Source organism: Ochotona curzoniae, unplaced genomic scaffold, assembly GCF_017591425.1.
Source record: "Ochotona curzoniae isolate NIBS_2020 unplaced genomic scaffold, NIBS_Ocur_1.0 contig_3527, whole genome shotgun sequence".
NCBI lineage: Eukaryota > Metazoa > Chordata > Mammalia > Lagomorpha > Ochotonidae > Ochotona > Ochotona curzoniae.
In genome coordinates this window covers 1,708,687-1,777,881 of record NW_024465897.1, presented here as the reverse complement: position 1 = coordinate 1,777,881, position 69,195 = coordinate 1,708,687, and the positions used below count along the sequence as shown (strand labels likewise).

The window sequence follows — 69,195 nt, the reverse complement described above, 5'->3', positions numbered from 1 at the left end:
GAAATAATCTGCTCTCCTTCTTTCTGTGTAACTCTGACTTTCAGGAAAAAAAAGACACGGGGGAGTCTGACCTACAGGTTAAGACACCCCCATCCCATGGAACAGGACCCGTCCCACTCTGTCTTCAGCTTTCTCATGGTGTGCTCACGTGACTGGATTCCTCCCACGAGGGAGGCTGGGCATGAGCTCCAGCCCCCTGGCTTGGGCCCCAGCCTGAGGGAGGAGGCTGCGCCACGGTGAACATTTGGGGAGTTAGCTCTGTCAATTTTTTTTTTTTTTTAATAAAAGATCTGACAAGAATGGGTCCCTCCTTTGTGCCCAGCGTGGGGTCACTCTCCCTCAGCAAGAGCCATGGCCACGTGCTTCCAGGCTGGTCCTTGTCCCCAGGGTCCCCTCCGTGCAGCCTCAGCCCTTACCTTCTGGGCCTTACATAGCTCTTCCTTTAGGAACTCCGAGCCTTTCTCGCGGATCTCCATGGAGGAGCTGCGCAGGCGTGACATGTCCAGCTTGGCAGCCGCAGGGCCCTCCTCAGTTGGGGCCTCCTCCCTGGTGCAGGTGTCCACCAGGTCTCCCGGGGCCTCCCTGCAGCCTTTGCAGGGGCCTGCACTCTTCCAGGGGATAGAGTTGGCTGCGAGGGGCGGTGGGAGGCCCTCATCTGGCTGGGGTGGGCTGCAAGGCAAACAAAGACATCAGCAGGTGCAGGAATCCTAGGGTCTGGAGGGCTGAGCCCAGGGACCGGGCATGACGCCTCAGTTGGCTGACCTTCCACCTGCATCCACCAGCATCCCTTATGGGTGCCAGTTCATGTCACAGCTGTTCCACATCCCATCCAGCTTCCTGCTCATGGCCTGGGAAAGCAGCAGAGCAGGGCCCAAACCCTTAGGCCCCTCTAGCCACATGGGAGACCCACAAAAGCTCCTGACTCCCAGCTCCAGATCGGTTCAACTCCAACCATGTGGCCACTGGGGGAGTGAGATTTGCCTTTCCAAGAGATATTATCTTTTTTTTTTTTTTTTTTTTTCCCCGCTGATTTACTCCCCAAGTGTCTGCAATGGCTAGAACTGAGCTGATCCAAAGTCAGGAGCCAGGAGCTTCTTCAGGGGTCTCCACACGGGTACAGGTTCCCAATGCTTTGGGCTGTTCCTGACTGCTTTCCCAGGCTACAAGCAGGGAGCTGGATGGAAAGTGGAACAGCTGGGGTAAGAACCAGCGATCATATGGGATTCTGGTGCATGCAAGGCAATGACTTTAGCCACTAGGCTATTGTACCAGGCCCAGAAATAAATAAATAGATCTTTAAAAAGATGGGGCCAGCTACAACTGGGGTTGTCACAGAGGCAGGACGCCCAAGTATGAAGTCTCTGACAGGGCTCCTGCACCTCTGGCCCCTGCAGCACAGTAGGGAGTCAATATACAGGTGCCACTCAATTCATGTTTGCTCAATAGGTGAGTACAAGGTTTGAGAAATTCAGGAGCTGGCATTGTGGCACATCTGAGTGTGCCAGTTCAAGTCCTGGCTGGTGTGCTTCCTCTCCAGCCCCCTGCTAATGTGCCCAGGAAAAGCAGCAGAAGATGGTTCAAGTCCTTGGGCCCCCTGCTCCTGAAATGGGAGATGCAGCTGGAGTCCCAGGCTCCTGCCTTCTGCCTGGACCAGCCATCTGGGAGTGAATCAGCAGCTGCAATATCTGTGTCTCTCCCTCTCTGCCACTCTGCCTTTTACATAATAAGCAAATTACTTAAAACAAAAGGCTTTACGGCTTTTAACCGTAATGTAAATGTAATATGTTATCTCAAACACCAAAGAAGGGATGAGAGAGAGAAAAGAAATACTGTATTCTCAGAATTGTATCCACAAACTATACTGAAGCTGCTAAGTCAAACATTTACATATAACAGAAGTCTGAGAACTGCAGTCCCTGCTTTCCCAAAGCGGGTCTATCCTGATGATTCCGGTCCCCAGGGGAAGGGGGGCAGGTGGGGAGGTCCTGGCCCCAGGACTCATTACAGTGGGGCTGCCTCAGCACACATCACACATGGCTCGTGGGAAGTGGTTCCTGCAGATGTTGGTGGGAAATGGTTCTGGTAAGTTCTGCCCCTTGCAGGGTAGGTTAGGACCCACAGGCCCGGGGCAGGAAGGGCCTGCAGAGCTGGAGCAGGGTAGCCCACTTCCTGTCCTTGCTGTCCCTTCAGGGAGGGGCCCTGGCTCCCCTACCGCCTGCCTGGTGAGCTCAGGCAGACACCCCCCTTTCATGGGCCTCATCCCCTGCAGCTGAAGGCTCTGTCCTCACCCTGCCCCCCAGCACACCCCTGCTTTCGCAGAGCCTGGAGGGGGAAGGGGAGGACGGGAGGGTTCGGCCGGCCGTGGGGCCGTGGTTTGTGCCAAGACAGCACCTCTGGACTTGCTCGCTCAGCAGAAAGCCACAGCTCCTGAGCCAGCAGCTGCTGACCGCAGGGGCTGGGCGAGGGGCGGGGGACTGGGCCAGGATGCTGGTAGCCAAGGGGAAGCTGGGGGAGAGGGCTCCCAGCAGGAGAGGTCTGGGGAAGGTGAGACCGAGGGGGGAGGGGCTGAGGGGATGGGTGAGAGGCAAGCCTGAGGGGCCAGTGTCTGCTCCCGTTCTTGCCATCATGCCTCAGTTCCCCTCCCGATAAGACACAGTGATTGCGAGAACAGCCAGTAGCTGCGGCAGCGAGCCTGCTCCCAGCCCCTCCTAGGGCCCCGTCCAGCTGTCTGGCTCAGCCCACTCTGGGCTCTGAAACCCACCCACTGTGTGGCTTCCGGTCTCCTGGGGCTTCTTCTGCCCAGCAGAGATGAGGGCCTTGATGGTGAATCTGGGGACACTTTCCTGAAGCAACAGGGTCTGTCGGGGAGACCCTTCCCTGGAGGAGGAGGGGGTCTGACTGGCCAGGGCTCCCTAAGCCTTGCAGGGCATGTAGCAACTCCTCTCTGCCCCCAAAGGTGCCATGGCACCCATGTTTGGGGGGGGGTCTGCATCCTGTTTTGTGCCCTAGGCATGCTGTCCGGACCACGCCGTTCTGTTGAACATTTTTGCACCAGCACTGTTCTGATTCTACAGGTGGGGCTCAGAGAGGTGCAGGGACTTGCCTAGGATCACACAGCACAGGCATGAGGCTAGGGCCACAGTCCAGGTCCGAGACTCCAGCCACGGCAGCATGGCGGCTAGGGTGAGGAACACGAGGGTTGGCATCTATCTTAGAAGCAAAAGCTGCTGGGTCCGGGTGGAGGGTTAGAGGTTGGTGTGAGCCTCCTGAGCGATGGAGGGAATTCTGGTCCCATTACGGCTCAGTCTGACTCCTCACGCCAGCTCTGTCCCTGCGAACCACCCTCCCAGGAGGAAGAGCCTGACTGGGGAGAGCAGCAGAACGTAACCCACGGGTCCCTGCGTGCTCTGGAAAGGTTACCCAGCTTGCTCTGCGGCCGGAGCCTGCAGGAGGTGCTTTGGGAAGCAAACGAAAAGTTGCTTGACTAGGTGCTGGGTAAACGGCGCTCCCAGCACCTGGACAGGCTCTGGGGCTGGCAGGTGCCACTGCAGGTCCCTGTCCTGGCAGGGGCGGGGAAAGGTTGGCCAGGCGGTGGCTTCTATCCAGGAAGCTACTGCCTGGAGTAGAAGAAGCAAGGACAGCAGGTTGAGGGGCGGGGCGACGCACAGGGACAGCCCAGGACACGGGGCAGGAGTCCAGCTCTTGCATACCAGCCCTGGGACCACCCCTGCTTTCACTCACACCTTCTTGTTACAAGAACAAGGCCTCCAGTTCCTCCCACGTGCTGAGCTTCAGTCACCCGCATCAGCTGGACCTCTGGCCCTCCGTGAAGGAGTCTATGTTAACCCATCATGTGCTGGTCTCCACAGGGCTCTGCTTTACTCTGAGAGGCCGCATGGGTACCTCCCCTTGCTGGGTTGGGGAGCCTGAGCTTCCAAAACAATAAGACACTCCTTGCCAGGAGAGAAACCCAAAGCCTAAATCCAAGGGGCAGGAATTGTGAGACCAGCAGGATCACCTGCAGCCACCCCGGCTTTCCCAAGGCCTAGGAGCGGGAGTGGGGCGAGGAAGGCCCAGTGCTCAGCAGGAAGCTGTAAGTGTAGCTCCTCCTCCCTCACCTCCAGTCTTCCAGGGCAGGCCCTGTCACTCAGAAAGCTCGGAAGGAGGAGGGGCCCTGGGCCCTGGCCCCACATACTGCAAGGAAGCCCTGGTACGGACACCTGGCAGGGAGCAGGGTGTAGGGGATGGGGAGAACTCAGCCCTAGAGCTCCATCCCTGTCCCTCCCACCCCAGTCCAACACCCAGTATCTGGGCTGGGTTGCAGAAACCGTGGAATAGGTGTCGCTCAGGGAGAGGCAGCAGGTCAGTAGTAGCTGCGGGGCAGCCAGTAGCCCCATCCGCTGGGCTCCTGCGGGAAAGGCCCCACCGGTCACTTCCCCAGGAAGCACACACCAGGGAGATGCCATGGCCGCATGCCTTGTCCCCCCCCACACCAGTGGGCTCCCTGCTGGCCTGAGCCACCACTGCCCGCACGGGCAATGGCGGCAGGATAACACAGCCACCTGCAGAGAGTCACCCTCGGTCACTCAGTAACCAGACTCAGTAACTAGGAGGGTATGGCCAGAAGCCAGAGAGGGTCCTTTGAGGGCTCCAGCCTAGCCAGCTGTCTGGCCAGCCTGCCGTCAGGTCCCCATGTTCTCGGCTGCAGCCTGGAATGACTGACTCCAGGGTCACCACCAGGAACCATACGCCCATGCTAAGAAGCACAGCAGCTTCAGCTGCGCCAGTTCAGACCCTGGCAGGGATAGGGCTGGGAGGGCATGCTGGGGCCACTCATTCCTTCTGTCCTGGGCCAATAGCCCCACGTGCCAACGAGGCTGTGGAAATACTGATTCCTGCCTGGCTCCAAGGGACAGTGTCACGGCCAGGGGCTCTGTATGCCATGGCCAGGGGTCCCATGCAGACACACATACACACTCCGATTGTCTACTCTGGGGCTGCAAAGGCTGAGGCTGAAAGCTGGGTGACGTGTCTCTGGGGACCAAAGCATCCCAGCAAAGGGACTCTGGCCAACCTGCAGTCCAGCAAGGTTTGGCTGCAGTCTTCAGCCCCATCCCGGCCTGTAAGCTCTTAGTCCACTCTGGGTAGGCACAGGTGCCACCACGTGGGTGTTGGAAATGCACTCCCAGCCTGGTGTTAACCGTGAGCCACTCAGAGTGTCAGAGAGGGAGGGCGACCTTGCCAGAACATTCAGCAAAAACTAGCAGCCTGGACGGTGAACCGGGAGTGTGGGCACACGTGACCTGTCACCCTGCCTCCAGGGAGAGGGGATGAATGGTGGTTTCGGGGAAGCGGGGCAGGATGCAGACAGCACTGGAGGAAGTCAGAGCCATTCCCCAAAGGGGAGGGGTGGGAGCGGTGACATGGCTGCTGAGGCAGTTTGTTGGCAGGGGTCACAGAGGAGAAACTGTGGGGGGACTGCTGGGGGGGGGGGAGTCCAAAAAATAAGATTAAAAAAAAAGAGAGAGAGAACCAGGGTGGGCCTAGAGGAAGCAGGGGTGGGGGAGTGGTGCAGGGGCAGCAAGGAGCAGGTGCCGACCAAGGGAGGGAGGAAGGGGGAGGGCCTGGAGCAGCCTAGGAGATTGCTCAGAGGCCAGGATCCCTGGAGCAAGTGGCTAGCCCAGCCCAGCCCTGCCCTGTCCTGCTCTGCCCTGCCCTGCCCTGCCCTGGCAGGGAAGAGGGTCTCCACGCAGTCAGTACCAGGCCTGGTGGCGTGTGGGGTTGATCTCCCTCCTCTGCCAGTACAGGGTGGGGCACACAGCGTACGCCTCACATCTGTTTAAGGTGTCCTATGCATTTCGTCCAAGCAGAATAGAAGCCCCAGAGCTCACACCTCCAGTGTAGACAGTGGGACCAAGCAGAATAGAAGCCCCAGAGCCCACACCTCCATTGTACACAGTGAGCATCTGTCCTGTGCCAAGCCTTGTCTCCCGCCAGGTGGCTTCCAACCTGCACAACACAGAATCCGGCAGCATCACCCAGCCCCCTCTCCCCATACTTTATTTCTTTGGCATTCCTGCTGCTCGCTTGCCAAGGTCTGCTTGGAACCGATGTCGGGAAAGCCTAGGAAAGAGGCCTCCACCTGTGGAGGGGGTTGGGGAGCTAGATGACGCAGGGCGTCCAGGAGGCAGCACCTGTGGAGGTTATGCAATGTCTTCCTCATGAGCATGTCCACCTGCCGGAGGGTGGGCCCCTCAGGCCACACATCTCAGGGCTGGCAGTTCCTTGTCCTTAGCCTCACAGGTGACAAATCACAGACCCTAAGACCAGACCAGCTGAGTGACTTGCTTAGGATCACACAGCTAGTATGGGACACCTGTAGTTATGGAGCTCTCCAGTGTCCAGCCAGGGCAAAGATAGCCTCCCTTACTTCCCAGGCAGACACTCCATCAGGGCACAGCCCTCCCTAGAGACAGGTGCAATGAGTCCCATCTGTCAGGTGGGAAACTGGGAAGGATGGGGCCCCAACTATGTTATAGGGCCACTTGGTAAGCTGAAATTCAGCCCAAGCTCTGACCTCTGCTGACCAAATCTCATGTACCCAGCACTGTGTTAGATGCAGAAGTACTCAAGGTGGGGCTGGCACAGTGGCATATATATTAAGCCTCCACCTATAGCACTAGCATGCCATATGGGCATCAGTTCATGTCCCTGCTGCTCCACTTCCCATCAGGCTCCCTGCTAATGTGGCCTGGGAAAGCAGCAGAGGATGGTCCAAGTGCTTGGGCCCTGCACCCATGTGAGAGCCCTGGAAGAAGTTCCACACTCCTGGTTTTGGAATGGTCCAGCTCCAGCTGTTGCAATCATTTGGGGAGTGAATCAGTGGACGAAAGATCTCTGTCTCTCCTTCTCTCTCTGAAACTACTTCTTCAACAAAAAGAACATTTTCTTATATGTTTAAATAAAAGGACTCAGGATGCTACTTCTCCTCCCCAGAGCAGGACTCCAAGGCAAGCTTTGGGGAAGGGGAGGGACTTGGACTGCACTGACTCTGGGCTCACTGTGCAGGCCCATGCATGGGAGTCCCAGGGGAGAAGAGCCCAGCAGGGGCGGGCCATTGAGGGGCTGGGACTCAGCCGCTGATGGAGCTCAATCACCCAGCAATGCCTCAACTGCTTTAGCCAAGGAGGAAACAAAACAGAGTCCCAGAAATAGCACGGCGAGGGTCACTGACTTGCCAGCCACCCCTACCTACTTCCCAGAGTCGGCGGGAGCCACTGGCGGTCCCAAGTACAAGCTGCTCTAACAGAATGAGGGTTCTGAGTCAGTGCCCCTAGGGAGTGGGGTGTGTCCCAAGCTGCACCCATCGTCCACTCACAGCCCTGGACCTCTCACTTTGGATGTGGAGGCAGCAATTTCAGCATCAAGGTCCTGGCTACTCCACTTTTGCCCTAGCTTCCCTACTCATTCACTTGTGAAAGCAGCGACCCTTGACTCGAGCAGGGTCCTGGCAATATGGCAGGGAGGTTGCACCCAGGGCCTTGTCAGGGACCCTGAGTTTCCTTCATCTGCTGAACTTTCTGGGAGGTTCCCGCCTGGAAGCCTTTGGGAAAGGGCATTCCCTGACCAGTGTCATTCCAGCCCCATAATCCACTGACTTCACCTAGGGGCCCAGAGAGGGAGGCCTCACCCTTGAGGTCACACAGCTGTTCTCCCCAACCCAACAGGTCACAAGCTCCATCCAGGCCAGCTGCACTCCCTCGGGGGTGCACAGAACACTGGCAGAAATACCCATCCAAGCACCTTCTCCCTAGGCCCACCCTCCTTCCCCCACCAGCTCTGCTTCTGTTCTTCCTCTGACGGTCCCAGCGCCCCCTACTCCCCCACCCCTAGTTCTAGGGGAACCCTTGTGCCAGCATCCCCCTGCTGGGGACCACGCCCCACTGCACCCCAGCCTTTCAGCTCAGCTTCCTAGGAGCCTTGGAGGAAAGCCACCCAGCCTGCCCCTGGCCACCCCCCCCCGCCCCCACTCCCGTTCCATTTCCTCCAAGACCTGCTCTTTCCAAGCCACTGGGAAGAGGAAGTGTTTGCCGCGTTCCATGAGAGATCACAACCTTCCTGTACGACCGGGCAGGGGTGCCCATCACACAAGAGCCAGGACCAGGGACCAGCAGGGAAAACCAACGTTCCCCCTAACAGATCCGTGGCCTGCTGCTCCCAGCCCAAGGCCGAGCGAGGGTCAATGCCGCCAGGCTCGGGGAGCCCAGAAGGAGGTTCTGCCATCAACTTGCCGGCGACCTTGACTAAGACCCAGCCTCCCTGCCACGGCCACGCCGCTTTTCCAGAGTTCATCCCTCATCCAGGAGCGGGACCAGATGGACTTTAGCGTACACACAGTGCCCCCTCCCCACCCCTCAGCGCTCGCGAGGAGCCAGGAGGAGTTGGCGCTGTCACGCCGGGACAGTCCGCCGCCCGGCCGCCTGGCTGACCACCGGGAGACCCCATCCCTCCCCCCAAAGCATCCTCGCTCCCATCTGCCGGCTCGCCGCTGTCTTCGCTAGGCACTGCTCCTTCCGCAGGCCCGACTGGGGGCGCAGACCCGGCGGGGGACACCGGTCCCCAGCCCCCATCCTCCCGCCCGGGGACGCAGTCGCGGCCCAAGCCCCGGCCCGCGTACACGGGGACCTACCCGCTCCACATCCCGGCACCTCGGGGCGCCCGGGAGTCGGTGCCCCGCGCCCGGCCGCCGCGTCCTGGCTGCGCCGCCGCCACGCGCCGCGTCCCCGGGCCGCCGCCGACTCCGCCCCGGGCCCCGCGGGCCGCCCGCCCGCCGCCTGTCAGTCCCTCCCGCCGCCGCTGGGGCAGTCGGCCCGCCAGGCCAGCGGTCCCCTCCCTGCCCTGCCGCTGCCCCTGCCCGGTCACGTGGCCGGTGGGGGCGGCCCGAGGACACGTGCCCGGCCCCGCCCCCGGCCGGCTGGCTGCGGGGGGCCGCGGGGGACAGCGAGCGGCGAGTTAGGGGGGCACGTCCTGGATGCCCGGGATCCTGCAGCCGGCGCGGGATGCTCCAGGAAGCAGCCCAGCACAGCCCAGCACGGCCCAGCACTGCCCAGCACTGCCCAGCACTGCCCAAGAAGCTCCCATGGCTCCCAGCCTCCTGACTACCAAGGCCAGCAGCCCCTCACGCCCTCAGCTGGCCTGCCAGCCACACCCCTGCATGCGGGAAGGGGTGAGGGTGGCCCCTGCTGCGTTCCTCCGGACTACAGCCCACCTTTGCCTCAGGTCCCCTGCCCCTGTGGGACACCTGTCTGCCTGCGCCCACTGCCCCTGGCATTCCTGACCTCCACTCCATGCCCGCTTTCAGTCTCCACAGAACCTGTCTCCAGCCTGGGTCTGGATCCCTACCCGCTTCGGGCTCCACCCTGCCTGTCTGGAGGAGGTAGGGGCTGTCAGGGCAGGGATTTCCCCGGTAGGGGGCACTACAACGCTGGCTACACCACTTCCAGGCTCAGAGACCCTGAGTTGAGCAGGTCTTCATTTGGGGCTGCCTTTCATTCACTTGTCTACTCCTGTAAGCCCAAACCTTGGGCCCATGCAAGGGCTGGGGCCTCTGCCCTCCTGGGACCCCAGGGAGCACGCTCCTAGGACCTGCACTTGCCCAGGGCACTCCTTGCCAAGCAAAGGGCGCCTCTGCTCGCAGTCGAAAACAGAATGCCTTTGCCAGCTGAAAGCAGCTCACACTTGAGTTCCAGGACTTGGTGAGTCGAGAGGCTGCCTTGTGCAGTGAACAACCCGAACACCCCTTCACGGCACGCCTTGCGAAAAACGCTCCAGACTCATTCACAACAGGCCTCTCGTCCGCGCTTCCGCTCCCGGCTAGGCCGGTGTGTCCGCGAATGTTACTTGCAGAAGGCAGGAGCCAGTGCATCTTGGAGCTGTGTCCTCCACCCCGCCCAGTCTGGCTCAGGGCTGGCCCCAGGCAGATGTCAGCGTCTGTTTGCTGACTTCTATCCTTCGCCAAGTCAGAATTGAGCAACTGCTTTCTTCCTGGCTCTGGGTAGGGGAAGGAGGAGATGACACAGAGGAGCTGGGCTCAGGGCCTGGAGCCCTTGCTTTCTAAGCTGGGGCAAGAGATAAAGAATGGCAGTGGAGAGCCTGGGCGATAAGGGTGGAGGAGGTGTCGGCCCAGGGCTGTGGCCAGGGGAGTTGTTTTCAGGCAGGCAGGGAGGACGAGGCTGAGCAGGCTGTGGAGCAAGGTCTGGAAGGGTGAGTGTGTGCCCGCCACTCCCGCCAGGGAGACAGTCACTAACCAGAACCATCTATGTGTTCAGCTCCCATGGGCGCCGTGCCTCCTCCCGACAGCACAGCAAACCCCTACTCCTGAGCTGCAAAGGAGAGGCTTAGAGAGGCCAAGACACCTGCCTGGTGTCACACAGCCAGGGAGAAGCAAGGAGCCAGTGCTGTTGGACTTTTTTTTTCTTCCCTAAAAAAGACAACCCAGACACCAAAAGGCTCCCTCGGATTGTAGGTGCCCAACCCAGCAGGCAGGGAGGGAGGCAGATGTCCAATGCCCTCCGCAGCCTCCTTTCCTCTGTCCCCCCTCTTTGGCCCGTCATCCCCTCCCTTTCTCAGCCAGCCCATGGCTGAAGTCAGATGAGAAGCAAGAGCCCGTCAGCCTGGCTGACCCAGGCCCCAGCTCTGCCCTTAGGTCTGCCCTCAGCTCACTGTAGACCTGGGACCAGTGGCGTGCCCTCTCTGAGCTTCAGCTCCCATCAGTTTGCAGAGGACAATTAGGACCATCCCTCCCTACTGTCCTCACCTCCCCTGGTCAGGAAAGACCACCCTCCCCGTCCTCACCCCCTGGTCAGGGAGGACCACCCCTCCCCCCCCATCCTCACCCCCTGGTCAGGGAGGACCACCCCTCCCCCGTCCTCACCCCCTGGTCAGGGAGGACCACCCCTCCCCCCGTCCTCACCCCCTGGTCAGGGAGGACCACCCCTCCCCCCGTCCTCACCCTCTGTCTGGCTGACCTCTTCTGGGTCCCAATCCTGGAACACGGTGCCTCTTGCCTGCCATGCCCCCATAGCGTGGTGCCATGCCCCTCCCCTGTCCCAGGCACTCACCTGTCTGTGCTCCAGGGCCTCTCTCCTAAGCTCCCCTCCAGGGCCGGGCCCAGGCCTGATGGGGCATATCGGACAACCCCTGAGCTCATGGCCAGGAACACTGGGCACGACCCTCTGGCAGGGCACCTTCTGGGCTCCTCAGTGGCATTGTCCATCATTGAGGCGCCAGCCTGGGGGTCTCTCTGGGCTGGCGGGAGGAGAGGTGGCTGGCCTTCTCTACTCTCCAGGCTGGCAAGCCTCACGCTAACCTTTGCTATCTCTGAGGAGCAGCAGTGCATGAGGGAGGCGTCTCCCAGGCAGGCCTGTGCCTCCTTCACCCCTAATTATTAACTCCCGCAGCTCAGCAGGCGGCACAGTCCCTGGGGCCTCCTGCCTGGGCTCCAGGCTGGGGACAGTGAGACGCTTGCAGGCAGCCTGAGGCCCCAGGTCTGCTGGCCCCCTGGCTGGGGTGCTTGTCCCCACTTTACCTAGCATGCTGCTTCCAGACGGTTGGTGCAGCCCTGGTCTTGTCCCTGGCTGGCTGTGCGGCCTGGCACAAGCCCTTGTCCCCCAACTCCTGCCCCCACTACCCATGGCTTCAGGATCCCCTTAGAACTTCTAACTAAAGGATAACTCAGTACAATAGTTGGAACCGCAGACCTGGAGTCCAGGCTAGATTCAGTTCCCCTTCCAATTTCTGAAACTTCAGGGAGGTTAGCCTCTCTGTGCCTCAGTTTCCCCCACAAGGAAGTAGGTGCTCATTCTCTGAGGTTGCCTGGGCTGGCTGCCATTGTCCTCCCATACCCTATTTGCAGGCTCCACCCCATGGATTTTTTTTTTACTCATGCCTCTTCCTCCAGGAAGGCTTCCCATGTAGAGTGCCTCTTCCTCTGCAGGCACTGGACTGGAGCCCAAGGTTAACTTGATCAGGAAACTGCCAGACACCCGCACCAGAACGGAGTGACCCTCAGCGAGAGGCTGGCCAGCCCTCACTCATCACCATCCGCTGCCCGGTGCCCCTTGGGGCTGATGCTGCTGGAGTTACTCTGAGATTGGGTGGTGCTGACACTGGCCAGCTGCAATGTGCCACCTTGTCTCCCTCGGTCTGATTTTGGATCCCAGTTTGTGCTGGTCCCTGCTGTGTAATCATAGGCAGCTCAATGTACTACTCTGGGACTTGCTTCTCCTCTGTGTCAGGGTGTCAGTTCTGCAAGGAGACTGTCCTTTCTCCCAGTCTCCAGATTGCCTTCTGCTTTCTCCATACTCTGTGTCTGTAGGGGAGCAGCCCCGGCTCCCCACCAGCGCCACACCCTGCCTGCCGGACAACAACATCCCCCTCAGGCTTTGGGCTTCAGCAACCTCACAGCCTAATGCAAACCAGATGGCGGCCTCCCTTCCCGGCAGTGAATTTTCCATGGCCGCCTCCCACCCCCTTCCTGTTTTTGCTCCATGCTGATCCCCCTGCTAAATTCCCTGATGCCCCCACCTTCCTCTGCCAGCCTCAGACTCACCTAAAACAACAAATGAAAAACAGGATGTGTGAGGGGGCAAGGAGACGGGGTCACCCCATCACCCCCAAGATGGCAGGAGGAGGCAGAGCTCAGGCTGGCTGGTGGCAAAGTGAGTGGGAATCAGTCCCTGTGTGCCAAGTCCCAGCCAGCACCTCGGGGTGTGTGTATGCATGAGTGAAGGGACCATGACAGTGTTGCTGGGAGCTCTGTAGAAAAACACACATTTCTGGTCATTTCCACGTAGCTGGGCCCAGCTGTGACCTTGGCTGTGACTTCTTAGAGACCTCGGGGTCACTGGTCAACTGGGAGCCTGAGGTTCCTTCCCCAGCTCGTATGATCTCAATGTTACTGGGGTAGCCCTCCCCTGCCTCCAGGCATTGGGCCAGTCAGGACAGTGTGGCATCTAAGGTCACTCATCACTTAGGCCTGAGGCCACCCTGTACACCTGGCGTGCAGGCAGAAGTGGCTACTGACTTTCCCCACCCAGGCCTGAGGCTGTGGGTGGTGATGGGTGCGGGGACTTTGCATTTGTAGCTTAGCTCTGGGATTCCGCCAGGGCAGGCAGGGCCCCAGGGCTCTGCCCCCACCCCTCAGCCAGCTGTGGACTGGCCAGAGACCTTCTCTGGAGTCCCAAGCTGGACTTCCAAGAGGAAAGGGATGGGGAGGAGACTGCAGAGGTCACAAGTGAGCTTGCCCGGCTCCAGTTTGTGGGAGCTGAGGTCCGTGCCATGCAGGTGCTTGGGAGCAGCACAGGCCTGGAGCTGGAAGAGGCTGAATAGAGTCAGAGAATTAGGGTGGTCTGGCTCAGGGAGGGAGCTGTGAGGAGTCACTGAGCACAGTGGGAGCCCAGCACTTGCTGACTCATGCTGGCCCCTTCTGTGCACTGAGCAGGTGTGGGAGGAGAGGGCGCAGGTGCTCAGGAACGGGGCCTTGCAGACCCCAGCTCTCCTGATGTTAAGTCTACTTTTCCGCTGAGAAGGTCCTGCCTCACCCTCAGCCCCAGAGACACACGCACTCAGGCCAGCAAATCCTCATCCTTGCCCCTTCCCGCATGACGGGAGAAATCATCTACTAAGAACAGTACTCCAGGTTCACAAACAAACGCATGGACACTGAGTACCCGGCCAGATTCCGTGAGAGGGACAGGAAGCCATCTGTGGACAGCAGGCAGAGACCCGGGGAGCCAGGGTGCCTGGAAGCCCACCTCAGCTGCTCAACCCTCCCACACCCACCAAGAATTGCTTTTCTCTGGCTGCAAAGAATCCATGTGTGGAAGCTAGTTTAAAGCTTAGTTTACCCAACTTAAAATGGAGAGGATGCTATTGACTCTGCAGGACTTCACCCAAGATAGATAAGTGCTGACAGCAACAGCATTGGGGGCTGGTGGGCTCTCCCTTTGGAGATAAACAGCTCTGAAGGACATCAGAGCTCGAATGAAGGGAGGAGGAGGGAAGGAAGGAAGGAAGACACTGGGTCCGGATGGGTGTGAGAGTCCCGCCAAGGGGCCAGGGCCTGGGTGGGCTCCCAGTAGTGAGACCAGCTTGGCCTGTCCCCTGCGCCTGCCCAGTGGGAAAGCTCAGTCACTTTATGGAATTCCAGGGAGGACACAGCTGCAGGAGGAAGCTCTGCTGTGACCGTGCACAGCTAGTGACTCCCGAAGAGGCAGGTGGAGAGTGGGGCAGGGAGTGGGCCAGATTGAAGCCAGGATGTAGAAACTCCACGTGAGCTCCCATGTAAGCATCAGAAACCCAAGGCTGCTTCCCGGCAGCCTCAGCAGGAAGCTGGACTGGAAGCACCGAATAGCTGGATTCACCCTGGTGCTCTCATATGGGATGTGGGTGTCCCAAACAATAGCTTAATCTGCTGTCGCATAATGCCTGCCCTGAGATGTGAAACATGGATTTGAACTCCACTATGTGTGTTTCCAGAGCTTGCTTTCTTATCCCCTTCATCGTTCACCCTGCAAGGCAAAAGGGAAAGGTGAGCTATTTGGAGACAAGAAGACTTGTGGGAAATACCTATACAGTAGCAGGTGTTACGGCCCAGTAAGTTAAGCCACTCCTTGGGACACCTGCATTCCATATCAGAGTTGACTGTTCAAGTCCTGGTTCCTTCTTTGTAGATCTTATTTCCTGCTAATGCATCCGGGGAGGCAGCAGATGATGCCCCAAACATTTGGGCCTCTGTCACCATGGTGGAGACCCAGATAGAGTTCCTGGTCCCTGGCTTGAGCCTGGTCCAGCCCTGGCTGTTCCAGGCATTTGGGTAGCAAACCAAAAGATGAAAGATCTCTCTCTCTCTTTCTCTCTTTCACTTACTTTTTTTTTTTTTAAAGACTTGTTTATGTTTACCGCAAAGTCAGACATATAGAAAGGAGGAGAGACAGAGAAGATCTTCTGTCCGATGATTCACTCCTCAAGTGACTGCAAAGACCGGTGCTGCCAATCCAAAGCCGGGATACAGGAACTTCCTCCAGGTCTCCCACACAGTTGCAGGGTTCCAAGGTTTTGGGCTGTCCTTGACTGCTTTCCCAGGCCACAAGCAGGGAGCTGGATGGGAAGTGGAGCTGTCGGGATTAGAACCGGCGCCCATATGGAAATCCCAGCACGTTCAAGGCGAGGACTTCAGCCATTACACCATCATGCCGGGGCCCTGTCTTTTACTTTCTGTTGTGCTGCCTTTTCACGTAAATGAAAATAAATAGCATGAACATTAACCTGAAAAGTGATATAAAATGGACCATGGGCATTCTATGGGAGCAACAGAAGCGATGGCTGCGAGGTGGGAAGGAGCAGAGAACACAGAACAGGAAGCACATACTCACATTGCTAGGAGCTCAGACTGAATGGGGGACAAGAAAAGAAAGGCCCTGGGGTGAGCATTCGGCCTGGAGGTTACGGTGCCCATGTTCCACACGGGAGCGCCTGAGTCGATTCCTGGGCCCCCAACTCCAGCTTCCTAGTAACATAGGCCCTGGGAAGCAGACAGTAGCCCCTGCCGCCAGCATGGCAAAGCCTGAATCCGACTAGACCCAGCCTGAGCTGCGGCAGGCACCTGGGGCAATGAGCCAGCATGTGGCAGATCTCTCTCCCTCCTTTGCGCTCTCAAATAAGGGAAGAAAGGAAGGAAAGGGATGAAGGAAAAAGAAAGGAAAAATCTACAAAGGCAGCCTCAGATGGGATCCCAGAGAGCCGTGAAGGCCAAGTTTAAGAACTTGGGTTTTTTTCAAGGCCACAGGAGACAAGCATTTCGGGGCAGAAAAGTGAAGTAATGAAAGCTCTGACTTGGCAAAATTAAACTGACATCAGTGTGCATAGAAATTTTTTTTTTTAATGAACACTTATCAAATATCCAGTGAGGGAAAGACTTTCTAAACTTGAAAGCATGCAAAGAGAGCCCAGTGGGAGTGGGGAGGAGAGACAAATCAATAGCTCTGTTTCCATGAAATCTGAAAACCTCTTTCCTCCCTCTCCTCAGCATGAAAAGAAAAAAAAATATTAGATAGAAGGCAACTAACCTTGGAAAAACGTGCCCAGCCAATGGCAAAGTGTTAACATGTTTGACATACGGAGGATTCACAAACAAACAAAAGCAAAACGCTGGGCACATAACAGCAGTATTCATTCATTCATGTAATAGCTAATGAACACTTGAACACTTGTTCCCAGTGTCGATAAATGCTTAGTGAGCAAGACAAACTTGTTGCTTTCATGAGCTACGTACTTGGAGAGGCTGTGGTGAGGAGAGGGGATTCAGATGTCTCACCCCTAAGACAGGTGCAAGGGTGAGGAAGCAACGGATGCTGGAGGTTTGGGGAGGTGGACTGCTGGAAGATGTGGGGCCAGCCAGAGAATCAGATCTAGTGGGGCTCTGTGTTTTGCAGGAAGACGCCAAGCTTTAGACTTAAGGACACAGGGAGCCATTGACAAGCTCAAGGACAAAAAGTGTGGTGTACCATGAAGATACCTCGTGTGGGTGCGGGTGGCAGGGATTGGAGAGTTCCTGCTTCTAGTGCTGGGGGTGGACTTGGAAAGAGAGGCTGATTCTTGGAGGCCTTGTCTATTGTAATCTCCAAAGCCACTTCCTCCCCCACAAAAGGAAGTGAGAACTGAGCTAGGAGTTGAATCTGGGGATACTACATCCAACCAGGACACAAGAGAGGGGCCAGAATGTTCCATGTTGACAGTGCCCCCTGGCTCTTGGCAGAAGCAGGTGTGACTCCTCTTGGGGGGAAAGTGTCGGAACGTCTCCTTGGAGAATTCCCCTCGGTTAGTGTCAGGACGTGAGCTCACAGTCCTGAGGCATCGGCTCGTGAAGATGCTAGCCACACGAGCACTAGCAGAAACAGCACATGACACATCAACGTGCCACGTTCCATTGCCACACTGAGATATCTGTCAACAGCTAACTATAACCAGAAAACGTTTATTTAGTTCATCATCCTGGAACCTCAAGTTCAAGACTGGAGAGTTCCTTTGGCCGAGTACATGCAGAGCCAGAAAGCTGTGAGCGGCTCGGCCTACCTTGACCTTTATAACCAGCCCTTTTGCGGGCATTGCCTCTGATGGCCTTGCATGAAGTCTCTTTCCCCCAGCACCATCATCTGATTAAGCTTCCTCTTTTGACCCTGGGATTTGAACATCTACATGTGTCTGGAAGACAAATGTTATCCAAACCATGGAAGATATTATAGGACTCCAGATATGTAATTCCTATGGGAAACACAGAAATATCGTGTTTGAATTCAAAATGAATAAGCAACTGGTGACCAACAAAGAGAACCAAGCAGATCTTAAAGTGGCCAACGAGGGGGTCAGTTTTGTGGTGTAAGGAGCAATGCCGATTCCCTCTCCGCGCCCGCAGCTCCCCCTGTCAGCTCTCCGTGGGTGGCTCAGTGCCTTGTGGGCTTGCTCAAGTGTCGCCATGGACTCCAGCACTCCTCTGCTCGAGACCCAAGCACCTGCTATGGAGCCGGCGTCGGACTTCAAGTCAGAATGCAACCCAGAGTCTTTCGGGAAACCTGAGCGAGACCACATTGACGAGCCAAAGTTGCTGTCATTGGATCTGGAGACTCTTCAACTTGACCCTCCGAAGCAAACTTATGCACTAAGGACCGGTCCGAGGAGTATGGCGTTAATAGCATATAGGTTCAAGACAAGTGCACCAATGGATGTCCTGAGAGAAAGCAGCACCATGGGGTACTCAGCTGGTCCGCTGGAAGGTAGCTGCCCATTCTGCTGTGGTCGTGAAGAGGAGCCTTTAGAACATCCAAAGGCGGAACCGTCATCTGATGAAGAGGCGATTGAGGGATAATCCCTTGATACTACCCTTGCCACTAATTCTATACAGTGTGCACATTGTCCAATCATTTTGATAATGAAAACATACAGGCATTTGTTTGCATGATTTGGGGAATAAGATAGTTTGGTCTTGAAATGTTTGATTGCAATAAAATCTGATGTGCAGTTTGAAAGAAAGAAAGAAAGAAAGAAAGAAAGAAAGAAAGAAAGAAAGAAAGAAAGAAAGAAAGAAAGAAAGAAAGAAAGGAAGGAAGAAAGGAAGGAAGGAAGAAAGAACGGAAGGAAGGAGCAATGCCACTGCTTGTGACACTGGAATCCCACATGGGCACTCATTCTTGCCCCAGCTGCTCCACTTCCAACCCAGTTCCTTGCTGATGGTCTGGGAAGGCAACAAATGATGGCTCCCTCCTTAGGCCCTGCCACTCAGGTGGGAGACCCAGAGAGCGCTCCAGGCTCCTGCTGCTGGCCTGGTCCAGCCCTAGCTCTTGAGGACATTTAGGGAGTGATGAACCTGTGGATGGAAGCACTCTATCTCTTTTTTCTCTCTCACTCACCCTTTCTCTTTCTCTGTAGTGCTGCTTTCTGAATGAATACAACAGAAACCTTAAAGAAAAGCTTCTGGAGATGGTTGGTGAGTATACTTAATGCCACTAAACTGTATACTTAAGCATGGCTAAAAGATTGAGAGGGAGAGAGGAGAGACAGAGAGAGAGAGAAGTAACACAGTTAAGTAAAAGGAGTTGGTAAGGCTGAGATTTAAAATTATACCAGTTGTGTGATGGCTCAACTGATTAATCCTCTGCCTGCAAGCACTGGCATCTCATATGGGTGTCAGTTCATGTCCCAGATGTTCCATTTCTGATCCTGCTTCCTGCTTATGACTTGGGAAAACAGAGGAGGATGACTCAAGTCCTTGATACCCTGCACCCACATGGGAGACCGGAAGAAGCTCCTGGCTCCTGACTTCAGCTCAGCTCCAACCATTGTAGCCATTTGGGGAGTGAACCAGCAGATGGAAAATCTTTCTTTCTCTCTCTCCTTCTCTCTGGAAATTTGCCTTTCTAATAAAAAAAATCATTTTTAATGTTATACCATGAAAATATGAAACAAAAACAGTGGCATAGGAGCAGGCACTGTGGTGCAGCAGGCTAGGCTACCACTTAAATCGTCACATCCGTATCGAATATCAGAGTGCTGGTTCAAGTCCTGGCTGCTCTGCTTCGCTGCTGCTCCGCTAATGAGTGTGGAAAGCAGAACACAAACGCTGAAGTAGCGGAGTTCCCGACACCCACGTGCAAAACCCAGCCCCAGCCATTGGGACTTTGTGGGGTGTGACCCAGCAAATGGGATATCCATCATTATCTCACTGTCTCCTCATGTCCGACATTGTGCTTTTCAAAAAACAAACAAATAAATATACATACACATGCAAGTCTTTTTGAAAGGTGTTATGCCTATATTACTAAGCACATTCAAGTAAGAGACACTGCAAGGGGAAGAGTTATTCATTAGATAATAACAATAAAACGATGACAGAGTTGTAAAATGTTAAATTCTCCAGAAAATTACGGCAAATTCTAAACTAACAAAACATCCTGAAAATACTTAGAGTGAAAGTTGCAAGTGCTACAAGGAGAAAATAGGTGAAGCTGTTGTTACAGTTGGAGACATGAACAAACAAACCTCCACTCTCTATTACAGAGGGAGCACGGAAGCAAAATGGCAGTTTCGAGCCTCCGTTGACAAGGTGGAGCGTGGGGCTCTCGATCAAAGCTAACTGAGAAGCAGCTCCCGCCCTAGCTTTGTGCCACTGGGAGCAGCTTCCTGCCTGCATCTGCCTTAAGACTAGACACTTGCTCTTGGGAGATGATAGACCAGAACTGTGGGTCCTCGGGCCAGCAGTGCTCTGCAAGGATTAAGTGGCTGCATACAAGCTGCAAACCAGGACGCCCAGTTCCTCACTGTGCCCGGCAGACGGGATGATGACAGCCAGACTTCCACTCTCCAGACAGTGCCTCTTTGGGATGCGGCCAGGCAAGACAGAGCTAAAATATGTTCCAGGCAGTATGCCTGATTGTGAGGCAATCTGCCAATTCTGCTCCTTCTTTTTTTTTTTTTAAGGGTTATTGATTATTTTATTTGAAGAGACAGAAATAGAGAGAGATAGAGATCTATCCACTATTTCACTCCGTAAATAGCTTTATCAGCCAGTGCTGGGAGCAGGCTGAAGCCAGGAGCCAGGAGCTTCCTCCAGCTCTATGTGAATGGCAGGGGCCCAAAGACTTGAACCATCTTCAGCTGCCTTCCCAGCACATTAGGAGGGGGTTGGATTGGAAGTGGAGCAGCCAGGACTTGAACTGGTGTTCATATGGGATATTGGTGCTGCAGTCGGCAGTTTAACACTATACCACAATGCTAACTTCTAAACTTCTATTTTTTTTTTTTGCTTTAGATTTATTTATTTTTATTCAAAAGGCAAATTTTACAGAGAGAAACAGAGATGGAAATATCTTTCATCCACTGGTTCACGCCCCATCTGTAGCCAGGAGCTTCTTCCAGGAATCCCATATGGATACAGGGTCCCAGAGCTTTGGTACCTGAACCAGTGCTCATATGGGATCCTGACCCTTAGAGATGGAGGATTAGCCAACTGAGCCATTGTATCAGGCCCTACAATTCCATTCTTAATATTAATCAGGGACTATTAGGCAACTAAGGAGAACCTCTGATGGGAAAAACCAAATCCATTGAGCAGAAGGAAATTAACCCATGTTGAAACTCAGTTGCCAATGCAATATTGTCAAGCTGGGAGTGGCAGGGTCAGTGGCCAGAGGGTTAAGCCAGCAGGTTAAGTCACCATCTATGATGCTAACATCTCCTTTGGGTGATGGTTCAAATCCTGGTTGTTCCACTTGTGATCCAGCCCCCTGCTGATGTGCCTGGGAAAGCCGTGAGGACATGATGCAAGTGCTTGGTCCCTGCTATCTACTTGGGAGAATTGGGTGGAATTTCAGGCCCTGGCTATTGCAGCCATTTGGGGAATGTTCCAGCAGATGGAAGATCTCTCTCTCTCTCTCTCTCTCTCTCTTCCTCTCCATCTCTGTATTCTGCCTTTCAAATAAGTAAATAAGTATGTAAATTTAAAAAGAGTTTTAAAAGAGGTGGGGCCCTTAGGGGTGACTAAGTCATAAGGTCAGAGTTCTCATGATGAGGATTTGTAAGAACTCCCTTCCCCCATCTACTGACAACACAAGGTGCCTTCCTTCCTCTGCACAAGTCCCATTCCAGAAGCTTCTGCCAAACTCTCTGCTGACATCTTGAGCTTGGATCTGCCAGACTCTAGAACTGCGAGACAGGACCCAGTCCATGGCACATTGTCACAACAGCAGGAACAGAGTAAGACCATGGCAAACCAGCTGAGAAGACAGAAAAGCCACCCCAGGACCTAGGGATGATAGGGAGGGCGGACCTGGAGATCCTGTGTGGGCTGAAGGTGCAGTCATTCCAAGCCAGAGGATGGCGATCAAAAGTGGTGAGGGGCGGGCATATGGCACAGCGGACAGGACCCCTGCAGCCCCTAGCAGAGCACCCAGGTTCAAGGCCTGGCCCTATTCCACATCCCGGCTTCCTGCTTTCATGCACCCTGGGACATATCAAGTGATGGCTCAGAGAGTTGGCTCAGGGACACCCAGGTGACAGACCTGCATGGAACTCCAGCTTAGCCCATCCCTGCCTATCATGGGCGTTTGGGACATGAAACAGCAGATGGAATATCTGTCTGTCTCAGTTTCTCAGTCTTCCTCTGTCCTCTCTTTTTCTCTCTTTCAAACAATGTATAAATAAATCAGTATCAAATAACGGATGGGTCTTGTGGGCTAAGCTATGTCTTGAGTTGCCTTCCTACATCCCATATCAGAGTGCTGGGGACTAAGTACCACCTCTGTTTTAATAGAGGAAGCAGATGCTGGCCCAAGCACCAGGGTCCCTGCTGCCCACGAGACCTCTAGCTAAGGTTTCTGACTCCTGGCTTCAGCTCAACCCAGACTCCAGTTGTTTCAGGCATTTGGGAGTGAACCAGTGAATGGACGGTCTCTCTCGCTTCCTTGTTGTACCTATCAAATAAATAAATTTTAAATTAAAAAGCAGGTGTGCTGCACCCACCAGCGAGAACTGGGACTAGTGGTGGGTCATTTCATTCTGGGTCATGCAAGACCTGGGGCTGGGAGTGGACCTAGTAGGGGAACTTTGTGGAAAATCCCTTGCTGGGCTGATGCTTCCACTAGTGAACTTGAGAGCTGGGTCCGGGGGTGGGCCAAGCTGGGCTAGGCTGCTATACCTGGTGATGCACATGAGAGCCAAAATAGATGTGGACCAGCTGGGCTAGGCTGTAGCACCAGCTTGCATGTGCCAGGACTGGGTGCGAGTCATGTCAGGCTGGATTACGGTATCCCCTGGCAGGCACAACCTCCCAGGGCTGGGTACATGCCTGGCAGGGAAACTGTGGGTTCTTCCCTGTTAGGCTGTATGTATTACTCATGAGCATTAGGGCTGGGGGCGGGCCAGACTGGACAAGGTAGTGGCATCTGTTGGCATACATGCAAACCAGGTCTACGGGCAAGTTGGGCTGAGCTAAGCAGCAGTAACTGTGGATGTGCATGAGAGCTGATGGGATGTGGGCTGGGCTGGGCTAGGCTACAGCAGAGGCTCACATGTGAAAACACTGGGGCTGAATGCAGATGTAGTGGGAATTTTGGGGGTTGCCCTAAGACATGACATCCACTGGTATGCAGGAGGACTGGGTCTGTGGCAGGCTGGCTGGACTGGGCAGCAGCACCCATTGGTTCATGTGAGAGATGGGTCTGCGGTAGCTGCATCCACCAGTATGTGCATGGGCTGGTGCAGGTTGCTGACCACACCTGACCTTGCACTGGTTGGTGCACCCCAGAGTCAAGACTGAGGTCACTCCAGATAAAATCTTGTGGAGGATTCCCTGATTGGAACACTGGACTCAGACCCTGGCCGCAGGGAAAATCACAGGATGTGTGGTTACCTCAGAATGTGTGTGTGGGGACTGAGCCTCCTCAGTTGCTGATGTCTGTGCAGTGGAGAGAATGGGGGATATGACAGCCAGCTCATCTAGGCCAGTGTCTCATCAGGAGATGGAAAGCAGAACAGGTTGGACAATTCTGGCCAAGTTTTGCAGCATATTCCTGGGTCTGGGATGCACTAAGGTGGACTTTGTAAACCAGTAGATCTTGGAGAGATTTTTCTCAATCCTGGATCAATGAAACCAATAACGTCTCAGGGCTATTGAAACCACTGAAGTGACACCCTTGATGTACTCTTCTTTAATCGGGGTCTCTAGGGTGTCGTCAAAGGACCGTCCTCTGTCCCCAAGTGCTGATGTAGTTTGACAGCAAGGAATGGCCCTCTTCCCACCTTCCCTGTGGACACAGGAAGAGGAAAAATAAGACTGGAATATGTGTCACACCCACCTTCTTCCATGCTTAACTCTCCCCACCCTAATGGTAGGCCCACTGGGCATGCATTCCTCTCAACTATGTAAACAATATTAAAAATAAAACTCAGCATGATGGCTCAATGGCTAAATCTTCACCTTGCAAGCACGAGGATCCCACGTGGGAACCAGTTCGTGCCCCAGCTCCTCCACTTCCCATCCAGCTCCCTGCTTGTCGCCTGGGAAAGCAGTAGAGGATGGCCTAAAGCCTTGGGACCCTGCAGCCACACAGGCCACCCGGAAGAAGCTCTTGGCTCCTCTCTGCAGATTGGCTCAGCACTGGTCATTGGGGCCATTTGGAGAGTGAACCAACAGATGGAAGATCTTTCTGTCTCTCCTTCTCTCCATAAATCTGATCTGCCTTTCCAGTAAAAATTTTTAAAATATTTTAAAAATACATTCAAAGTAAAAATTTTAAAAATGTAAAAAAAAAATATGAAGGTGTGTTGAGGGCAATTGTTACTGTGCCCAACATGAGTAGCATTATAAGCTATTACAGGATGTATTCCACTAACATAGAAGCGTACATTATAAGAAGGAATACATGAGCCCAATGTGATGGCTCAATTAGCTAATTCTCCCATTGCAAGTGCTGGTATCCCATGTGGGTGCCAGTTGGTGTCCTGACTCCTCCACTTCCCTTCCAGCTCCCTGCTTATGGTCTGGGAAAGCAGTAGAGAATGCCCGAAGTCCTCAGGATCCTGCACCTACGTGGGAGATCTGGAAGACGCTCCTGGCTTGGGATCAGCTCAGCTCTTGTAGATTGTAAGGAGCAGCTGGGTAGAAAGGAAAGAATGGTAGGTGCCAAGAATGAACGGCTCCAATGAAAACTACTGGGGCTTAGAGATTAATGGGTGCGACTGAAAACATTGGAAGATGGGGGAAGTATTAGTGAAAGGCACACACAAAAAAACTTGAGAAATATTTTTATAAAAAGCAATTTTCTAAGGAAATATAATCATAATTGAGAACTGCTCAGCTATGACTAATAGAAGTCAAAATTTTAAAATTCTAAATAGTCTCTTTTTTCCTTGTTTTAAACTCACTGCTTTTAAAAATTTTTATTTTTGATGATGTTTACAGAGTTGATTGGAGTGGGAAGGGTCAAAGGTTAGGGGAAAGTGGGTGAGATCATTGTTTGCAAATTTCCTTTTTATTCTTCCTGTATCCTGGGGAAGTGGGGGAGATAAGGGGAGAAGCTGCACCCAGGCTCCCAACTGCCTCAGTACCTGGGGATGGGGAACAGCCACCTGATGTCATCCCAGGACCCCAATGTGGAGTGTGTGCCAAGGGCTCTGCTCAAGTGGTTTTGATAGTTCTGAAATGCTGTTAATCTTGCCAATCAAGGATGAGAGATTCTTTCAAAGGTCCATTGGCTTAGAGTCTCCATTCACCCAGATATTTTCTGTCAATGCTTGGCTGGGATAATCCAAGTTTTTCTGCTTCGCTCTCTGCTGTGGTACCAGATGTCTTCTGCAGGCTCCGATGGCCTGCCATATCCTCCATGTGCATCTGGGTATGCTGTCCACTGCTCTTAAGCCCCTGAGGAGGCCCAGTTCTGACACATGCACTGCACGGTCAGAACATAGATTTAACGCTTCTCCCCATAAATGGAGTTCTGAGTCCAGCGGTTCAGTTTGGGGGATGCCTGGAGAAACCTCATCTGAACTGATCCCAGACCTGGCTCTTGTGTGTGCCTGCCAGTATGGGGTCCAGCTCAGTCTGTCACCCACATCAGCACACACTGGTAGTTACAATTGTTGGGTCAGTTCTGTCTCCAGTCCTGTCTCTTATATAAACCAATGGGTGCTGCAGTCCAGCCCAACCCTGCCCACCACACACTTGATTCTCATGTACATGAGCAGGACCTGCAGCCTAGTCAGAGTGACCCCCAATTACCCCCAGCAGGTCCACCCCAAGCCCTAGTTCATGTGCTTGCCAGTATGTGCGGTAGGCTGTCCCACATCCCCTTCATCTCTTGTCCATGTAAATGGACATTGGAATCTAGGTCATTCCAACCAACCCCACTATCCAGCCCTCACACAGGCTGGCAGTGCCACCACCTGTCTAGCCAAGTCCACCTGCAGCCCTGGTTTTCATGCTCACCAGTGGAGACCCATCAGAGAGATGCCCAGAGTTTCCCTACCAGGCCTGCCCACCCCCAGTCCCGGATCTTGCATTCTGCAGGTGGTTCTGCAATCTAGCTTGACGGGATTTTCCCCCAGTCCCAGCACTTGCCAGCTGATGCTGTGGCAAAGCCCAACCAGCCTGCACTTACTGTGGCTTATGCATGCGCCAGTGGGTATAGTTGGTTAGACCAACCTGGTTCTCCCCTTAACCCAGCTCACGTGCAGGCCTGATCTGCCTTGGTCCCAGTTTTCATGCTTGCTAGTGGGAGGGATTTCTATAAATATCTACAGGTATTACCTGGAATTTATGAACTTAGGAACTGGGGCCCGGCACATTAGCCTAGTGGCTAAAGTCCTTGCCTTTCATGAGCCTGGATCCCACAGGGGTGCCAGCCCCACTTCATCCAGCTCCCTGCTTGTGGTCTGGGAAAGCAGTCGAGTACAACCCAAAGTCTTGGGACCCTGCACCCGTATGGGAGACCCGAAAAAGCTCCTGGTTCCTGGCTTCAGATCGGGGCGGCACTGGCCATTACGGCCACTTGGGGAGTGAATCAGCAGACAGAAGATCTTCCTCTCTATCTCTCCTCCTCTCTGTATATCTGACTTTACAATAAAAATAAATAAATCTTTTTAAAAACATTTATTTTTATTTGAAAGGCAGAGGTACAGAGAGAGAAGGTGAGACAGAGATCTACCCACTGGTTCACTCCCCCAAATGGCTGCAGTGCCAGTAGCTGAGCCAATCTGAAGCCAAGAGCCAGGAGCCTCTTTTGGGGTCTCCCATGTGGGTTCAGGGACCCAAGGCCTTTGATCATTCTCTGTTACTTTCCCAGGTGCATTAAGAGGGAGCTGGGTCAGAAGTGAAAGCAGCCAGGATTTGAACTTGTGACACCGCAGGTAAGCAGATTAATCCATATGCCACAGTGCCCGCTCCACAGTATTCTTCATAGTAAGCATTTACAATGAATGCTTAGAGGACCTTTCACAGATGCAAATATCTTTAACAAAACACTACAATCAAATCCAGCAACATGTTGAAAAGATTATATATCGAGGCCAAGTGGGATTCATCTTAGAAGTGCAAGCAATGGTCCATGGATGAGAACCAGTGTGAAGCAGCATTCCAGGAAAATGAAGGAAGTCAACCACATGATTATCTCAACTGATGCAGAAAAATGATCTGACAAAGCCAGCATCCTTTTCATGATAAACACACTCACGAGAAAGCTATTTGATGCCGTGACTAGTGTGTCTGCATTGGTGTAAGCTCTGTTCCCAATTCCAGTTTCCTGGCAATGCACACCTGAGGAGGCAACAGGTGGTGGCCCCAGCGCTTGAGTCCCTTCTACCCATATAAAAGGCCTGGACTGAGTTCCAGGTTCCTGACTTCAGCCTGGCCTGTCCTGGCTGCAACCCTCTGTGAGTGAACCAGTGAGTGGAATCTCTCTCTTCCTGTCTCTCCTTCTCTCTCTGCCTTTTCAAATAAAAATTAAATCTTAAAAAAAAAATGTTTTGCTCCTGAGGTGAGACAGGAAGACAGCTGCCTTTTGTTACATTGTCTCAGCATTCTTTTGGAAGTTTTAACAAGGGCATGCATGGGAGAGAAAGAAATAAGGAGTCTTCAAATGGAAAGAAAGAAATGAAATTATGCTTACAGATGACATGATCTGATACATACAAAATTCTAATGAATCGCAGTCGAGGACGGCCCAAGGCCTTGGGACCCTGCACCCGCGTGGGAGACCCAGAAAGAAGTTCCTGGCTCCTGGCTTTGGATCGGCGCAGCACCGGCCATTACGGCCACTTGGGGAGTGAATCATCTGACGGAAGATCTTCCTCTCTGTCTATCCTCCTCTCTGTACATCTGCCTTTCCAATAAAATAAATAAATGTTAAAAAAAAAAAAAGAATGTTCTAATGAATCCAAACAAAACTTCTACAACTTAGTGTACGAATTCAGCCTATTCACAGAACACAAAATCAACACACTCGTTGAGCTGTAGGGGGCGGTGTTGTGGTGCATCAGATGCACCTGCCACTTGTCATGCCAGCATCCCGTATCAGAGTACAGGTTCAATCCTGGCTACTCTGCTCAGACTCAGCTTCCTGGAAAGGCGGCAGAAGATGGCCCTGCCACCGACCCAGCCCTGGTGGTTTTGATCACTTGGGGAGTGAACCAGCAGATCTCCCTGTGTCCCCCATCGTAATCACTCTACATTTAAAATACACAAATCCTGAAAAGTGTTAAATTCATTAAGATTGAGTGCATCAAGGAATTTTCTCCAGAAAGCAAAAAAGAATGGGAGAAGACATTTATAGGTCTTGTATCTGATAGGGGTCTGGTATGCAAAACACACATGAATTGTTTTGCAACTGAACAAGATCAAAGATTAGCTAACAATTGGACAGCAGACATGGCTAGAAACGAGCTGTTGTTGTGGTGAAGTGGATTAAGCTGCTGCTTGGGACACCTTCAGCCCATATCAGAGTGTTGGTTTGAGTCCCAGCTACTACAGTCACAATCTAGCTTTCTGATAATGCACCTTGGGGAGGCAGCCGCCGAGGGTCTAAGTACCTGGGCCCTTGCCACTCGAGAACCATAGGGAGTTCCAGGCTGCTGGCTTTGCCTTAGCCCACAGCTGGCCGTTGTGGTCCTTTGGGGAGTGAATCAGCAGAAGGAAGTTCTCTGCTCCTCTTTTATTCTCCTTTCCCTTTTTCTTTTCTAACTCTGCCTCTCCAATAAACAATAAATGAATCAGGGACTAACACTATTCCATGGTGGGTTAAGCTGCCAGCTACAGAGTCTCAGCTTCTCCACCTCTGATCCAGCACCCTGCTAACGCACGTGAAAAAGTACAGGAAGATGGTTCAAGTATCTGGGCTCCTGTGCTTGTGTGGGAGACCCAGGGGAAGCTATAAACTCCTGGCTTTAGCCTGCCCATCCCTAGCCATTGTGGCCATTTGAGGAGTGAACCAGTGGATAGAGAATACCTCTGTCTCCCCTTCTACATAAGCCTGCCTTCCGAAAATAAATTTTTGGAAAGTCAGATTTACAGAGACGAGGGACAAAGAGAAAGATCTTCTGTCTGCTGGTTCACTCCCCAAGTGGCTGCAATGGCTGCAGCTGAGCCGATCCGAAGCCAGGAACCAGGAGCTACTTCTGGGTTTCCCGGCAGGTTCAGGGTCCAAGGCTTTTCCTCCACTGCCCCTCCCCCCCAGGCCACCAGCAGGGAGCTAGAAGGGAAATGGAGCAGATGGGACATGAACCAGCACTCATGTGGGACCCCGGCACTTGCAACGCGAGAACTTTTAGTCACACGGTTACCGTGCTGGGCCACACACAAAAAAAAGTTTCATTTTTTAAAAAAGGGCTTAGATATTTATTGTGTGAGGAAATACAAATGGCCAGTAAGCACCTGAGAACTGGATCAACACGGTTTGTCGGTTGGGGAAGTACGAATCGTGACCACACTGGTACACCACTGCCCACACCTCCAAGGATGGCTTTTGACATGACATTTTTGACATAAATAGAACATGGAATATCTGAATGCTTATGGTATGGGAATGTCTCTTTAAAAAAAAAAAAAAAACCTTTTTAAAAAGAAAGATATCAATGTGACAGCACTCGGTGATTTTCTGTTTGACTCTCATCCCCAAGATACCTGATCAGGTACAGGCGAAAGTCCCGCATCCCAAACAGCACAGAACTCGCCGATCCCCAGCATTTGCATCAAACTTACTTAACCCGGGCCACATTTTAAAGTGAATATGATATTGCCCTCCCAAATCTTATCTGAAAGTTAGCCTCTCAAACTCACAGGGCGCTGGGATCTTGTTGCAGTGCTGCTCCCGGGGGCCGGGGGTTTTGCTGGGGCACTTCCGTGACTCCGAGGCCAATAGGAAAGAGACCGAGTCTTCTGGATCTTTTCCCCCAGGGTCCCACGGTGCCGGACATAGTCACCCTGGAAATCATCCGTCATTCAGCCGGTGTCCAGCCAAAGGCCTTTAGTTTCACTCCAGGTCTAGTAGCCTTCACTTTGGAGCTGCAGGTGCTTGGCCAACTGACATGTGAGGCTTCTAAAAAGCACTTAGCACATTGCCTAGCACCCAGGAAGTGCTCCAAAGCTGGGAGGAACTTCTGCCCTTGTCTAAGCCGTGTGGTGCTGAGCATGATTGTTTAGCACCACTGGGGACACCTGGTAGCAACCTGGAGGCGTTGCACGCTCGGTGGGTGACCTCCAAGGCCAGCCCCGACTCTTAATTTCTTATGACTTAAATCAGGTGTGGCCTTGTCCGCACCTCCACTGCTCTGTTTGCCAAAGGAGCCACTGGCTTGGGAAACCAGTCATGGCGTGTCCACTGCACACCCGGGGCAGTCTTCCTCCCTTCTGCCATCAGCCTCAGTTGTGACTGCTGGGTGGCTGGGATGGCTGTGGGTGTGGACAGAGTCAGGGCCTCACCTGGAAGAGTCCGTGGGGGGTCCCGGCACTCGCCTAATGGCACCTCGGGTCTGTAGGTGTGCCCGCTCTGGCCTAGCCCATGCTATTCTGTTGTCATGGGCAGGATGGGGCTTGATGAAGCTGGGCCCAGCTATGTCCCAGCCTTTTCCTGTCTCCCTGGCTCTTTGGTGTCCTTATGCTGTGGCCAGAACTTAAACATTCACCCCTTTGAATGGTGCCTGGGCGCCGGGCTGCCTGACCTCAGGGCAGAGGTGCTTTGGTCTCTTTTGTTTTCTGGCTCCCTCCTCGCTATCCAGCTGTCCCCTCCTTTCCTGGCCTGGTTTCTGCCCTGTTTGTTCTGTGATTGTGGGCTGGCAGGTGCCTTGCACAGAGCCTGGAGGCAGCCACCAGGCCTGGCTGGCCCCTCCCACCTCAGGGGCCCCTGCCCACTTCCCCCAGCCAAGCAGGGGTCCCCTTCTCCTTGCCCAGCTGAGGCAGGGCCTGGAAACATGCCCAGGGGGGAGGCCCTCTGTGATGCTCCTGTTGCCATGGCGATCCTCAGAGAGAAGACCAGGGCATTCTGTGCGGGGAACCCTGGGCACTTACCAGCTCTGTCTGCCCTCAGACTGGCTTCCCGCTGCCGGGTGGTTCTTGAGAACGCGGACGCTGCAGCAAACACTCTTCTGTTGACCTTCTCCTCCAACCCCGGCCACCCCAGTGACCCCAACACACACCCCTGCCAGAGCAGGTAAGATCCCATCCTCAGAGGCTGCTTCCATGCCCAAGCCACGGACAGTTGTGACCCTGGACCATGCTGGCCTGGGGCCTCCCGCCATCCTGGAATAGTCGCTAGAAGGAAGACCCATCTGGGCCTAAAATTGCTGTGGGCGGCTCTCTGACTCCAGGTCTTCCAGCCGTCCTGGCTTGGGGCTCCTGCCTTGCGTCCCACACCCCGCGCTCCGCTTTCCCTGATTGTTATGCGTCTGGCACAGATCTTAGGCCTTGGCTGTTCTGTGTACGAGTTGCTGAGCGGCTGCCCTGCTGACCTGGACTGTGCATTCCTGCAGGCAGTGTGTGTATGTGTGTGTGTGTACACGCACGCCTGTGTCAGATCAGGTGCAGTTTCACCACCAGAGGTGGGTTGTGGACGCACCATGGCATAGACGGCAGAAAAGGGCGTTCCCGGCTGACCTGGGATCTACCCCTGCAGTGGTCAATCCTGGAGCCCTTCATCCCTGCCTGGCTTTAGTAACCAGTGCCTGTTGTGGCTGCATTGTGTGCCCCGGCTGTGTCTGGCTGGCTGGGGACATTTTCCTGATTGAGACCTGGTAGGAGAGACCAGGACTCATGCCTGGGTGTCTGTTTGGGTGTCCCTTTGGTGGAGTGTGGTCAGGAGTAGCTGATCGTGAGATGTTTTGGGGGGATACCCTGGAGAAACGGGATGGAGGCTGGACTTGCACACTATTGGGAGGTGGGCATTGAAGGATAGTATTGAAGAGCCTCACCGTCCCCCCACCACCAGGAGGGACGCGGGGTAAAGGGAGGAAAGCCTCTCTCTCAGAGCTTCCCGGTTGCCAGTCAGGCTCAGAAATGAAGGAAGCCTCCAGCACCAACTCCACCTGCTTTGACCCTGATCAGTGGTCCAGGTTGCACAGCTGGAGCCTGCTAGCCAAGGGTGCCCTCTGGTGGCCATCATGGGGAGGGAGCGAGGAGCCTGTCCACAAAGGCGGGATTTTCATTTATGATTCCTTCAGCTAATACACAGTGAGTATCCCTGTACCAGGCACGGTGCCAGGCACATCTTCAGTCTAATTAAAACTATGCCTATCAATCATCTGTTAAATGCAAAGCTGTCTCTTGCGATCTGGCATGTGCTGGAAGGACAGAGAGAACAGACAGCACAGGTCAGCACAGGCTGTGGACACTTCAGGATCACTCAGGGAACCTGGGACGGGAAACAACCCCCCATTTGGACCTACCGAGCCCGAATGCACCGGAGTGGGGCACAGGAATGAGTGCTTTGTCAGTGTCCCCACTCCCACCCTCAGCAAGGGCACCTGGCTTGGACAGCTGGGTACCATGTCTGCTGGCCACAGAGGCAGGCGCTGACATCCGATTTTGCAGATGGAAAGATTGAGGCCTAGGTGAATGTTGCGTTCCCTGTTTCAGTTCAGAACGTCCATGGGGCAGAACTGTCTATACGACGGTGAAGATACAGCCTCTCTCCTAAGTACGGCTTGATTTTTTTTTTTTTTAAGTAGTCGAGGCCACAAATGGCACTTTTTGTTGTTCAGGAGGAAAGTATAAGGCGAGTACAAAGGTCTGTAATCTTAGCATTGTTGCCTATTAGGGAGTATGCTATGGTGGGATGGAGGACAGAAGGCATAGGGGAAGGAGGAGGGAGAAAATGGATTTATTTTGTAGCTCATGGTCAGTCAGGGCCACTCCCATCATGACCCCCCTCCTCCCCTCAGTCCATGCTACAAATGCAACATCCCCAAGGTCAGACTCTGGGGAAAGATCAGAGAAGTTGCCAACTGAGTCAACATGCTGGGAAATTCTCAGAGTCTAAAGACAGGGGACCATGACTGCTGGGAGCTCTGTGTCCCCAGGACACACTGAGCACGCCGGGTCACACACCAGGGGAATCCTACATGGGGCTTGATCCCCGAGTGCCCAGATGCAGCGAGTCAGTTACGGAGGTATTAACCCGCTGCCTGAGAAGATGTGGGCACACAGTACTGGTCTGCACCCCCTGGCTGAGCGCCGCCAGTATAAACCCCATGGCTGCTGTGTTGTCTCCCACCAGGCTGCCCCACACCCCGCTCCCTGCCCCCTTCTCCTTCCATAGCTTGGAAGCAGCCTACACAGAGGTCCTGCCAACCAATCACAACCAGAACAACCTATGATGTCATTAGTAGCCAATCAGAGCTCCTTGTGAGTGTATGCCGAATTCTGTCCCTCTTAGCTGAGGCCATGACATTCCAAAGCAACAGCCTCCTCTTGTAGACACAGGGAGACTGAGGCCCGGAGATGAACTGAGGCTCACAAGGGTGAGGCCAGCACTTCTGACCTTAGCCCAGTGTTTTTGCCATAGCCCCTGAGAACGCTACTAAAGCTGCGCTGGGCCGCAACGGGACACACACGAGGCAGAGCCTTCAACCTCCATGTTTTAGGCCTCAGCACAGTGCTTCCCTCCACCCCTCTGGGGAAGGACTCCCAGGGGCCCTGGCCAGGCTGTGCTGGCATGCTCTTATGAGCCCATCATGAAGAGGGACTGAGCCGAAGAAGGCGTTGGTGGAGGGAGCCGGGTAACTACTCTTACACCTGTCTCCGGGCAGTGCCAGCCTCTCAGGGTAGGCGGGGCCCAAGACAGTTCTACCAGCCCAACAGCCACACCTTTTGGGACATGGCCAGACCCAGCCGAGTCCCACCTGCAAACAGCAGGTAAACTTCGGTGGACAGGCTGAGTCTTTGAGGGCCTTGGGGGTGGATGACTGCCCTTGCATATGAGTGGGTGCTGTGTATGCCTGGCGGGGCACACATAGAACTTCCTGCATGTACAAAGGCCCTGAGTGGCAATGAGCTTGGCCTGTACCAAGTGGTAGCAGGAACAAAAGCATAACAATGAGAGGTGAGGGGAGGCCATGATGAAGCCATGGCTTCCGTGGCCTTTTTATAGAGGATTTCCTGTGAGAACACACTGAATCTTCTGAGGAGGCAACAGGCAACCAACTGCAGACAGCCCACACAACACAGCTTCAAGTAACGAGCATTGTGTGGAAAAAACCCAAGCAAAACCAGGCAACCCTGCTGATGGCAGTGGGGTTGGGGACACCCTTTCTGAGGAGGTGATCTGATACATGAGTGATCCTGGCTGTTACCTCTGACCACTGCCTGAGTTAGCCCATGGCAAGGTCCTGGGATCACCATTCTGCCAGCCTGGCCACTGTCCTGGGAAGGGGGAGCCAGTGGCAGACAAGGTGCCTTTCCTAAGCAAGTCCAGGCACTGAGGCGGCTCAGAGGACCCGAACTCAGTGCATGGGCACTGCGGCTGTTGCTGAGTTCGTCATTCTGCAGAACTAAGGGCACATCCACGTTGCAAGTCAAGGCACTGGACAACCTTAGAAGGCCCTCTCTTGATCTCACCTCGTGGCAGCCTCAGAGGGTCCTCTCCCGGCCTCACCTCTCTGGGCAGCCTTGGAGGGTCCTGGCCTCACCTCCCTGGGCAGCCTTGCAGGGCCCTCTCCTGGCCTCACCTCCCTGAGCAGCCTTGCAGGGCCCTCTCCTGGCCTCACCTCCCTGAGCAGCCTTGCAGGGCCCTCTTCTGGCCTCACTTACCCGGCAGCTGGAGCTGGGCGGGTCTTGGGGACCCAAGACAGGACAGCAGAGCCCCGAGCAGGCAGATTCTGAGACAGGGCTCTGACTGAGGCCTCAGGTGCCCTCCCAGCTTGCCCTGCCCTCAGTGTCCTTGTCTGTCCACTAGAACCTAAGCCGCCTGCCGCCAGTTGCCTGGCCATGACCGTCACCTACACGAACAAGGTGGCTAATGCCCGCCTTGGCTCCTTCACCCGTCTGCTGCTGTGCTGGCGGGGCAGCATCTACAAGCTGCTGTACGGCGAGTTCTCCATCTTCATCATCTGCTATTACACCATTCGCTTCATTTACAGGTACCAGGGCGGCAGAGAAGGCGCCCCGGGGATCCTAGAGGAAGAGGCTTGGGGCTTGGAGTTCCAGAGGGTCCTGCCAGCCAGCTAGCGGCCAACATACTAGGGAACCCTCAGAACAACCTGAGCTCCCGGCAGGCTATGGGGCAGCACAAGCCTAGCCAGAGCGTCTTGGACCCTATTTCCTCATTGCTTCCTTGACCTGGTCCCTCTGGGTAGGTCTGTTTTATAACATCCCACAGAGGTTTGTAAAAAAGATTTGTTTACTATTTTTATTAGAAAGAGTTACAGAGAAAAAGAGAGAGAGGGGGATGGGGAGGGAGAGAGAGAACTTCCACCTTATGGATCATTCCCAAATGGCCACAATGCCTGGAGCTGAGCTGATCTAAAGCCAGGAGTCAGAAGCTGCTGCTGGGTCCTCCACATGGGAACAGAGGCCCAAGGACCGGAGCCTTCTTCTGCAGCTTTCCCAGACAATAATCAGGGAGCTGGACCAGAAGTGGAGCAACCAGGACATGAACCAGCACCCACACAGGATGCCAGTAGCCTGCTATACCACTGCACGAGCTCTGCTAAACAAATATCTCAATACATTGTGGAACAGATATCATCCCATAATATGTGTCAGCATTTTAGACTGTAGAAGTGTAGCTGACTAGAGTCGATGGAAAGTGTCACAATGGCTCCATCCATCCATCCATGTGCTTAAGCTAATAATAACAGTATCGAAAGAGCATACTGGTCCTCTTTAGCTGTGAGACTTTAGGGTGTCTGCTGGCAGCAGAATCTAGCATGTCCCCGACCCCATACCTACATCACAGTGGTCCCTGTTTGTGCTGACACATCAATGTCACACAAAGGCCACAGCTCGGTGTGGACCATTCTCCAGTCTGGACAAACACATGGTGCTGCCGTCACAAGGTGGGGCCCTCTGGGGTCCCCATGCTCACCTCTCTCTCCAGCTCAGTGGGGCCAGAGCTGTGGTGCAGTGAATAATGCTCCTGCCCATGACGCTGGCATCCCATGTGGGTGCTGATTCCTGTCCCCGTTGCTCCACTCCCAATCTAGCTCCTTGCTAATGCATTTAGGAAATGGTGGAGGATGGCCCAAAGTGCTTGGGTGCCTGCACTCACTTGGGAGACCCAGCTGAAGTTCTACACTCTTAAGTTTTGGCCTGGCCCACCCCTGCTATTGCTGCCACTTGTGGAATGAGCCAGTTGATGGAAGATCTCTCTCTCTCTGTTTTTGTCTTTCTCTCTGGCATTCAAGACCATACACCTTGTACCTACCTGCTTTTTTTTTTAAAAAAAAAAAAAGATTTATTTATTTCTATTGGAAAGGCAGATCAGATTTAGAGAGAAAGAGAGCAAGCTCTTCCATCCTCCGGTTCACTCCCCAAATGGCCACAATGATCAGCCAGAGATGAGCTGATCTGAATCAGGAGCCAGGAGCTTTTTCTGGGTCTGTCATGTGGGTGTAGGGTCCCCAGGCTTTGGCCATCCTCCACTGCTTTCCCAGGCCACAAGCAAGGAGCTGGATGGGAAGTGGAGCAGCCGGGACACCAACAAGCACCTCTATGGTATTCTGGTGCTTGCAAGGTGAGGATTTATCCATTGAGCCATTGCACTGGATCCTCTACCTGTTTTTAAGTAGCAGCTCCTTGCCCTGTTCAACAGTCAGTGGTATGGGACCCCGAGTCTTTGTTCCCTCAGCTCAGCCGGGGTTCAAGATCAAGATTCTCGCTTAGTGCCTCCTCCAACCAAGTCTGTCTGGGTTTGGGTTCTTGGCCAAGCCAATGAAAGGGACAGGCTGAGGGGGCAGTACCTCCCCTGGCTGTCTCTTGCAAGTCTACCGTCTCCTCCCCAGGAGGGTCCTCAAGGAGAGCCATCAGACAATGTTTGAGAAGCTGAGCCTGTATTGCGAAGGCTACATCCAACTCATCCCCATCTCCTTCGTACTGGGTGAGCTACCCCTTCCAACTGGCCCAGGTCCATGATGTTGCCTGAGGCTCTCTATAAGACATGGGTGGTCAGGCACCAGAGATGCCAGTTAGACGTCAGGAGGGACTTAAGTTTGTGAGATCCCCCATACTTCCGGACGGGTCATGGGAGGGAAGCACGGGTGTCGTGGCCTCCCAGGAGCCGTCCCCTTGCAGGAAGGGAGGGGGCTGGCGGGTTTGTGGAGTGGATGAGAGGGGGTACCCCCCACCACCAGCAGAGATAACCTTCGAGGTCTATTGCCCCCATGTGAGGCTGTCCGAGCGCCTTGCAGGAGAGCTGAGCCTGCTCACTCGCAGCCACCAAGATGGAGAAAGCGAGATGCCGCAGGCTCCAGCTGCAGCCGGGGCCCTCGCCCCTCGCCTCCATGCTTCCTGCCAGGCTTCTACGTGACTTTGGTGGTGACCCGCTGGTGGAACCAGTATGAGAATTTGCCGTGGCCGGACCGTCTCATGAGCCTGGTGTCCAGCTACGTGGAGGGCAAGGACGAGCAAGGCCGGCTGCTGAGGCGCACGCTCATCCGCTACGCCAACCTGGGAGTCTTGCTCATCCTGCGCAGCGTCAGCCACGCTGTGTACAAGCGCTTTCCCACCTCCAAACACCTGCTGGATGCAGGTAGGCGGGACTGCAGGGTGGGGCCAGGCCAGCATGGGGACAGAGCAGGAGCTGAAGATGGGTGGGTTTCCCAGGCCTTTGGACTTGGGTGCGCCTAGGGTATGAGGTGGGACCAATATCTGGGGCCAGTTTTGGAGGGGTGGAGGTCGGAGGCCACAGAGGGCACAGAGAACTCAGGGGGATAAGGATGGCAACCCCCTTGGGCGGCTTCTCCCAGCACCTGCCCTCTTCCTTCCTTCCCGCAGGCTTTGTGACTCCCTCGGAATACAAGTATTTACAGACACTGACCTTACCACACAACATCTTCTGGGTGCCCTGGGTGTGGTTTTCCAACCTGGCGAAGGAGATCTGGCTAGAAGGTCGAATCCGGGACCCTGTTCTACTCCAGGGCCTGATAGACGTGAGCCTGAGACAGGAATGGGGCTGCTGTGGAGAGGGCAGGGCTGTGATCCAGGTGGAACAAGCCATCCTACCCAAGAGGCTGGAGCCCCCCGAGGGTCTTCCCACAGCCTGCCAAGGGGCTGTCGGATCTTTTCCAACAAGGTGGCCCTCCTCAAAGAACCCTCTTGCCCCTCCTTCTAAATGAGCCGGTGAGAGCCTGATTCCTGTTTGGTACCAGAGGAGGCTGAGGCACAGAGCAGGGGCAATGAGGTGCCCATGACCACACAGCCAGCATTGGGCCAGAAGCACTGTACCTGGGCTCTGGAGGTGGGGGTGGGCTGAGGTTGAGCCCAGGAGCACAAGTGGTGGTCAGAATCCCATGCCTCCCTCCTGCTCCCCAGGAGATGAGCTTCTTGCGGACTCAGTGTGGACACCTGTTTGCCTATGACTGGATCAGTGTCCCGCTGGTATACACCCAGGTGAGGACTAGGCTGGTGAGGCTGTTCCTTGGGCCAGCTGAGGACACAGCTTGTGAGGGGAAGGGCTTACCTGGAGGCTGAGCAAAAGGCTCATGATGGCAGCCGGGGCTGGACTTGGGTGGCAGTGCCAAGTTCAAAGATCCTAGGCCCAGGGATGGCCAGATGATTATCTGTGTCTTCCAGGGGGAAGCTGGGGAGTCACGCACATGACTTGCATGTGAAAGTCACAGCAAGGCCTTGGATTCCCTGCTGTGGACGCTTCCTGATCCCAGCCCTTTCCTGTCACCTCTTCCTCCCTCCCAGGTGGTGACCGTGGCCGTGTACAGCTTCTTCCTGGCTTGCCTGCTGGGCCGGCAGTTTCTGATTCCAGTCAAGGGCTATCCTGGCCACGAGCTGGACCTCTTTGTGCCTTTGTTCACGTTCCTACAGTTCTTCTTCTATGTTGGCTGGCTGAAGGTAAGCTCCCGGGCGCCTGGCAAGCTGGGATGAGGCTGGCTGGACCAGAAAGGAGGGAATCTCCGGTGAAACACAGTGTGGGAACCCCTCACAACCCCCTGTTCCACGTGCTGCCCATGTTGGCACTTCAGAGGAAACTGAGGCCCAAGCAGGAGGGATACTGTGCTTAAAGCCTATGTCTGAGTCCTAGGCTTGACCCAAGGCCTGGAAGCCAGCAGGCATTAGAGACAAGAAGGTGCAGTGACTCTAGCCCATGGTGCTCCTCAAATGTCTGTCTAGAACGAGGGGAATTCACAAACTGAAAGAGGCAGTGGCGGGCTCTGCTGGGAGGCAGTGTCACTCCCAAGCCCTTCTTTGTCCCATCCTCATCCGGTCGGGCTCTGGCCCTACACTGGTCACCTCTGCTGAGTGAAGTTGAAGTTCAGAGGTTAACTAGCCCCATCTAGTCCTATAAAGGGCACTTGGTACCACTGGGCTTTACTCAAGACACCTGCTTGCAGGGCTTTATCCCACCCCCTCACACTCCTTCCTTTCTTTCTTCTTCCACATTTTGGTAGTGTTGATACCGGACAGGCACACACACACACACACACACACACACACACACACACACACGTGCGCATGGACACTCATGCATGCTGTTGTTCCTTGTCATCTGCCACAAGATCTCATCACTTCCGTACTCTGAAGTGTCCCTGAGGCTTGCAGGATATTCCCAGGCCCTTAAGGCACCTTGTCACTCTGTGGAGCTTTTAAGATTTATGTTGTGTATTTAAATAGTGGAGAGAGACAGAGAGATGGAGAAAGAGATCTTCCTTCTGCTGGGTCACTCCCCAAAGGACTTCAACACCTGGGATTTGGCTAGGCCATAACCAGGAGCCCGGGACCCTTCGTGGGTCTCCCTCTTTGAATTTTGTCACTCCTTCAGCTGCATCAGCAGGAAACTGGATTGTAGGTGGGGCGCTGGGCCTCCAGCCTGGGGCTCTGTTATGCATGTCTGTGTCTCAGGCAGTACTTTTGCCTGCAGTGCCACAACACCGGCCCCTCGGGGTCCCTTAGAGATGCGTCCAGGACTCTGTGCCCGTGGGCCACCCCTTCATCCAGCAGGGCCCCCACATGTAGCTGCGAGGCATTAGAAAGCAATGAACAGACAAATGTAAAAAGACAGAATCCTACAATGCCAGATAAGTGAGAAAAGAGTGGTGACTCAGCTGAGTGACAGAGGGACAGCACTGGTTCAGGATGCTCAGAGGAGTCCAACATCTTGCAAACAAGGGGAACGTGTGTGGGTGTTCCCATGTGTGCGTGGCTGGAGCCCTATGTGGTGGCTTTAAAGACCATGGTCAGCAGGAAGAACATGGTGGGGCCGTGGAAATGTCAGGTGCCAGGGAATGGCAGGATGTTGAATTTCCCCTGAGGCTTCCCAGAGTGGCACCTGTCCCCCCAGGTGGCAGAGCAGCTCATCAACCCTTTTGGCGAGGATGATGATGACTTTGAGGTCAACTGGATTGTTGACAGGAACTTGCAGGTAAGAGCGGGAGGGAGGCAACTGCAGGCAACTAACTGCCTAGGTTGTATTGCATCTAGCCAAATGTTGCATTGCTGGGAGAAAAGCAGCTAATGGCTGGGTGCAGACATCCTGAACCTGGTTAATGCCAAATTTGTGTTTACTATACCAATGTACCAGCATAGTTGCCTACTTATTTTTAAATTCTCTCATTTATTTATTTATTTTTAAAATATGTAGAGGGCATACACTGGCATACCAACAGACAGGGTCTGTGGACTTGCGTGTGAATGCATGTTATCCTGGGTAGGCAGGGCCCCAGCCTACCATGGCACACTGCTGGAGGACCAGGCTTGGGAATCTGTACACACATGGGCGTGGGGGTTGTGGATTGCTCAGGGAAAGGGGTCTGGGAACGTGTGGGAGGGAGGACTGCTGAGAGAAAACAATGACTTCTGGGGGACTACCACTAACCAAGCTACCTCACTTTCAGGTAAATGAAGGGGCTAAGACTAGATGGTTTGGAGGAGGGAAACTGGAGTACCTTTGGGGGCCAAATCAATACACCTGCCCAAATGGGAGACCTAAGCTGGGCTTGTTGGTATCAACCACCACCTACCAGCACACATGAAACTCATGGTGGGGGGCCTGCCTGGCAGGGCTTGCCATGACACTAACCAGCACATGAGAGAACTGGGTCTTTGGAGCAGCTTTTGTGGGGGACTGTGGGCTCACCACTGTGAGACTGCCATACCATTTGGTTTGCTCAAGGGCTAGAAGTAGTGAAGAGTTGAGCTAGACATGACCATGGAACTCATCAACACTCATGGGTGCTGGGGTTGGGAGCAGGCAGAGCTGGTGCAGGCTGTAGCACCTGTAGGTGCACCCAAGAATGAGATGTAGAGTGGGTGAGAGCCACAACATTCATTGGCACACATAAAGGTTGACACTGGGGACCAGATTATGCTGGGTAAGGATGTAGTGCCGGCTGACACATGTGAGATCTGGGTCTGGGAGTGAGTCTGGTGGGGGAACTTGGGAATTCTCCTGGTGGGCTGTAACCCCCACTGGTAGGTACATGATTCAGGGCTGGGTGTGGGGGCAGGCTTAGCAGGGCTGCTTCATTTGTGAGTGTGTGGGTTGGCTTTGGAGGGGTGGACTGAGCAGGGCCAGGCTAAACCATAGCACACTGGCATGCCTGATGAACCAGGATGGAGAGAGGGCCATACTGGGCTGGGTTAGGTTATCACACCTACCAGTTTTCATAAAAGCCAGGGATGGGGACAGATTGGGTAGGGCTAGACTGAAGCACCCACCAATAGGGGGCAGGGTAGGCCAGGCCAGGCTGCAGAATCTAATGGTGATGAGTTATGCTGAGCTGGGTCAGAGCAACCACCAGCATGTCCAAGATCTATGGTTGGGAGTAAGCCTGGTCAGGGAGCTAAATGGACGCCCCAGCTGGGCTGTGGTTCTCACTGGTGAGTGCAAGAGCTGGAACGGGGGTGGTAAACTGGGTTGAACATGGTTGCAGCATCTCTCAGCATGGCTGTGGACTGGGTCTGGAGTGTGCCAGACTGGGATAGGTTCCAGCATCCACTGGTGCTTGTAGGAGCCAAAGTAGATGTAGCACAGGCTTAGCTAGGTCTCTGCACCTGCTGAACCATGCAAGAGCTGGGTCTGGGGGTGGGCCAGGTGTGGGCTGGACTGTAGTGCCCAATAGTAAGAGTTGGAATGGGTGTGGGCTGGTTGGGCAAGGCTACTGTACCTGCGAGGACGGAGGTGGGCCCAAATCATTGAGGCCAAAACCCACTGGAATACGTGAGATCTTGACTGAGAGTTGATTTGATTGAAGAGCTTCGGGAACTACTCTGTCAGGACATAGTCCCTGCAGGTGAGTACAAGAACCAAGACTGGGAGCAGCCCAGACCAAATCAGGTTACAGTACCCATTGGCATGCAAGTGGGTCATATCTTGGGGTGAGCCAGGCTGGGGCAGTTCATAGCACTCATTGGCATATGTGAGAACCAGAATGGGGTGCAGAACTGACCAGATTAGGCCATAGTACCATCCAGTTCACATTAGGGCCAGGACTGGGGGCCTGCTGGGCTGGGCTAGGTTAGGCTGCAGTACCTACAAGCATAGGTTGGAACTGGGAACAGACCAGGCCGGGCCAGGCTGCAACACCTGCCAATGAATGCCGAGGTGTCCCTGAGAACCTGCTGATGAATGCCGAGGTGTGTGGTGGGCAAGGCTAGGCTGGGCTACAGCATCCATTGGTTTGCATGTGAGGTGGAGTTCAGGACAGAAGTGACGGGGTGACTGCAACCCTTAGTGTGTATGTAGGCTGATATGGGTGAAAACCTGAGCTGGCTGTACACATGGAGTCAGGTCTGGGGTCATCTCTGGCAAGGTTTCTTTGGAGATTCCCCTAACTGGATCACTGGACTCAGAACTCCAACCACGGTGAAAATCATAGGATCTGTAGTCTGATCATGGAGTGTGTGTGTCAGAACTGGGTCTCCTTGGTTGCTGAGGCCTCTGTAGCAGATGGCATGCCCAGATGCTCATGGGGAAATGACAATTAGTTCACTGAGGCCTGTAGAGGACATCTAGTACTATGGAGCACAGAACAAATTGGATGGCACCCCTGGCCAAGCTTTGAGAGTATCTGAGTGAATGGAGACTCTGAGGTGTGGGCTATTTTAGTCAATGGACCTTAGAAGGATTTCCTCAATCTTGGGGCAATGAAATCAACAGCATCTCAGAACTATCAAAACCACTTAATACCCTGAGAACATGCTCCACGTTGGGGTCCCTGAGATGACCTTGGGCAGCCTTGGGCAGTACCTTCCTTGGTGCTGATGTGGTTGGGCTGCTGGGAGTGGCCCATCTCCCCTTCTGTCTCCACTTTTCCAGATACAGGAAGAGATTGGAGGCAGTTGTCTCATTCACTCGCCCCCATTCCTCAACCCTCCCCACCCCATCAGTGGCCCACACGGGCATGTATCTCTCAACTATGTGAACACCATCAAAAATACAATGAATTTATTATTTAAAAAGGGGAGGGGACAGGAGGGAGAGTCCAGCTGCCCCTCCTGGGCCCAAGGTGAGGGACCCTGTGTTTCCACGGCTGACCCCTCCCTTACAGCCCCAGGCTGTGTGCAGGCATCTGACTCTCCGCTTCACAAACACAGGGACTAGCTGAAGGGCAGAGGGAGGAGAAAGTGCTTTTCCTTTTTATTTTTTAAATATTTATTTATTTTTACTGCAAAGTTAGATGTTACAGAGGAGGAATGACAGGAAGATCTTCTGTCCGATGATTCACTCCCCAAGCAGCCGCAACGCTTGGAGCTGAGCCGATCCAGAGCCAAGAGCTCTGGAGCCTCTTTCAAGTCTCCACTCGGGTGCAGGGTCCCAAGGTTTTGAGCGGTCCTCGACTTATTTCCTAGGCCACAAACAGGGAGCTGGATGGGAAGTGGGGCCACCAGATTAGAACCAGCACCCATATGGGATTCCGGGCATGTTCAAGGTGAGGACCCCAGCCGCTAGGCTATCTCACCGGGCCCAGGGCTTTTTTAAAGAGGCAAGTTCACCAGCCTTCCCATGGTGACCTTCCTGGGGACGTTCCTTTTTGTCCCTGGTGACCAGGTGTCCCTGGTTTCTGTGGACAACATGCACCAGAACGTGCCTATGTTGGAGCGGGACATATACTGGAACGACCCGGAACCACAACCCCCCTACACAGTGGCTTCCTTCCACTCCCGGAGATCTTCCTTTATGGGCTCCACCTTCAACATCAGGTAGGTGATGTCAGGGCACTGGCTGAACTATCTCTTCCTCCCCATGCCTACACCAAATGCAGCATCCTGTACCAGAACTTAGGGTAACCCTAGTTAGCATTTATTGGGTGCCCCACAAGGGCTGGGCACTTTAGATGCTCTTTAGAATGAGATCACTACTTTTTCCTCCCAACAACCCTGATTTTTTACCCCCGGCTTTCTGCACATTGCACACAGAGACTAGCAGAGCTGGCAAGGGGTACATCTACAGCTGTGATCTGCTGCCACCTCACACTTTGAACCCTCATCTGTGCTGTTTAAGGACCCTGTAAATTGGAAGGGGTCTTCTCCCAGGCCCAGGGAGAAAAGGGACTTCCCTGAGTGCTCAGCATAGGTGGGATTCATGTCTCTGACTTGGACCAAGTTCTGGTTGGGGAGTGAAAGTGGGAGGGCCCAGGAGTCGGGGAGGGGCAGCAAGTCTGACCTGGGTGATGCCGGGCACCTCTCCTCCTCACCTGCCATGTGAACCGTGTCTTGTGAAGCAAAGGGTCGAAGGCCACCACAGTAGCCAGGCTTCCACTCACATGTGTCCATGTCCTGGACTCAGCCTGCAGGCCTCTAGGGCTGCAGTGGCAGAAGAGCCTTCCAGACAGTCCTCTGTACTGGGGTTGAGAGCCGACAGAGCTTGGCAGGCACATGCCAAGGCTCTTAAAGTCTTCTGCCACAGTTTTTTTTCCTTGCTCTTTGAAGAATCCAATGGTGTATCCAACTTTGAGATCGATAAAAGTCCTTAGTGTGAGGAAGTTTTGATGAAGGCTGGAGGCTTGCTGAGGTCAGAAGGTATCTGCATGTGAGCCACATGGGATCTGTACCCCAAAAGCTGAAGGTTGGGGCCGGGAAGCATGGATGTTAGATGAAAATGCCTGGAAGTGGAACTGCCAGGACCAGAACTGGCAGTTATACAGGATGCCAGTGCTGAAGGTGGAGGCTTAGCTAGCTGAGCCATTGTGCTGACCCCTGTGTCCCCTTTCTTTAGTCTGCAGAAAAGAGAGATGGAATTCCAGCCAATTCCAGAGGAAGAAAATGACAGTCTCCTGGAGCAGCAGCCCTATCCCTATGACTTCTGTCATCCGAGGAGGGTCCTAGATACCACCAAACCGCTGTGCCCCAGGAAGAAGTGCTCTCTCTGGGGCCAGCCCAAGAACACCGAGCAGAGTGCCAGGGACTGGGAGGGCAGCAACCCCTGGAAAACTCTGGCACCAGAGACCTTCAAGGTGGCGCCGCTGATCATGGGGACAGACCTCATAGCCCCTCAGACCCCTCCTGGCCACACTCATGGGTTCTGCCTCCCAGAACATTCAGAGTCCTCGGGGCCTTGTGGTGTCACAAGCATGGATGCCCAAACTTCTGGGACTAACAGCAGTTTAGAGTTGTCCCCTCAAACCAGTGGGGCCTTGATTGAGTACCCAGAAACAAGGAGGAAAACTGTCGAGTTTAACATGACTGACATGCAAAACGTCCCTGAAAGTCATCCCAGAGAACAGAATCTGGAACTTTCCGGGAGCAGGATACACTCCAGACTCAAAGATCAAAGGAATCCTTAACTTGGGAAACAGGTGTGTCCTCCACTCGAAGCAGTCATGGCCTCCATGGGGCGTGACCTTCTTCCCCATCCCCCTCCCCTCACTGAACCTACCATTGCTCCCAGTTTCTATGGTTCCATTACTGCAACAGCATTCTGCATCTATGCCCAGAACTGCTCGGGGCAGACGTCCTCCTGCCTACCCCAGCGGTGTGGGGGAACCTGGCATCACTAGGGAAGACTTCCCTGGGAGCCAAGTGAAGATTAAAGCGACACTGATACTGGAAGGGCTGGCAGGACAGGCCCAGATGGGCAGGGCTAAGGAAGCTCTGGGTTGTAACCAAGGACTTGACTAGCAGCACATAGTTACACAGGACTGGCATATATGCAATGCGTGCCAAGAATGCCAGGCACTGCTTAGTAACTGCCAGATGGCAAGGGTGAAGGCAACCAGGGCTCATGAGCTGCTTCCTGTTTCCTGGGCTTCACCAACATGCTTCTCAATTTTGTGTTTCAGATCCCCTGGACATTTTCATCCAAGCTACAGCTGTGTGGGAAGGAAGTTCAACTTCCTGTTTCTTTTTTTAACTATTTGAAAGGCAGAGTTACACAGGAGACCCAGATTGCCCATCTGCTGGCTCACTCACTAAATGGCTGCAGCTGGGCCAGTCCAAAGCCATGAGCTTCTCCCAGGTCTCCCGCATAGTTATAGGAACTCAAGGACTTGGGCCCTCCTCCGCTGTCTTCCCAGGCCATCAGAAGTTGGGCCAGAAGTAGAGCTGCTGGGACTCATTCCTGCACCCATATGGCATGCTGGTGTTGCAGGTGGTGGCTTAACCTAACTGTCCTAGCTTCATTTAATTCTTAAACATTTCAGTTTGTTATGACACACAGCTATTGGGATTAAAAAACTTGAAACTTTGCTCCAGCTTGCTTCTAGGGCTGGGTAGGACTGTGAACTGTAGCTGTAGTTGGGAAATTACATTCCAAATTCGATGAGATTTCAACCTTATCCCTTCCACTACAGAAATTCTAGTACCAATGGAGACCTTCTGCCTGCACTCTGTTAACTGTCTCCCATTGCCCGCAGAGAGGAAGCACACTCCTAAGGGAGACACTTCTCCAGCCTGGTCCTCAACTGCATGTCCACTGGCAGGACACTGGCCTGGCGACAGCCACTCAGCAGTCCGTGCTCAAAGACTATGTCCCCGACGGCTGGGTTATGAACAGCTTAAAGGGGAACAAAAGGTCGTAGTCCAGGACTACTTGTCTTCCAACGTCTTTTCTGCCAAGAAACTGGGAGACTCAATCTCTGGAAGCACATATCACAGAACGCCGAACTCCGGATCCCAGCTCCTCAGCCTACTTGCATTCCTGTGCTTGGTATCTTTCCCAAACTAGAGCTTAATAAACACACACACTCTGCTAGGTGTCTCGTTTGGATGTGAGCAATCCTGAACCGTGAAATGTCAAAGGCAGCAGCCTGGATAGGCTGCTGACCCACCCCATGACTGCCAAGACAATTGGGTACCAAATTTCTTTATTTGAAAGGATGGTACAAATTAAAGTACATAGGTGGATGTTTTGGTACTGTGTATAGAAAAGGTCAAGGTGGCCCCGATATGCATGCACTGCCTTGGTGCACAGCCAGGGAAGCTGCACCCTGGCTGCAGCATGGTCAGCTGCAGGTTTTAGCTCTGGTTATCACCGTGTCCCAGGGTGTGCTTGTCGAAGAGGTACTCTGCCATGCCAGCTGTGGGGGCTCCCATCCTGCGCAGGTTGGTTACGTGGTCGCCCAGTTCCTTGATGGCCTTCACCTGCTCATCCAGGTAATGAGTCTCGATGAAGTCGCACAACTAGAAGAGAGAGGGTGACAAGAAGTTAACTGATTAGCTTTCCCAATCCCTTGGGCAAGTGACTTTCTCCACGTGTTCCCAGTACTCACGTGGGGGTCATTCTTGTCAGTGGCCAGTTTGTGCAGTTCCAGTAGTGACTGATTGACACTTTGTTCCAGGTGCAATGCACACTCCATTGCATTCAGGCCATTCTCCCAGTCGTCACGGTCTGGTTTCTGAATGAGAGGAAGTTTGGTCAGTGCACCTGCCCAGGAAGCCACCCAACATCTAGGAACAGCCACATGCTGACAACAGCTTCCGGTTTCACGTCCTTGACCACTAGTGTTTATCCACCCGAGTTTAGGTGGGAGGGCTGAGAGGGCACAAAGGGCAATGACCAGATGTATTGCTGTTTTGTAACTAAGTGCATGACGCTGTCAACCAGTGAGTCCCAACACCCAAACCACCACAGGTTACCAAGCAGGACACCGCTCAGACACCGCTCAGACCGCCTGTTCACCTTGATGTCCTGAAGGAAGATCCGGCCCCCGCGCTGGTTCTGCAGCTTCATCAGTTTCTCCGCATGTTCCCTCTCCTCATGAGACTGGTGGAGGAAGTATTTGGCAAAGTTCTTCAAAGCCACATCATCACGGTCGAAGTAATAAGACTGAAAGCAGAACACGGAGACAAACCATCAGGGACTGCCCCAGGAAAGCAGCTACCAGCGTCAGGTGGTCAAGACGGCCTGGCCGGCTAGCCTTGGCCTCGCTCTGTCTTCTTTTCCTAAGTACCTGTGTGGTTTATTGAAAGAGTACAGAGTCTCTTCATTTTTACCCTTACAAAAGCATTTATTTGAAAGGGCAGAGTCTTCTATTTGTTGACTCACTCCCCAGGTGGCCGCAATGGCTGTGGCTGGGTCAGGTCAAAGCCAGGAGCCAGAAACTCCATCTGGATCTCGCACAGGGGCGGCAGGGGTCCAAGCACTTGGGTCATCCTCCAGAGACCCTGGATGAGGGTGCAGAACTGCACCTTCTGCACTATGCAGTCAGAGTGGCAGGGAGTGGACCGGAGGTAAACTCAACCCGACACCCAAATGGGATGCTTGGCGGCAGGCCAAGTTCCTGGGCCCCAAGCAGAACGTCTGAACGACCTCCATTTATGCAGGACAACTGGAGGGAGGCGGCTGGAGCATTTATCTGGCATGACTCTCTCCCACCCTCGCCCTCCCTGATCCACTGCGCTTCATCAGGGCGAGAGCAAGGAGCTCACCAGCCACCAAACCCGCAGCAGGGCGCTGAATTACAATGGACACCAGGTAAAGTGACAACCGTGGGCACTCAATGGGCAGAAATCGATTATCAGCAGAAAGGAAGCAAGCTCTTGCTGTGCTTGAATGTTCCTGAAATGGAACGGCAGTCACAGAAACCCAGTACTGCTTTGCAACCTGTCTCTTCTTGGACAATTTGCACATTGTCCAAGTATGAACTCCCACCCACACCATCCAAGGCCAGAATTTTGGGAAATCTGTCTTACTGGTTACCCAGTAACCCGTGGTGGACTTGAGCCAAGGCCTCAGGATCCATTAGCAGGGGGCCACATCAGGCAAAAGAGAAAGGACATAGAATTAAGTACCCTGGGGTGGAGGTGGTGGCGCTAGAGGCAGATGGCGCTAGGGTGGAGGTACAAGGGGAGATCTTTGGAGATAAGGTTCAAGGGCAAGTGGGACTTAAAGATAAGCAGAGGTGGAGACCGTTGCCGAGAGGGGTCTGGGCCCCCAAGAGATAAGCCACTGTATGCACCAGCCCCCAAGGCTGTTATCCGACACCATTTCCCAGAAGGCCCTGCTGTAACCAAGGGGCTCAGAGATGGACAAGGCAAGCGGACAAGCCTCTGGACCACGTGATTGAGGGCAGAAGCCCTGGATGGGGTGTGCAGGACTGCAAATTTCCCGACTATGCAAGCCACAAGTCTTACAAGACTGGCATTTAAGGATAGCAGGCCTTCTTTAAGTAGAAGTGTGCAGAGGGGCCCTTGTCCTTTAGGGGACTACTCGGACTTCTGCGCCAGCCACCGCCTGGGGAGAAACCGAGCAGCCTCCATTTTCCACAAAGACGCACGGACGCGGCGGGGGACAGGCCGCCCTCTGACCACGCCCCAGCCCAGCCCGCCCTCGGCTCCGGCCGCCCGCTCGCGCTCACCATGGACAGGTAGACATAGGAGGCGTACAGCTCCAGGTTGATCTGGCGGTTGATGGCGGCCTCCGAGTCCTGGTGGTAGTTCTGGCGCACCTGCGAGGGGCCCGCGGTCGTCATGGCGGATGGCTGAGAGGTTATGGCGGCTGCACGGAGCTGGAGCGGCGGCGAGGGCCCGGGGGCAGTCCGAGGGCGCTGTAAGAAGGTGGCGGAGGAGCGCTGGCTCTGAGTGGCCGGCTGGGGTGGGGGGTCGAGCGCCGGGTTCCGTTCAAGCACTGTTGAAGCAGGAAGCCGCGGCGACTCTCGCACAAGAGCGTCTGGCGCAGACAGGCTCCCGCAGCGCTCTTATAGCGGGCGCTGTCGTCAGGCCCGCCCCGGCCAATCAGCACCGCCTGCCGCCGAGTCCCGCCCCTTCCGGTGGGCACGCAGCTCGAGACCCCAAGGGGTGGGGTGGGGTGGGGGCGGGGGACGGGCGCGGGGAGGGGGACTGGCCTGGGGAGGTTGGGCTGTGCAGTGACCACGGCGGGGGTCTGGCGGGCCGGAGGGGACAGGGGACCCGAGGAGGCGTCCCGTGCCCTCAGGACAGGCTTAGTGAGGGAAAGAGGTGGCTGGAAGCCCGTCGGGAGTTGGGGGGGGGAGGAACGGGTTTATTCCCAAGTCCCAAACGGGCAGTCGGGGACCCTGGGCCCAGGACAGCTGCTGAAACCATGGCAGTGTGGGCAAAGCAGTTACCACACCCGGAGGCCATTACCTCGTAATACAAATTGGAAAATGGCAGGGTGCTGCGTGGGCCCCAGCAGGCTGAGTGAGTCAGAAGTTGTGTTGGGAAACGGCCACTTTCTCTTCCTCAGAGAAGTCTGGTGGGGAGAGCAGGGGCCCGGGGCCTGCGGCCGGTTTCAGGTCCGCCCCGTCCTTCTGACTGCGATGCCCACAGCTGCCTTCTGCCGAGGGCAAACATGGCTGCCTGTGTGTTTACAGAGAAAGCTGGGCGGGCCTTGTTTCCAACAGAGGAGACCACTGTCCCATGCCGAGAGAGTCCCGAGGGAGTCGTGGGGAGACCTCAGCTGCTGAAGGAACGCATAGGGCAAATGTCGGGGGTTAGTTAGAAACAAGAATTCTACAGGCATCTGGAGACAGCTGCAAAATGGCTGCCTGGACAGCCTTCCCGCCCGGCTGTTCTCAGAGAGAGGGCTGAGCAGCCAGCAGCGGGCGGCAAGGCATGCGAGGCCACCGTGTGTGGCTTGGTGGCTGTGGTCCGGGCATTTGTGGGTGGCAGAACTGGAGCTGTGTCCTGGCTTGGGGCTAGGTCCGTGCTGGGTTAGGCATTTTCTAGTCTGGCCTGTGCCACATAAAAGGGAATCTTGAAAAAGTGGAGTTCTAGAACCTGTTTGCTCTAAAAAGCAACTCTCCGAGAGCTGATAGAGTGAGTGTGGTTTCTCTTTGTTGGGTTTTTACTGTGTCCATTAAAAATATCTATCTATAGACAGATAGATAAACTCAGTGCAAAAGACTGGTTCCAGGGACTCATGTAAGCAAAAAGAGGTTGCCAGGCAAAGAAGGGGTGCCTTACCTACTCTGGGTTAGGTCAGGGTGGTTTCTCTGAGCGGGTGACATTTGAGCTAGGTTTGCTAGAAATGTTAACAGGAAGGTGCCACCGAAGAGGGAGGTGGGAAGTGGGAAAAGCAAATACGGTGTGAAGGAGATAAGGGTCTATTTTCTAGAAACCTTATAGTGACTCAACAAATGATAAAAATCCAGCATAGGCACCATATACTAATATAGGGGACAGAGTTTTCCTGTATAACAATAACCAGCAGCTAGGAGATGTAATGAAAGAAAAATCTGGATGGAAGAAAAAAAATCTCTTATTTCTTTTGGCTAAAAAAACTTTACCCAAGAAAATTAGTAAGAAATGTATGATGGGGGGAGGGCGCATCAGTCTAATTGTGCTGTAGCCCCGCACTTCAGGATGGCATGTGAGTGCCAGTTACTGTCCTGTCGTTCCACTTCCCATCTAGTTCTCCACTTGTGGCCTGGGAAAGCAGCGAAAGATGGCCTAAGCCCTGGGGCCCCTGCACTCACAAGGCAGACCAGAAAGAAGCTCCTGGCTTCAAGTGGCTGAGCTCTGGCTATTGCAGCCATTTGAGGAGTGAACCAGAGAATGGAAGACCTTCTCTCTCTGTCTCTCCTCTCTGTGGAATCTGCCTTTCAGATAAAAAATATTTAAAAAAGAAAAAACATATATATGAAGAGGTACCAGCAGTGTGGCACAGTGGATCGTAGGCATCCTGCATGGGTACCAGTTCAAGTCCTGCTTCACTTCTCATCCTGCTGCATGCTGGTGCACCTGGGAAAGCAACAAAAGATGGCCAGAATGGCTGGGCCCCTATGACGCACGTGGAAGACTCGGCTGGACCTCCTAGCCTAGTTCAAGGTATTGTGGTCATTTAAGGATTGAACCAGTAGATGAAAATGTCCATTCTTTCTTTGTAATTGCTTTTCAAGCCAATAAATCCTTCAAAGAAGGAAGGAAGGAAGAAAAGAAAGAAAACGGGGTCGGGGGAAGCTATGTAAAATTGTACATTCAATGTTTAACAATTTTTTTTGAGGGAGCAGGTGGTGGTGCCAGGAGGGTAGGAAATTTGACATAAGGATTCTAAATTTCATTTGGAAGAGTAAGGGTGTAGAAGATCTGCTAGATATTTGGTTAAAAAAAAAAAAAGGATGATGGGGCTAGATTTGCCTTCCCTGATACTTAAAAAACTGTGTGATACTGACGCGAAAGAAGATGACTCGGTTATGCAATAAGAGGCACAAGACATATATATGTACTGAAATGATGTATGAAGTTCAAGACAGAATGGTTTCAGCAAATGATGTTGAAACAATCAGTAGTCATGAGGAAAAACATGACTCACTCTGAGCTTAAAAATACATTCCAGATGGTTTAAGAAAATCCAAGACTTAGAAAAGCCATGTAAAGTTCGGGAAAAATATGTAGAAGATTCTTTTTTACAATTTTGAGATAAATATTCTTCCAAGCCTGTCAGAAGGATAGTTGGCAAATTTGCTTGAAAATAGAAACATATTAATCAAAAGATGAACACTTGACATTGAAATGACAAGTTGCGTTGATATCTGTAGGTCATCTGTGAGGAAAATAATAACCAAGATAGATATGTGTGTAACCAAGATAGATATGTACATACATGCTACTATTTCAAAAACGTGTGAAAATTGGGTGAAAAGATAAGCTTATTTCAGTGCAAAAAAAATTTTTTTAAATCCATGTGTACTTTTCATAAAATGCACTTTCTGTGACCTTCTTTGAAGTTCCTTACATAATGCTATAAACAACAGCCCACACCTTTTTCTAAGGGTCCTTTGTCTTCCCTGCTCCCATAACGTGTGAGCTCCTGGAAGGAGGTCTCATCTCCTTCCCTGCACTCCTAAGCATGTTACTAAGGACATGTCATATGGTGCTTCGTATTTCTTGCACAGAGGGGTGAAGGGCTGAAATATGCAGGTTGGATTCAAGTCAAGCAAGAGGACCAAAAAGCAGTTGGGAGACATCTGTCAGTTCTCTGTGAGCAGAGGATGCAGGGAAACACGCCGAGAGGAGAGGCTGGGTGGGAGGAGGTAGTTGAGTGGATCATGGAGGGGGTTTGGAGCTGGGTCAGATAGCCCCCAGCTTTCTGGAGACAGACGGCAGGTCTGCTGCTGCTGCCATGGCTGAGCCAGGGAGCCCAGGACCTGCAGGATTGGGACCCAGCTGCTGGGGAGGCTGGTAGGTTTGGGGCTGGATGTGATGGGTTTCAGGGCCTCCAGGGGAAGAACAGAGGCAACCTGCAGGACATAAGTCAGTCTGCTGTGGAGGAGGTCCCAGGAATAAGGATTGCTTGGTTAAACAGCTAGTTAGCTACAGTGACTGGGATAGCAAGACTGACAGCTGGTGCTGTAGGTGGTCAGGAAGGCTGTGTGTGTGTGTCTACTCAGTCCCACCTTTTGTGAATCCTAAATGTCAAAATTACCATAACTAAGCCTCTAGATCCTTCTGAGGCTGTGGCCTGCTCCTTGGCCCTTTGCTGAGCAGTATCCTGTCCCCAGCAGAACGCGGCCCCAGTTCCTCGTGACTTGGAGAGGCGTGGAGTTTGGCTGGCCTCCCGGGACAAACGCCTCCCAGGGTGAAAAGCAGCGGGAGGGACTGCAGTGGAAAGAAGGGGGGCAGAGGGTCCCTTGTTTCCGGAGACGCAGGCACAGAAAGGGGGCGGGCTACTGTGGAGAATTGCTGCCCCTCCATGACTCAGCACTCTGCTGGGCTGCAGGGTCTGAGGTTGGCCTGCAAAAGTGCTTTGTCATGGAAGGGAGGAGAAGTGGAAAGCCTGGAGGCTATATGACTCAACTAGGGCAAGGGGGAGGCTGATTCTTTATCCTTAGGGGGAAAAGAGGGAAGGCTGATCCACAGTGTTTGGGGGTGTGCAGCCAGGCCTGAAGGGGTGTTTTGCTGCCTAAAGGGGGCCAAGGTTCCTCCTTATCCTCCCCAGTGTCTTTCCATCTCAGACTGAGTTTTCAATAGATGCTGAGTTCCTTTGCTTTCCAGGGAGTATGGCTCTGCAGATACAAAGTAGGATTCCGCGGGGCACAAACACCCTAATACTGAGGCCGGGAGGGGGCTTTAGAGGGGGGCTTTGAAGTGTCTGAAGCTCTGGGTTTTACAGATCAGAAGTCCTTGGCAGGGTGGCACCCAGAGTGGAACACTCAGGCGCAGTGGAAACCGTCCATGTACTTTGGGAATGTGTACATGGAACACGGCAGAGGGAAACAGCAGAGCCTGGAATATACCCTGCAGACCAGGCAGAAAGAAGGAACAAAACCACGGGGCTGCAATAGGGAGGGAATGGGCCTTGAGCTGATGTTTTCATGTGGAATTCCCCTAGGGTTAAGTAAAGTGAAGCATGCAGGAAGTTAGAGTTCAGGAATTGGGAAAAACTACCCAATCTGACTCCTTGGGTACATTTCTGGATGAAGTCACCATGACTCGGGGCGTTTGTCCTTATGTCATTTCTTGAGTGTCGCTAAAGCTAGGTAGGCTTGAAGCCTAGGTGCTTAGGAATCTAGTCTTGGGGTTGGCGTTAGGTGTGGCCCTCACGATTTGTTTGGGACGCATGCCTGTAGTGGAGGGCCTGGTTTCAAGACCAGGCTCTGCTTCGGATCCAGCATCGTAGAAGGCACCAGACAATGAGCTCAGGTATTTTGGCCCCTGCTGCCCTGGCGGAGCCCTGTACGGAGTTGCTGGCTGCCAGCTTTGGCTGCAGTAGCCTTTAGGGGAATGACCTGGAGGATGGATGATATTTCTGCTTTGTCGTCTCTGTCTCTCTGCCTTTCAATGAAAAGATATTCCAATAGAATTTAAGTCGTTTTTTAAGACATAGGATTTTCATCTTCTAGAGGGTAATCTTATTTTGTTGGGGGACAGCGTGGATGAAGGGGCTGTGTTTTGAAGTCAACCTAGGGCTTCCTGTTTGAGGAGCAGGTGCAGATTTGGGCTGAGAGAGCTGGCACTGCACACTTCTGCACCGACCTGATCACATGGGCCCTGGCTGTTGTTTGCCTGTTCCCTTCCTTCCCTCTGGACTTTGAGCTCCCTTGGAGGCTTTGTCCCCAGGTATCAGCACAGCACAAGGGCCCTTCCAGTGCCACCAGGTTTGCAACCTGCTAGTTCTCTTGGAATCCTCTCTGGTCAAATGTGGGTCCCCACTTTAGGACTACAGATGCCTGAAGATCACGGGTCCTATCTTTGCCAGTCCCCTGAGTGTGGCCAATCCTAACGACCCTGAATGTCTGCCAACGTCCTAGAAACTTCAAAGAGGCCATGGACTTGCTGAACTTTGATTTCTGCATTTCTTTAGTTTCTGGTGCTAGGTTACCACCTTACTATTCTGAGCATCTCCCTGCTCCCCACCCCCAGTTGCCTCCTTCACAATAGTTCATGTTGTACCCTAGCAGCTGGCACCCAGCCACAGAACATGCCCGCATCAATTTCTGTTCTTAGGACTGGCTCAGCCAAGTGAAGGTAACAGATAAGGAGCAACCGCTAGCAGACACAGAGGAGGAGAAAAAAGAAAAATGGCTTGCATGCATGGGGCAGCTGGGACCTGGGAATGCCTCCTCTTGGATACGGGTTCTCGTGTCTGCCTCTGCCTTTCACGGTGTAGATGCATATTCACTTTACCCACACCCATGGGAGCCTGTACAAACCCAGTGTTTTGGATGCCAGTTGGGGCTCACCTGCTCACCTTGAGTGGGATGTCAGGCTACCTAGAGGCAGGACTCCCAGACTGCCTCATAGCAGGTATAGGGAGTAGGGGAGCAGATACAGAATCTCCTTAGGATTCTGAGACTTGGCAGCTGGGGCCCAGAGGTGGAAGGAACAAAGGGTAGCCAAGGGCTGACAATGCAGGTGGTCATCAGACTGAAGCAGCTGGTGTGGACCCAGGAGGCTTTTCTACCAGGACAAGGAAGTGGCCTTAGTTGCTGCCATACAATGCCAGTGTATGTGGCTGGGAGGCCTAATGGTCAGCAGAGGGGAGTCATGAATGTCCTGTAGGGAGGTCAGGACCTGAAGAGTCTACCATTGAGCCTACAAGAGGCTGCAGGGCCTCAGTGAACCTGTGGCTGCTGCCAGGCTCCCAGGCTCCTCTGCCTCTGCCCGCTGCAGTGGCCTCTTTCTTGCTCATCTCTTTCTTGCCTCCTGATACTGTATGGAAAGGTATCCATTCCAATTCTTCGATTAAGCCCCCCCCCCCCCCCGTACTCCCCACCCCACCTTAGGGATGCAGTAGCAACTCTTCTGAGTGGCCTGATCATATTGAGCCTCCTCTCCAATCCAGTGCTGTTCTCATAACCAAGGCCTAGCATGGCTGGTCATTCTGCCTAGCCCTGGCAAATGCAAAGTGACACATATACACACAGTGAGGGCAAGAGAGAGTTGTTCCCTGTCCTCTTGGTTCACTCCCCAGCTGCCCACAGCAAAGGTTGGGGCAGGATGAAGCCACGAGCCAGGAACTTCATCCCAGTCTGCTACATAGGTATCAGGGGCCCAGGCACTTTGGTCATTGCCTGCTGTATCCCCCAACCCCAAGCATCTATTAGCAGGGAACTGGATCAGAAAGTAGAAGGAGTTAGGACCTGAACAAGGCCCAGGGCCCTCCCACTTGGGATATGGATTCTTTGAAACTGCGCCACAACACCCAGTCCCATCCCTGACCTTGCTCCTTCCTTTCCCTGCAGGTTGGAGAGTGTCCTCCCTTTGGTCCCCATTATGGTCCAGCGACCAGAGAGTGCCTGCCCTTCCAGTGTGAAGGGGATTCTGCCATATTCTGGTGAGCAGTGCCCTTCCCCTCCCCGCCCAGTGCCCTTGAAGAAAGCACCAGGCTGCTCACAGGCTGCTGAGAAATACGGACTGGGTTTGACTGGGCCCTTATGCCCAGCCCAGTGCTTACTCACCCTTCCTGTTATTGAGGGACAGGCTATCCTTACCCCTAGCCTCATAGGTTTGGGTTTTCCATCTTTGCTTAAGACTTCTGTGTTACGCATGGGTAATACAGACATAAATGAGACTTTCTGGAGTTTGAGGATTTGTTCCCGACAGAGACCGGAGAATGCAATAGGGTCTTGCAAGTAGTAACACTGCGATCAGAGGCTTGACTTCCTGGACCTGCTTTTGTGGTGACAAGGCATTTCGTCAGACAGGCAGACCTCATGGTCATAGGGATCTGGGAGGAAGTGAAAGAGGATTGGTGGAAGACCTGCCTGTCAGATGACCAACACCGCCCCACCCGCTGGTGGAATGAAATCAGCAAGTTGTTCAAAGTTGTAATGGAAGCTTTATTAGAAAATCCTCTCCTGGGCCGCCTTCGCACAGAGGGGAAGGAAGATGGAGACAAAAAGGGCAGCTGAGATACGTGTTGAGTTTTATACTCTTATAGACACGTGGGCTGGCAAAGGGGCTGTCTATGTCCCCAACTACGTAAGGAATGTTCAGGTGCGCCATTGGTCAGCTGGAATCCCGCCAGGCCGGTGATGTAACTGGCTCCTGTGGCCCCTCCTGTTCCAGGCTGAAGCCTGGGAGACATGCCGGGTTCAGAGCAGACCAGCCCCTCGTATCCAGTGCCCTGGGCAGCCATCACTGCCCACCTGGTGAAAACAGCACCATGTGCTTCCCTGGGGATGACCCAGCACATTCTGGGAGATGTTGTCATTTCAGAAATAAACTGACAGTATCCAAAGCAAGTTGACACCCTGGTGGTTGGAACCTCTGTATCCAGGGAGCAGGTTGGACAGAAGGGCTATGCTGGGTGTGGCGCCTGCTTTTCTCAAACCAGGAAGCTCAAGGTCAGAGAGGTGAAGGTCCTGCCTTGCCTACGCATGTAGAGCTGGTGACATGCAGGGTGCTGCCTGGAACAGTCATGCGAGGTAGCCGTTCCGAGGTTCATGTCTTGATGTGGGAGACAACGTACGTGTGAGACAGAGCCGTGCTAAGAGAGGCAGTCAGGTTTAGTATGCCCGCTGGACCCGGCAGACGCCACGAGAGAGGACAGGGCAAAGGAATTTTCTGTGCACATGAGGGTGGATCCCCTGTATTTCTTCCCCCTTCCCTCTTTTTGTGGGAAATTGTGCGAGGAGAGTTTTTCTGATGTGGAATTCCTGAAAAATCTTTTCAAGATTTTGGTCCTGATGGCCCCCTTGGGGCAGGGCAAGGGGATTCTCCTGAGCAGCCCCTGTGGAGAAGGTTGGCACCCATCCAACAGGGCTGTGGAACCACAGCGTCCACTGTAGGTATACTTCAAGACTTGTTTCCTTGCTCCTGGGCACAAAAAGTCCATTTTCTTTAAAAATTCTCATTTTAAAGGGCCAGCACTGTGGTACATCATACTGGTTTGAGTCCCGGCTACCCACTTCCAATCTAGCTAGCTCCCTGCTTATGGCTTGGGAAAGCCGTGGAAGGTGACCCAAGTGTTTGGGCCCCTGCCTGACCATTCACGGGGAGTAAATCAATAGATGGAAGATGTCTCTCTCCTCTCTCTGTAACTCAGCCTTTCAAACAAATAAATATGTATTTTAAACATATTCTCATTCCTTCCTGCCTCTTTCACCCACACAGGCTAACATTTACCTAGCTACCATCACAGGGTTGGCAGTTTCACAACTCTGGTGCTGGATGCAACCATGACTGTAATCTTGACCCTCCAGCACAGTCTGTGACCCTGGTTATTGGGGTGCAGAGGAAGAAGACTGTGGAGATTCTGGTTGCCTGGAGACCTGTGGTGTGCAAATGTCTCCTGAGTACCCACTGTGGGCTGGCTCTGGAACTTCCCCAGGCCAAAATCAGGGGACACTCAGTCACTCATATAACATGACTCAGTATTTGTGTACAACCGTGTACGCCCTTCTATATACTGTAAATCATTGTTTTATTATTTACAATTCCTATTGCACAATGAATGCTGTGTAAATGGTTGCTGTACTCTATTGTTTAGAGAATAATGACAACAAAATAAAAATCTACATACCTTGTATAATCATGATTCTTTTTTTTTTTTTAGGAATTATTTCATTTGAAAGGCAAATTTGCATAGAGGAGAGATGGAGAAGGCCTTCCATCCACTGGTTCACTCCTCAAATGGCCACAGCTGCCATGGTTGAGCCGATCTGAAGCCAGGAGCCAGGAGCTTCCTTTGGTTCTCCCACATGGGTGCAGGGTCCCAAGGCTTTGGGCCATCCTGACTGCTTTCCCAGGCCATAAGCAGGGAGCTGGATGGGAAGTAGGGCTGCTGGGATTAAAACCAGTGCCCATATGGGATCCTGGCACGTCCAAGGCGGGGACTTCAGGTGTAGACTACTGCACTGGCCCCATGATCATTTTCTAAAATAAGAATTTATTTATTTATTTGAAAGGCTGAATTAGACATACATGGCAGAGTTACACACACAGACACACACTGAAAGAGGGAGGGAGGGAGAAGGGAGGGAATGGGAAGGAGAGAGAGAAGGAGATTCTTCTTTGTAGTGGTTCACCCCGCAGGTGTCTGCATTGATCATGGCTGGGCCAGTTCAAGGCAGGGAGCCAGGAATGTCATCCAGGTGTCAGGCATCTAACCCCTCAGGCCATCATCTGTGCAGTTTGACTTCTCTAATCAAATGTTTTGCTCTACAGTGAGTTGGAAGCTGGGGTGCAGAATGGAAGGACCCACAAGGTAACTGTGTATCCCTCTACGTGGGTAGTGACTGCTGAAGCTTGTGAGCCAGGCACAGGCCAGCCAGCCCTTGCTCTCTGACCTCCTTTGGGGCATCTGAGTTGGCCTTTGGCCCTTCCACAGTCGTCTGTAATTCTGTCAGCAGCAAAGCTGTAACCGGGAGATCCTCAAGATGTGAAGGCTGATTGGACCCCAGTGGCTGGGGCCAGTTGGTCAGTGGTGGTGGGTGGGGAGGGCTTGGTCTTGAGCTGTGTCCTGAGTGTGGTGGCAGTAAGTGGCACTCCCAGGAGGTGACCTGTAGCCTCCTGGCTTGTTCTGCTGTCTCTGAGCAAGGTGACTGGGCGGGGTGGGCTGAGGGTGAGGTGTGGGGGGTGTGTTCCCACTAAAGCCCTGAGGGTACATTTAGGAGTGTCTGCTGATAAGGGATCAAAGCTCAGAAATGCAATGCTTTCAAGGGCTTATCTGGTTTGGACCCTGGGGGCCTCCTCTCCTCTGCCACCAGGTTCTGTTAAGGTAGCTAGATAGATGTGAGAGAAGCTGAAAAAAAAAAAAAAGAGAGAGATTAAAAATATATGTATTTATTTGAGAGGCATTTTTATGGAGAGGGCTTTGGGTGTCCGGAGCTGCTTCTTTGCTCAGAACCCTATAGCACGCCTCCCCATTGCTACTGCCTGTCTCCCTTTTGTTTCTGGTGGTTCGTGTGACTTTCTAACCCCTTTCCAAATAGGTAAACCTTCTGCTATTTTTTGGAATGATTCCTTGGGACTAAGTAGCTCTGATGCTCTTCCCACTAGCTCACCTGTCCTGTCCCCTTTCAGTGGGCGTGATGTGTAGCGGCAGGGATGCAGCTACTTGGGTTTTTCCTGCCATTGGAGACTTGTTTCTCCAAGTTCGCCCTCCCTCTGGATGGGAGCTTGAGCTTTGTCTCGGGGCACTCTGCCCTGTGATGCAGCTAGGACTTCCTCCATGTCCACATTCAGAATAGGCTATGCCTCTTGTCACTTGCAGCACGTCCTTTCAATCATTTGCCACATAGATAATCTAAATGGCAAATAATTCCTTGAGGGGTTAGAGAAATTTCAAGCGGGGAGAGGCCTTGAGACTCATGTGATGCCTTCATTCAGTCTCTCAATGCTTGTATTCTTATTCCTTTATTTATTTATTATGGATTTGAAAGCAGAGAGAGAGAGGGAGCATTTCCTTCCACTGGTTTACCCTCCAAATGCCTGCAGCATATCAGGGCTGGGCCGGGCTGAGACTGTTGCAGGATTTTTGACTCCGAGTATGGCAGCAACCTCAAATTCTTGTCTCGCAGGAAAGAAGAATTTTCATGCGGACACAGTTTAGTTTTAACACAAGATTTATTAGAAAAGCTGAGAAGAGAAGACTCCCGTCCTAGCGATGGGAGGGGGTTTTGAGATAGAAAGGACCCTTACCCCCTGCCATAATGGCAGGAGGGAAAGTAAAAAGACCCTAGTGCTCCATAGTGGCAGGAGGACAAGAAGAACCCTAGTGCTCTGCCATAGTGGCAGGAGGAAAATAAGAACCCAAAACCCGAATGAATGGTGGGGAATGCACCTTTTAAAGGTTTCCCTCAAAGATGTTTCTCCATAAACAAAGAAAATTCCTGATTTCCATGGTACCTGGCAGGCCTTAGGCAGATGTGTATTACTTCTTCCTGCTCTCCTTTCAATGATAAAGAGATCAGCCTGAGGCCCTCCCACAATGGCCGGAGGTGATGGCCGATACTTCAGGTGGGGAATTGATATGCTAATAGCACCCCTGTCCCTTGGAAGAGACGTGCCCTGGTGAATCCAAGACATGGTGGGGGAATTCTCTTTTACTCGGGGACCCAGAATACCCTAACTGCCTACTACCCACTCTAACTCCTCTCTCAAGACTAGGAGCTGAGAACTTGGTGACAGGGCCAAAAGTACTAGCGGCATCTCCTGCTGCCTCCCAGGACACTCTGCATTAGTAGGAAGCTGGAATTGGAAGCAGAGCTGGGATTCCAATGGGTGGAATATGGGCATCCCAAAGGGTGTCTTTACAGCTGTGCCACACACCCAGCCCTACACTAGCAGCTGTGTGCCAGGTCCTGGGCTAAATGACGAGAGCGCGTCCCAGAGAAAGGAAAGATGGGCCCAGAGTTGCACAAAGGCTGAGTCAGGGGCCACCCAGTGAGCCTCATTTAATTCTGCTCCTGTGCTTCTTGAGAATAAACTCTGCTGGCAGAGCTCATATATGACTATGAAGCATGGAAAACCATGGGCACGTACTAAATGCCAAACAGAAATTCAGGTTTGTTCGGTAATACAGAGATGATGAAGGCTGCAGAGAAAGGTGGGGAGGAGAAGGAGAAAGGAGTGGTAAGAAGAAAACAAATCAGGGCCGGAAACAGCCTGTATGTAAGCTTTAGTGCATGTATGCAGGCATGCACACACAAGTGTGCCCCAGGCTAACCTTTTGGTCAACAACAGATTGCAAGGATGGTGGTGGTCCCACAAGGTTATATTGGAACTAAAAATCCCTGTCACCCAGGGACGTTGTAGCTGAGGGTGCAACCTACTACTCACATGATACTGTGTAAACTAAGCTATGCTACAGTACCTAGTAAGGATATCAATTCAGGATATTACTGGCTTATCTAGATACTCAATTTTTAACTTATTTTAGTTAAAATGTATTTGCGAGGCACAGGGTGGGAGAGAAGGGTATTTGGGGTGGCACTGCGATGTAGTAGCTTAAGCTGATATGCTAATAGGTACTGATTCAAGTCCCTGTTGAACTGCTTCCTGTCCAGTTCCCTGTTAATCTGCCTAGAAAAGCAATGAAAGGTGGTCCAAGTGCTTGGGCCCTTGCACCCATGGAAGAGATCCAGATGGAGCTCTGGCTTCAGGCTTGTCCAGTTCTGGCCACTGTGGCCATTTGGTGGTAGGGGGTGAACTCATGGATGGAAGTTCTCTATGTTTCTCTCTATGTATAACTGACTTTCGAGTAAGCAAATAAATATATAAATCTTAAACAAAAAAATAAGAAAAAACAGACAGAGTTCTTCCATCTGTTGGTTTACTTCCCAGTTTTTCAATATGGCTGCAGCTGGGCTAAGTCTGAAACCAGGAGCCCGGAAGATAATCCAGATCTTGTACAAGGGCAGTAGGATTCTGATTACTTAATATGACTCAATGACATTACTGCTGCCTCCCCAGGTGTGCATTGGCAGGAAGCCGGAATCACAGCCGGAGTGAGGAATCAAACCCAGGTACTGGGATACAGAACCTGGGTACCCCAACTGGCACATCTTAATTGCTAGGCCAAACACCTATTCTCATTGTGATTTTATTCTTTTAAAGATTTATTTATGTATTTATTTGAAAGGCAAGGCAACAAAGAGAGATGGGTGGCAGGCTGGGAGAAATATTTTACTGCTGATTGGTTCTCCCAAGTAGTCCCAACAGCGAGACCTGGGTCAGAATGAAGTCAGGAGCCGGGAACTCCATCAGGTTGACAGGGGCCCAAGTACCTGGGTCATCATGTACAGTTTTCCCAGGTGCATCAGTAAGAAGCTTGATTGGAAGTGGCGTAGCTGGAACTCTTAACTGGCACTCATGTGGGACCAGGGGCTCAATCCACTGTGCCACAAAACCAGTTCCCCATACCTCTCATGTTTATGTCCTGATTGCATCAAGAGACCACCTTTATCCTATTTAGGTGTGTGTAAACATACTCTGTGATGTTTGCACAGTGATGCAATACACTTGTCAGAATGACCCTTGTTGTTAAGCAATGCATGACTGTGTACGTGACAATGACATGCACAACTTCCTTTGCACATGTAGAGAACAGGTAGAAAGGAACAACTTCACAAGCACAGCAATACATCTGGCACGTAGTTAAGGAGCCACTTCTGACACCCACATCCCATATGGGAGGGCCTCAATTTGAGACCCAGCTCCACTCCCCATTTAGCGTCCTGCAACAGAGCTGAGTTGGGAGACCTCAACTGAACTCCTCGTTTCAACCTGGCCCAGTCTCGTCCCAGCTGTTGTGGGCATTTGAGGAGTGTGTCATTAAGTGGAGCATTTGTCTCTTCCTCTCTTTCCAAGGAAATAAAAGTGGTGAAGGAAAAAATGATCAAGCTGTTCATTCAATAAGTGAGTTGCCTGCAGCAAGCACTGGGTTCTGGCGTGAAGACACAGGAATAAGATTGGGTCTGTCCTCTGGGGGTCAGAGCCATCTCACACTGGTGCCCAACCATGCTGCCTTGCTGCTGGGTCTGCATGGAGCCCAGGCAGATTTCTCCCTGCTGGGGCCTCGGAGTGATATGAGCACCAAAGAAGGCTTGAGGCAACACTGTTCCCAACTGCTCAGAACAAGATCCAAATGTCAGGATCAGAAGGAAATGAGAGTTAAGACCAGGCCACCAGTGCAGCCATTGAGGGGTCTGCTGGGGAGCTCACCCTGACCTGGCCTATCTCCATCCTGTTTTTGGTGTTGCTAGCCCCACTGCTGAGCTATCCTTACCTTTTAGTTGTTGCTGCTTGGCCACTGCTGTTGTTTGCCAGGCAGATGGCATAACAGACTGGCTGCCCAGATCTCACTCCTGCCATTGCTTCTTCAGTCCCATTAGGTTTCTGCTTCCTCCATACCAGCCCCTTACCGTGTACCTCAGCTCCTGAGGGGACCCTGCTGGTTTCCCTTTGTTTATGCCTTTGTTCCCCCAAGCCATGCTGTTTTATTATTCCTCTCCACTCATCCACAGCCTGCTTCTGCAGAGGAGTTGTCCTGATTTAGAGCTAATCTCCTTTGCTCTGTTTGCTGGCCTCGTCATTCCTCGGGAGCCACAGGGAGACCATGGAGTGAGGACTCAGGGGCTGCATTTTCTCCTCTGCTCCCAGCACACAGGCCTCCTGCACACCGGCTCAAGCTGGGGTTGAAAGTCACTTAGCTGTTATGAAAGGGAGGAGCCCGTCACTTGTTGAGATAGGGTTCTTTGCACTAACTCAGGGGAACGGTGGGCCTTTCCTGATACGAGGGAACTACGCCATGAGTTAGGTAAGAATAAATAAAGTGGGACGATTTTTTTTTTCATATTTTTTGAGTTGCCTTGTGTTATAATTCCATCTATCCCGTTCCCGGTCAACCTAGTACATCCCCTTTCCCATGATGTATCCGTGTCTCATCTGGGAGCAGGCAGGAGGAGACACTGTGTTGGCTCTGTTGAAGTTAAGTCCACATGGAACTGCCATGAAACCCTCAGACAGCCTCGCTAACTTCCACCCATTTGTATATTGAATTAGGATATCTCCCTGTCTCATAAAAGGGACTGATAATATGGGAGGGGCCCTGCTTTGCCATTGGCTGCTGGACTGTGCCTTTGGGTCCTACTTTGGCCTCCTTCCTCCTCTCTCTGCCTAGGCAGCTCTCTGGCTCACTTGTGCTGGGTGTCGCTCTGTATGGGGTTGCCCACACTCCAGTGGGAACATGGATTTACTCTCTTTATTTTCAATCAGCTCTGCTCTCACTGGTGCACTGCATTTGTGCCTCTGCTTTGAATTCTTGACCTTTGTTGGGACAAGAACTTGGAAAGTTGAGATAATCTGCCACACACCTATGGTTTCTCCATGAGAGGTCTCAGGAGGAGCTCAGGAACCAGGACTGGTATCTACAATTTGCCCTAAACCTAACCAGTTGAGTCAGCCCTTTACCCCCAAAGCTGTATTTACTCTCCATCAGGTCCAGCTCCACCCAGCTGGGGGCATTACACTCAGTCTCATTTATTTCTTTTTACTGATGTTGATCTGTTTGAGGGATGGAGCAGCTGGCTCTACAACCTGACCCCATATGGCATGCTGCCACTTCAGTTAGTAGCCTTGCTTACCATGTCACAATACAGGCCCCTTAGTCTCAATAAAAACCAGGATTTAATAATACTAGTAAGAGGGTCTTCAAAGTTAAGGAAAAATCTGTGTTATGAGAATGCTGTGCATGGATGTCAAATTTTTTTGCACCCACATAAACTTGTCTTTTAATTGTGTTTTCCATGAGCTTTTGATGTAGCCTTGTACAAGCTAATCCTTTTTCTGAAATGTGAGCTATCAAAAAATTTAAAAAAGCTTTTATTTTATTGAAAGGCAGAGTGCTAAGAGATTGAGATGGCTAGGTAAATAAATAGATCTCTGTTTGCTGGTTCACCCTCTAAATGAAACAGTTGAGGATGGACTAGGGCAAAGCCTGGAAACAAGAATTCCATCTGGGTCTCCCATGGGGTGGCCTGAGGCCTGGAGCCTGCGGTGTGTTTTAGTAGGAAGCGGGATGGGAAGCTGAGGCAGGACTTGATCCCTGGCCCTCTGATACAGGATGCAGTTGTTCCACACGGTAACTTAAACCTGCCACGCCGTGAGGCCCACCCAGACCCAAGCTGGGTGATACTGGTTTCAAGCAACAACGCTAAGGAGGGTATATTGGCTCATATAGCTGAAAGTCCAGAGGAGGTGGACTTTAGGCACGGTTCTATCAGGTACTGGTCCTAGCTCTTGGTGGTTATCTGAGGACCATGGGATTTCATCAAAGGACCATTCTCCAGCAGCAGCCTCTCCTCCCTGCCCCTCCAAGCGCTGAGAAAAGGCCTTGGGCTTGGTCTGGCTGGGGCTACCCCTGAGTCAGCATTGCCTCTCAAGAGTGTCTCATTACACATGGCTCTTTAATAAAGCCAAGGAAATGGAATGGCATGCGCTTGTAGGTGGTTTTGGGAGACAACAGTAGTTTCTGCCAAGTGCCCATGCTTTGATTTGCTGCAGTTGAATTCTACCAAGCCATACAGTGAGCTCAGGAGAAGAATGTTGGAGCTGGGGTACCAGGCCCTGCACTGCAGTACATTAAGGCAGGGCAGATGTTGTAACACATCTATATCCCATATTCAATGCATTTGAAAAATAATTAGAGAAGAGTTGTGCTCCATTGTAGTAGATCATAGCTTTCTAGTTCATAAACATGGAATTAGGTGGATTCTACTGTTTTCTTTCTCACTTTAGGAGCTAATGGTTATGTCAGACTGTCACACTGAAGAACTGCAGGCTAGAAGCTAAACTTGCTGAAGATGGACCTGTCATGAACTAGCTGAGTGACTCTGGGACTATGGCCAACCTCCCTGTGCCTCTGTAGGGTATTTGTCAGTTGGGGATGCAAATGCCTCCATTGCTTCCCTTCCAGCTGCTGAGTCTGGGGGGATGGGTGCATGTGTGACAAGGACACTAAATTTCCAGGTTTCATTCAACACTGGTTTTGCTCTAAGCCCAGTGTGCAGCCAGTTGGGAAGAACTCCCGAAGCTGGAGTTTCTGTGTTCATGGTGGCCCAGGCCAGTAGGTGTACAGAGCTGTGGGGATAGAGCAGGTGATTTCGAGTGGCCTGAGAACCCGAGAGGGCCATGAGGAGCTGAACAGTGGAAGTGTCCATTCCTTGCATGAGAAAGTGAAACCCCGAAACCAAAGCCATTCAAGCAGCAGCCCAGGAGTAGTGGGAATTTGAACCCCAGTTTTTGCCCCAAGTTCTTGCCCCAAAGTGAAGCTGAGACCTAAAGTGCAGAGAAGAGAGAAGCATTTATTTGAAATGAGGGAGTGAGAATGCATTCAGGTGCGAGTGTAAACTGCTCTAAGAGGTGAGATAACACGAGAGGGCCAGAGAACTGCTCACTGGGAGACAGTGTGTGTGAAGGCAGACAGCTCCCAAGTCCAGGAGTCCCCTTCATGGGGAAGGAGTACTGTCCTAACGGAGTGTGCAAAGGGGGTCAAGTTTGGATGGGGCTTAGTGTGCCTGAGATTTTGTAGAAAATAAAAAACCAAACCAAACCAAACCAAACCAAACCAAACCAAAAAACCAAACTAAGGGGCTGGTGCTATGGTGTAGTAGATTGTGCTTCTGTCTGTGGTATCAGAATTTCATATGGGTGATGGTTTGTGCCCCAGCTGCTTCACTTTTGATCTAATTTCCTGCTAATGCTCCTGGGAAAGTAGCAGCAAACGACTTAAGTTATTGGACCCCTGCACCCACATAGCAGAGCTGAAGAAACTCCTGGCTCCTGGCTTTGGATTGGCTTAGCTCTGGCCATTGCAGCCAGAGTTTGGGGAGTGAATCAGGAGATGAAAGATATCTCTGTCTCTCCTTCTCTCTGTAACTCTGCCTTTCAAATAAAAATAAAAGAAATATTTTTTAAAAAGAACCTTCTTCCACTTAAAAAAAAAAGATAAGTTATTTTATGTACTGGAAAGGCAGAGTTACAGAGAAAGGGAACAAGAGAGAGCGAGCACTTCCATCTGCTGGTTCACACCTCGGATAACCTCAGCTGGGCTGGATAAGGAGGAAGTCAGGAACCTGGAGCTTCTCCCAGGTTTCACACACGGACTTCTGCTGCTGCTTTCCCAGATGCGTTATTAGCAGAGAGCTGGATAGGAAGTGGAGTAGCCAGGACTTGAACTGATGCCAATATGGGATCCTGGCATTACAGGCCATGGCTTAGCCAGATATACCACAACACTGGCTCCCCAAATGGGAAAATTCTATGGAGTCTTCATATGGAGGTCTGTGTACCTCTATTCATCGCCGTGTCCCCTCCTCCATCATGCAAGAGACTTGGGTGCATCATGGGAAAGTAGGCATACTGGATTTGCATGTGAAGGGGCAGAATTAAGATGCAAAGCTATCAGCGGAACTCATGGAAAACTTTTCTAGCTTATTTGTCCTTATCTAATTCCCTGCCTGTTCTGGACTCCCTCCTCTAGGGAGTGGAGAGGTGCAGTTTGCTGCTTTCCCGGGAATGAGAGCATGGACCTGGTTCTGAAGTGGAGCGCTGCGACTCAGCATGGCCCTCATCTGGGATGACGTAGAACTACGGCAACAAAATGCCCACGCCTTGCTGAATTGTTTAAAAAAGATTTATGTATTTTCATTGGAAAGGCAGATCTACAGAGAGAAGGATTGACAGAAAGATCTTGCATTCACTGGTTCATTCCCCAAGTGGTTATAATGGCTGGAGCTGAGCCAATCTGAAGCCAAGAGCCAGGAGTCTCCTCTGGGTTTCCCAGACAGGAGTCCCAAGGCTTTGGAACATCCTCTACAACCCTCCCAGACCACAAGCAGGGAGCTGGATGGGAAGCAGGGCATCTGGGACACAAACTGTTGCTCACATGGGAGCCTGGTGCATGCAAAGTGGCTACTTTAGCCACTCGGCTCCTGCACTGGATCTCGCCTCACTTCATTTTTAAGAACCATTCTATGATTGAGAATTTCTAATGTCCCAAACAGAATAGTCCAGCAAATTTCCATATGCCTGTTGTGCAGCTTCAGTGGCCATCAACCCACAACTGCTCTTACTTTGTATCCTCATATGTTTTCCAATTCCAAGCCTGGCCCTTTGCAGTGGATCCCAAGCATTCTATAATTCCGTCTGTTACT

At 52.8% G+C, this 69,195-nt stretch overlaps 3 protein-coding genes across 12 annotated transcripts in view; 1 reads left to right on the top strand and 2 right to left on the bottom strand.

Annotated features, from left to right (window-relative positions):
• The window catches only part of RAB3IL1 (RAB3A interacting protein like 1), a 19,783-nt gene extending 8,400 nt beyond the window's left edge, over positions 1 to 11,383 (bottom strand). For 4 of the 9 annotated variants that reach the window (XM_040981984.1, XM_040981985.1, XM_040981987.1 and 1 more), the window contains exons 1-2: positions 8,690 to 8,715; positions 417 to 669 (exon numbers count right to left, since the gene is read on the bottom strand). In XM_040981984.1, coding sequence (XP_040837918.1) covers positions 417 to 669; positions 8,690 to 8,700 — 264 coding nt within the window. In that variant the 5' untranslated portion in view covers positions 8,701 to 8,715. Of the gene's footprint in view, positions 1 to 416; positions 670 to 8,689; positions 8,716 to 11,120 lie in introns of those variants that run through there. The other 5 variants (XM_040981979.1, XM_040981981.1, XM_040981986.1 and 2 more) reach the window with 2 other exon arrangements.
• Positions 11,384 to 34,516: 23,133 nt separating this feature from the next.
• BEST1 (bestrophin 1) lies at positions 34,517 to 45,483 on the top strand. The gene is made up of 9 exons (XM_040981854.1): positions 34,517 to 34,668; positions 36,532 to 36,626; positions 37,044 to 37,277; positions 37,523 to 37,677; positions 38,060 to 38,137; positions 38,441 to 38,593; positions 40,041 to 40,121; positions 43,749 to 43,900; positions 44,916 to 45,483. The coding sequence occupies exons 1-9, from the start codon at positions 34,517 to 34,519 to the stop codon at positions 45,481 to 45,483; spliced, it is 1,668 nt and encodes a 555-aa protein (XP_040837788.1).
• Positions 45,484 to 46,984: 1,501 nt separating this feature from the next.
• Positions 46,985 to 49,825, bottom strand: FTH1 (ferritin heavy chain 1). Of its 2 annotated transcripts, XM_040981977.1 has the most exons (5): positions 49,723 to 49,807; positions 49,495 to 49,634; positions 47,817 to 47,963; positions 47,407 to 47,532; positions 46,985 to 47,317 (listed from the first exon to the last, which is right to left on the bottom strand). In XM_040981977.1, exons 2-5 carry the CDS (start codon positions 49,606 to 49,608, stop codon positions 47,153 to 47,155), a joined length of 552 nt encoding a protein of 183 aa, XP_040837911.1. In that variant the 5' UTR covers positions 49,609 to 49,634; positions 49,723 to 49,807; the 3' UTR covers positions 46,985 to 47,152. The 2 variants fall into 2 exon arrangements, with proteins under 2 accessions (XP_040837911.1, XP_040837912.1); XM_040981978.1 differs by having other exon boundaries at positions 49,495 to 49,825.
• Positions 49,826 to 69,195: the final 19,370 nt, after the last annotated feature.

Coding starts and splice junctions, on each gene's coding strand:
- BEST1 (XM_040981854.1), top strand. CDS start 34,517: ATGACCGTCACCTACACGAACAAGGTGGCTAATGCCCGCCTTGGCTCC. Junction 38,138..38,440: donor TCCCGCTGGTATACACCCAG/GTGAGGACTAGG, acceptor CCTCCCTCCCAG/GTGGTGACCGTGGCCGTGTA. Junction 43,901..44,915: donor GGCTCCACCTTCAACATCAG/GTAGGTGATGTC, acceptor CCCTTTCTTTAG/TCTGCAGAAAAGAGAGATGG.
- FTH1 (XM_040981978.1), bottom strand. CDS start 49,608: ATGACGACCGCGGGCCCCTCGCAGGTGCGCCAGAACTACCACCAGGAC. Junction 47,964..49,494: donor CCTATGTCTACCTGTCCATG/GTGAGCGCGAGC, acceptor TTCTGCTTTCAG/TCTTATTACTTCGACCGTGA. Junction 47,533..47,816: donor TCTTCCTTCAGGACATCAAG/GTGAACAGGCGG, acceptor CCTCTCATTCAG/AAACCAGACCGTGACGACTG.